Raw genomic sequence first — 72,089 nt, forward strand, 5'->3', positions numbered from 1 at the left:
GGTCATCATTGTAAACTGGTCTGAGAGCCACGCGTGTAAAGATCACAGACAGGGACGAATTGATTCTTGAACGTCTAAATAGAAACATTACTTTATTGTGTTTTATTTCAGGTGCGGTGTGTGTTCGGCGGTGCGTGTCCAGCTAGAACTATACGACCATGTGATTCAATGGAGTTTATAGGACTGGGCGGGACAGTATATGCTGCATTAATAAACCCGCGCATTGGATACCCATGGACTAAGCGCTCAGTTAACGGCTCTGCGGGACGGTCCCCTGGATTCGCTCGAGTACATGTGTCCAGGTGCGGCGTCCGTCACACGGAGCAGGAAGCAGACAAGCAGCGCTGCTGGAACGAAGGAGATAAAGCGAACACGCGAATCCGCTTGTTATGATCCACTGACAAAAAACAGGCATTTATATCACAGCTCTGAGTAAAAACATTTCATTATGTACAGTTAGTCAAGAGAAAATACCAGCAATCCTCATATGCAGTTTTCATAATTGGTCTGAATTGCTTGTTCATCGATAAAGAGAGATATTATACAGCTTCTTTGTTTTGCACACAACAGAGTGGAGTATTGCGAGGTAAAAGGTGAGCGAGGAAACGGAAAGGGGCACATTCAGAAAGCTTTGCGCTGATATGGCTTTTGGAGTCAAACGCAGGGGCCCGCTTTGTTGGGGGTGTGACGTAAAGAAAACTGCTCACGTGCTTCTTTGGCATAAGCGATCGGCCTGTTTGTGAAGGAACAGCATCGGGACCTGCGGCGGGGGCTTTTGTTCGCGTTAACACAAAGGAACCAACTGCTCGAGTTTGTGCGCTGCACTTTTGAGCGGCGCTTCGAGAGGTGTGGGGGGCAACAATTTGATTGGAACTCTCCAGAAAAGCAGTGTGCGAGACGTTCACATGGACTTGGTGTGTGGTAAAAACACATCCATTCATTATCGACAACTGTGTGTCCAATGGAGGTTCGTGGTGGTCCAGAGTCTGTCCTGGAAATATAGGGCGTAGGCAGGGTACAACCTGGACGGGACACACACACACACACACACACACACACACACACACACACACACACAAAGGGCAAATTGTTGAAAAGGACGCATTGAACTGCAGGATTATAATGGGAACGCACAGTATAATTCAAATTAAAATAAAATCAGAGCGACGGGAAGGTTTCCTGACTAAGTTTGAGCTCGAACCAGTGGGATGTGGTGCCTGCAGGTGGATAGGAACCAGGGAAACGTGACAAGGAAGAAGAATCAGAGAATATCGATGCATATCAGGTACCTTTGCAAAACTCGGTATTTGATTAAATTTGACCAAATCAGAACTAAAATGAAAAATGCATTTCAAGTACTGTCTATTTTCAGACGGAAACATATTTCTTGAGTCACGTTTTGCCATAAAATTGTTTGCTTGCACTGGAAAACAAGTTTCACAATACATGGAGGAATTCCGAATAATTTTGGTTTGCGTCTCTTAAATGGAAACAGTGTAGCTGATGTGTCATATAGGCTGTCTCCCATATAGATGTATATGATATCAGTTGTGTGCAACTAACCTGTAAGAGCAGGAATTTAAGGAGCAAAGACGCGACTGAGGACAGAAAATGTGTCTCCAGCAGTGAGATTCTGGGGACTTAAAGGGTTGTGCGAATTAGTGATTCGAAAATTGATCTGACCCACGGTGCTTAGCGGTGTCGCAACATAGTGGCGGTTCGATTTCCGCACACAGGAGCGTTTGTTAACAGAGCACAAAGAGGAATCGATTATGTGGAAAAACATAAATCTGTACTGCGTGTTATTAGTTCTGATCACTGGTGAAAGTGTCTTGATGAGTCGGAGCTGGAACTCCGCACCTGAGCTCAGTTTGTGGATCTATTTATGGAATGAGTTTCCGTCGCTAGGAGAGTGTCCCGGCAGCGAGCGGAGATCATCTGCAGGCGGCACCCAGCGGGTTTTCAGGGAAATCTACTCAAAAATAACTCGGGGCTCTTTTTCCCCCGGTAAGGAGGGCGCCTGTCCTTCGCTACGAACCCCAGGCCTTCAGGATGTCGCCATCCCTCCGCAGATAGGAGAGATGAAACGCCTTTGGACATGCTGCACCCGGAATTGTATTTGTACTTTTTTACTTTTTTGTGGGGAATTTAGATGCGTTGACAGCGAACCTCAGGTGCAAGAAAGATGAAAAAACGATGGATTCTTTCATTTCTCGCTTTAACTGCCCCTTAAATTCCAGCTCGGGTGTCAAAACACTTGGGCTGACCCCTCCGGTCATTAGTGCTATTTCAGTAGACAATTTATTCTCCTCCAGTGCCCATTGGCATGCTGTGGGGCAGAAAAAAAAATAGGGCAACATTATCCACATGACACCATTTAAGTGAACTTGGGCAAAGTACTAGAGTGCCCATTGATTGCCTTATTATTTATTCACGTGTCTCACTTTTCTCCAAAGCAATTTACAATGTTATGTTTGTACACTAAGCTACTTACGCTGATTTACCCATTTATGCAGCTGGGTAATTTTACTGTGTCAATTCAGGGTCAGTACCTTCGTTAAAGGCATGACAGCAGGATGTGGGATTCAAACCTGGCAGCAGCTCTAATCACTACGCCGCCTACTGCTTCTCTTCATTTAGTATAAAAAGGGCTGAATGTGTTTTGACTTGAATTAGGCGAAGGGCATAAAAACTCAAATCCTGGTCATTTAGAAGGGTAGTGATATCGGGAAGTGTGATGTTCCTAGTGGAAAATGCTGCAGTTCTGGAGTGTGAGGCCTGCGGACACCAAGCTGATGGTTCCAGGCTGCGACGGCGACGCTCGCCCCGCATGCGTTATGCTCACGTTGACTGTGAGCACATGGGCCGTGATCACGTGGACTATCACCAAATGCGTCGTAACCACTTGGGTTGTGAACGCGTGGACCGGAGACGCGGCATCATTTCGTCATTTCAGCACATTGCTCTCGAACCCAATGGCACCTCGCACCGTTAGGTGGCCGTTCGCGTCGTCTCTGCTGGCTTTTTTATCTTCTACAAACTGGTTAAGCTAACGCTAATGCTAACGCTAATGCTACGCTAACCGAAGAGCAAAACTGACTGCAAAGACCCCCGGCGTGTCATGCTCTGCAGCAACCCCAAATGAGAGAGCTTGTTCCTCAGGGCGAAGAGCATCGCTGTGTGGTGGGTCTACAGTGTGCAACGACACAAGGACGCGTGTGAGAAGGGCACTCTTCGTCTCCTCTTACCCGTTTTCGTGCTAAGGAAGTAATGTGTCCGCAGGAAGTAGCGCTTTAAGAATGCAGTTCCACACATGCAGTCGACTTTAACTTATTCCGAGGCACCTTTAACCGTATCGGACCTGGAATGAATTGCACTGCGTTGACAGGACCGGTGGGATGTGCGTGCGACTCGTAGCAACGGCCGTAGACGACGCATGTAGCGGTGCGTACGAAGTGTCAGAGAAGGCCACCGGCGGCAAAGAAATAGTAACGACCTGTGTGTGTGGGATTGTTTTTCCAAAAAATAAAATAATAAAAAGCAAAATCACAGGTAAAAAAGAAGATTTTGTACTTTTCCTGCTTTGGGAGACGCACCGTCACCTGTACGGAGAGACATCACTTGGGGAGGGTCTCATGACCTGCTGGGTGTGTCACAGTGCCATGTGACCCCGTGACCCCAAAGTGTGTATCACAGCGCCATGTGGACCCGCGACCCTTGTGTGTGTGTGTCACGGTGCCATGTGACCCGTGATGTCCAATTAAGTTGATAAAACCAGACTGCTCCTTTATGTCCAACTCGGTCGAGGTGCTCGGCTCTGTTCCGTCGCCAGTTCGGACCGCGGCGTCTCTGCGGGCAGCGGGGAGTGGAAGGAGGCGAACGAGAGACAGGCCCGAACCTGGCGACTCCTCCTGTGCGACGGCGACGGCCACATGCCGCCGTGGCGCTGCACCACCTTTGATCAGCTCGGCTCGGTTAACGTTTCCTTCCGACGGCAGGAGTCGTTCTTTTCATTAATTAGGGTTTGAAAACGAGCGGCTGCCAGCGGTGCCGCCCTCCGCGCGGATTTGAGGCGGGGGGGGGAGGCTGCTGGAGGGCGAGAGGACAACCACATTTTCCTGTGCCTCTGTTTTCCTCCCTTGATTAGACAAAGGAGAGCCGTGCGTTTCCCGTGTTCCCCAAAGCCAGCTCGTTATATTCAACAGCTTTGGCAGAGTAATGTGCCTTCCGCTCGCGATCAGTATCCATACGTCTCTGCGAAAGGTCGGGGGCGCCGGCGTGCAGCCCGGGGGACGATTGTTCGGTGCTCGGGGCTCGTGGTGGTGTGCGTGGGGGGGTGATGGCTCTGACCGTCCTCATCCTCCAGCCGTCATAAGCAGGACTCTTGCGACTCGGTGTCGTTATGCAGCGACAGCTTCTCCTGCTCCGTGTGGGTCCCGTTGTGCAGGATGGAGTACCTGAGGACAGACATACACACACAAGGTACGTGGCATCACTCTCTTGTACCCTCACACACACCGTCGTGCCCCAGCCATAGCCAGAGGGAACGTGCAGAAATACATTTAGAGAAACGCCCCAGGACCGCAAGCCGACCAGCAGGTGGCGCAGCAGTTAAGGGATCGTTTCAGGATCAGTGTAAATCCCCACAGAGCTGATTTACCTGGGGGGAGGGGTGGGCTGTTTATTTAGAATTTCTTCAGTAAATAACGTAAACAAGTGGTATAAACGAATAAACGGCACAGTCCACTATGCAAACAGAGGAAGATTAAGAGACACCGAAGGACGGACTCATGCCCTCGTCTGGTGCCACATGAAAGGCCAGTGGCCTGCTGGGTAATGCAGAGCTCCTGCTATTAGCCTTCGACATGCTGGCTTCCAGGAAGCAGCACTGGGCCGTTTTATTGGAGTCTGAAAGCGGCCCTACTAGAGTCGTGGGAATTCTCCGGAATAATGCTCCGCTGCAGCTGGAACGATGTTCCTCTGCTCCTTCATTCAGAGCATCCTGTGGTGCCCTGCTTCATCAAGTAGCACTGTGCATGTCAGACACCAAGCCTTCACTTTTTAATTAGTTCTTCAGCTGCATTAACTGTTATAATTAGATGTTTGATTACTTGCCAGGCAAGTTTCTGATATAAATTAATTTATTAAGCTGCACGCAGTACGTTTTCCATCAGTGATCACCACCGTACCCCCTACTTACACCAATGGCTGCTGCTATCCCCCATTTAACCCCCATGATCATTGCTCTCCGCCTGATATTCCCCCATTGAACCCTGTGATCACTGCTACCTTGTTATTTACCCCCTGCGATCACTGTTACCCTCTTATTTACCCCTTGTCGTCACTGGTACCCACCGTCCCCTCAAACTCCGATGCCCCGTTCATGCAGCAGCGGAGAGCGGTTGAGGTGCAGCGTCTGTCCTGGGACTGAAACCAACCTGAGAAACACGCGGCATTCAACTGGTCTGTTTCTCATCCATCGCTCGAACATCTGTGTTTCTGCCCCCCCAGCTGGGCGGCGGCCAGATGCCTCCACAATATACAGTATAATAGGAGCGGAGGGCCGGGGCCGTCCAAACACCTCTGACTTTTTTTTGCAATTGTGCAGGAGGCAGATGGTTTCGAAGTCTGTCTTTTCTCTGCAGACACATGATGGTTTTGTGCTTTTGGCCTAAGGGCCGCTCCTCTCACTGGAATATCTGAGAGGGACCTGAGAGCAAAGCGGGACGTTTTAAAAAGAGACGGAGCTTTGCTTCGTTTCCCATCAAGGGCCGAAAGCTAATCTCTTCCAGCATTTGAAGTCCGCAGGTTGCCTCGCCTTAATGGAATTATATGCATAAAAAAGGCATGATTACAGACGGGAGAAGCGCTGTGATACAGCAGGAGAAACTGTGTTTCCGTACAAGACCACCGTTGTCCATTTCTAATTTGCATAATAGATGGCTCCGCCCACTGCAGTTTTCATATGTTGTCATGTGAATGCATCACCCATCTCAATTCACACACACACACACACGTTGACTGAAACTGCTTGTCCCAAGCGGGGTCGCAGCGAACCAGAGCCTAATCCGGCAACACACGGCACAAGGCTGGAGAGGGGACTAACCCAGGACGGGACATCGGGTCGCCGCAGGGCACCCCAAGCAGGACTTGAACCCCAGACCCACCATGGAGCAGGACCCGGTCAACCCCGCTGGACCACTGTGCCCCCTTCTCTTCAATTCAATTCAATTTAATTTAATTTAATTTAATTTAATTGGATTTAATTTATTTTATTTTTCCAGAGTGCTCTTCTCACACCATGCAGCTGGATGTGTACCACAGTAATTCAAAGAGTTTAAAAGGAATTAGCATCGCGCAGCTCCGAGGCAACTCATCCCTGCAGGTTCCCAAAACCCCAAAAATGGGAGCAGTGAATTCAGAGGTGGCTGAGCAGAGTTGTGCATTAAAAAATAATAACATAATAACAACAATAACCTAATTTGTTTCCATTGTAAGACAGTGCTATGTGTTACGTACATTTACTTGAAACATATTTAAAAACAATTTCCTTAAACACAAATAATTCATGTGGGACATGAATCAACAATGGTGCCACATTCATTCCCTGATCTGACATTTCAAACTTTAATTATTATTACCCATTAATTATCTGAAGCCGCTGGAGTTAGATGATGAACTTTACAACGATTTACTCATTTATACAGCAGCATATTCTTAAGGCCTCAGTTCAGAGTAAATACCTTGATCAACAGGAGTGGGATTCAAACCCACAAACCCCAAATTGTAAGGTGATGGCTCTAAACAGTGTGCTCCCTGGTGGCCTGAGTATAGTGGTCATGGATGCCATCTTGCAATCTCAAGGCTCTGGGTTCAAATCCCTGCTCCTGCCATACCCTTCAGTACGGTGTCAGCGAAATAATGGCTAATAATAGTAAAATTATATAAAAGTCCAGTACTTTAAATGACATAACCAAAACTTTGTTGTTATTTTTTTACAATATAATGACAAAGTTGTGGCCTTTGGCTCTCTCTCTCTCTCTCTCTCTCTCTCTCTCTCTCTCTCTCTCTCTCTCTATATATATATATATATATATATATATATATATATATATATATATATATATATATATATATATATATATATATATATATATATATATATAGAGGGGGTGCGGTGGCGCAGTGGGTTGGACCGCAGTCCTGCTCTCCGGTGGGTCTGGGGTTCAAGTCCCGCTTGGGGTACCTTGTGACGGACTGGCGTCCCGTCCTGGGTGTGTCCCCTCCCCCTCCGGCCTTACGCCCTGTGTTGCCGGGTAGGCTCCGGTTCTCCGTGACCCCGTGAGGGACAAGCGGTTCTGAAAGTGTGTGTATATATATATATAAAATATATCTATATCCCAGAACTAGTACAGTGTGTGCAGCGATTAGGTTCTTATCTGGCATGTCATTGCTACTGTTAATTATGAACTTCTATTGATTATTATGACATTCATAGCAATAGATGAGGAAATAAAGACAGCTGGATCTGTATTAAGCAGCAGAAAATCAAATAAATGTCGCTGAAATACAGAAGAATGTCTTCCAGGCGTGAGTCGAGAAGACGTGGGCATCATCTGCTCGAGGTGCTGCGTTTGCAATTGCGCTCCTTGGCGGAGCCGCTCTCGCACCCTGCCCTGTTTCCTGTGACCAGGGCAGGAGCCATCGCTGCCAGCCATGCACTAAAACCATTAGGTCCGTTTATATAAACAGGCAAACCACGGGCAATTCCCGGCAGGAAATTAGCCCTGAAATTTGCCGTGAGAAAAACACGGGCGGCTCAGAGGCCGTGGCGATGGAGACGTGCGGCACGTCGCAGATTGATGCCACATGGCAGGGGTTCAGCCGGACGCATGGCAGACGCACACGGCGACGGCGATACACACGGTAACGGTGACGTCGTCCGCGAAGCGGAGCTCTCGGAGCGAAGCCAGCGCTCCGTCTTGCCGTGCCGTGTGCAGCCGTGCCTGTGTGTGTCAACAGGCTGCAAACAACGGCACCGATGACTGACATGTGAGACACAACACGGCCGTGCAATTACTCCATCACCACCGTGTAATTAGCAGCAGGCGGTGCAGCTGGTGGCACAGCGGCCACGCTCGAACCCGCAACGATGCAGGATCCAGTTCCAGGAAGGAAACTACCGTTGTACCCTTGAGCCAGAGCTCCGATTTCCAGCGCTGACCTGATTTCATATTCTGCTGAGGGAATATCCAGCTGTACAAAATGTCATACAATTTCCAGCTGCTAAGTGCAGTTCTGCTGGGCCGGTTCCACTTTTGTTGGTCACTTCTGCTTAGTTAACCCACAAGTATTGAACGGAAGTGCGACTATCGAAGGGAAAGTTCAGAATGACAGCCCCTGAAGCGTTGCTGAAGGGAGCAGAAACCACAAGGGCACGACCACTTTACGAGGGTTCGTCATCCCATGCGACTCCCCCAGGACCCCTGGCCAAAGGGAATCCTGCTAAGAGCGCTCCATCCTGTGGTCTTGAGCGTCTCCATGGTGGACCGACGTCGGAGTCTGTAATTTGTGCCATCTGTACAACCGCTGCGTTCATTGCTCATGCGAAGCATGTTCACTCCATTAAAGTCCGAGACCTTGCCAGGATGATCATCGTTGGAACCTTAGCCAGCTGGGTCACATTACGAGTGCATGGGACCCACCTGGGGGTAGCAGACAATATGTCCAAGGGGACAGTCCGTTCTACACTGGTGTTCCCTTCGTCTGGCATCTCGTCTCCTGTCTTTTCAGTTTCTCAGTTTTCAGCCTTTTGCTCGACCCCTGGGTTTCAGGGCCTTGAGAACCAAGTCAATTTACCCTGAGGGCTTCACAAGCTCTCCAGCAGCTGCGGATGACTGGCTGTCCTCCCTGTCCAAACTCACAGAGCTGGGGAGAGCAGCCCAGTGAAGCAAGAGGCAGCTGAGACCCAAGCAGAAGAACACTGTGTAGCCCCTCAGTCCCTGGTCCCCCCAGCAAAGGCAGTGATCCAAACTCCAATGCCAAGGCTTTTCAGCAAGGCTGGTAATATATCTACAGCTCAGTCATTTCCTATCCCCAGTACTCAACAGAGAGACACAGTAGGAGTGGAGGAGCTCAACTCCCTGACACATCCATCTCTGCTTACACCATTCATTAAAGAGGAACCAGAACTGACAGGGAGAAATTTGAGAAGATCTGCTGAAGACCTGTTCAAGACCTGAGAAGACATGCTCAAGATCTGCTCAAGGTCTGCTCAAGACCTGAGAAGTCCCACTGAAGACAGGAGAAGAACCGCTGAAGACTTATGGAAGACCTGCTCAAGACCTAAGACGACCTGCTCAAGACCTGAGAAGACCTGCTCAAGACCTGCTGAAGGCCTAAGAAGACCTGCTCAAGACCTGCTCAAGGCCATTGAATCACCCTATACAGGCAGCCAGCTTCCACAGACTTTCTTTTTCATGAAAACTTGATGTGTGTCTTGCTGGAGTGGAGGCAGTATACGAGTCTCACGAGCAGCTTGGTCTCTTCAGCGCGCAGCCGGTGCACCGTGTCGACCTGCAAAGCTCTCCATAAAAACACGATTCATAAACTCTTCACGGATCATTTGCTCGCGAACGCTCCCATTCAGCGGCGCAGCCTCTCAGCTCATGAGTGGATTTTGTTCGCATTTCGTCTGTGCGACACTTAACAGTTTCACAAGTGGACGTGGGAACCATTTAACCGTCACGCCTCTTGTGCCGTCGCTTTTGCTAACATCACGGCAAACATCCGCCAGCGAACACGTCAAGCGAGCAAGGAACCCTTGCGATAAACGCGGCTCTGCTTCAGCGGAAACCACAATGCCAGATGATCAGAGCTGACCATCTCGTCTCATGTTCTTTATTGGCCCTTTAATGGCGCTCGAACGGCAACCGCCATCCGCAGAACACAATAAAGAGCTGGAAGTCACATGCTATTAAGTGCCATCGCCTCAACGTCGACTCTTAGCGACCACATAAACAGAGCGAAGTCACGACAGAGTTCGAAACTGCACGAGGCCTCGTAGCTGGGAAACGTGGGGTTTCTGAGCACCGCATTCAGGGTCAGAGGGGTCAGTGAAAAGTGTCCATCTCCAAACTCGTACCCAGCATTCGAACAGTGTAACCCCCCAGCAGAACCCAGAGAGAAGAAGGTAGAGAAAAAGGCAGAGCCGCTTGGACCGTAGATCCTCCGGAGAGCTCCTGCAGTCGCTTTACCGCTGCTGCACGGTGGCAAGCGGTCATTCGGAGGTCCCGTGAGGCCGCAGCATGGAATGGTAAGGGCAGCAGGTTCAGCTCCCCCTGCAACAGGTCCTTAACCACTCTAATGCTCCACCGGAGTCCATCAGCTTTGTAAATGTTTGGTAAAACTATCCACTGTTTACTTTGCTCTGCATAAACGCCGATAACTTCTGAATACTAGACAGTGTCCTTATCTTGACTTTCAGAGACAAATTATGACATGGTTTGTCATTTACAAGTATATATGTATACACACACATGAGTGTGTGGAGGGGTGCGCGCAAACAAGAAGCAGTTTACCAAAAGCATCTACCAGAAGCTGTTCTCAACAATGGAGGCGTCGAGGAAACGTTGTATCAGTCATTGTGAGGAGTTTACCGTATTACTGTTACACGGCATCAAATCAGCTTTTTAAGTGTAAAAAGGTGTAAAAGAGTAGGGTACGTCCACACCACTGGGGGCGCCACCCAAACCTGCTGACTTACACCGCTGCCCCTGCGGACCCAGTCTGGAACAATGTTCTGGAAAGAGCACTGGTGCAGATACATACGCCCTGCCTGTGTCCCCCGTGCAAGTCACAGCAATAGACGGTTAAGGCATCACACCCTTAAGATTATCGTGGCTGCAGAGTGCAATAAATAGGCTTCCTGAATCATTAAGGAGAGAATTTCTCAGCCAAGATACGACACCAAAGCCGTATGTTTTGTAGCGTTATCTAAAGCTCATTAGAGTATTTATATTCTGAGGCACCGGAGGCCGTTTTTCATTAGCATAATGTAACCTAAGAGAACATGATGACTACTGCACATGGGATTTTAATGGGCCCTTGTTATATGGTGATAAATGGTTAGGTACTGGGGGTGCGGTGGCGCAGTGGGTTGGACCACTGTCCTGCTTTCCAGTGGGTCTGGGGTTCAAATCCTGCTTGGGGTGCCTTGTGGTGGACTGGCGTCCCGTCCTGGGTGTGTCCCCTCCCCCTCCAGCCTTACGCCCTGTGTTGCCGGGTTAGGCTCTGGCTCCCCGTGACCCCGTATGGGACAAGCAGTTCTGAAAATGTGTGTGTGTGTGTGGTTAGGTACTATACTCTTGCAATGCAATCTGGAGTAGAGAGAAAGTATGGATCTTTACGTGCATAAATACCTGTTTTTATAGATGCGTTTGATGACACTGCGGTGACAAACTGAATTACAGAAACTGGGTCTGGGCTGCAGAAAGTCTCCGAAATGCCAGCTCATCAAAAACGTGTAAAGCCTCGTTGATACATTACTCTGAAAGTGATAAAGAAGTCATTCAGATATATGAACCGGTATGTAATGTAAATGTTTATATGTATCCCCCCAAAAACATTAATAGGAATGTAATCAGGAATCGTCGATATTGGGATAAAGTTTTATGCAGCTGCTCGTGTGATGAACGTTGGTTCATATGGCGGAAAGAAATAAAGTAACTGCACTTAAGAATCACACGTCTGCATCTAAGTGTCTCTTTCTGCTAATGTGATTAACACATTGTATTTTCTATGAGATGTACGTCGCTCTGGAGAAAAGCATCTGATAAATGAATGCATGTAAACACACACACACACACACACACACAGTGTCTCACACACACACTGTCTGAAACCACTCACCCCATGCGGGGTTGTGGCAAACCGGAGCCTAACCCGGCAACGCAGGGCGCAAGGCTGGAGTGGGAGGGGACACACCCCGGACGTAGTTCATCGCAAGGCACCCCAAGCAGAGCCCCAGACCCGCCGGAGAGCGGGACCCAGCCAAGTTCGCCGCTCCGCCACACCCTCTCCAAATGCAAACGTAAATGTAAATGAACCGGACGGACAGGAAACTGGGAGCCACAGCACCGGGTTCTAAAAAAGCTGCAGAATTGTGATTCCGCTCACGGGTGTGGCCAGCAGAGCATGGAGAAAGGCAGAGGCAGCAGATCCTCGGGCACCGAACGGGGCCGAAACGCCAGGAAGCGGTCAGTGTCTACCCTGGTCTCCAGAGGCCCCGGTGCCTGTTTCGACCCCCAGCGATACCCAGAGCTACCGGCATCTGACGTGGAGGTGACACCAATGCCCGGTGAGAAGCAGAGGTCAGTCTGGCTTCAATTTACATAAACCCTGTAGCGAAACGCCTCTGCAAGCACTGACAGCCCTGCTGTGACGTGGCCAAAGGGAAAGGCAGGACAGAAATCTCTGGAGACGCCTGCTCTCGACTGAGAAAACAGTGCGACGGCAACGCAGACGAGTGCTGAGCGCATTGTTTGTAAACAGGTGAGGTAGCCCGAGCGGAGCAGCGGGGGATTGTGGGAGATGAAAGGCCAGCAGGTACAGATGAATTTATAATGAAGCCTCCTGAGATGCGCCCTGCCAAAATGCGTGTGTTTTCAACGCGAGGAAGTCTGGACGTGCGCTCTGAAAGTAGGCTGTTTATGGCTCGAGCGGTCATGCATTATGCAGGGGTTTACCGAATGTTAAATGCGAGTCAACAACTATTTTCGAACATCAATGAATTCTGACAAAAAGAAAAAAAAAAACACGTACCTGTAAATGATTCATGTGGACACCATTTGTTTGCGTGCACCTTCGGGTTGCTGTAGACCTTCTATATCCGCGATGCCAAGCGAACATCACAAAACGTACCGACTGCTCCGTGGAAGACGACCAAAGGATCGAAAAAAAAAATCAACGACTCAAAGGCCAAGAAAGGAATTGGGGATCTTCCAAAAGAGCCGAGAGCAATGTTTTTTCAGCGCTTTTCCTCCGAGAAAATAGCTGACTTCCCACAATGCATTTGGGAAAAGGACTTATTTACACATTACATGTTGTATTTACGAGAAGGTAGACAGTAAAACAAACAAGTCGGAACTGCAAGTTCGACGCTGATCAAAGGCAGACAGCACTGTTGAGACGTGAAGTTCTCGGCAGGAACTTAAGGAACCGTGTGTGTGTACGCTACCAGCTGTGTTCCTGCCTCCTTCAGGGTGGCCGTGCGGATGGGACGGGGCTGTGTTTACCGCATATGTTCATCAGAGAACTCATAAACCTCATCCAGACTCTGTAAGAACAATCTATGTAGAAGAACAGGCCATGGAGTCTTGAGAAGTATGGCTGAGAAGGACGCATCCCAAGCCATGGAAGTATCAAGTCTTCATAACGGCCCATCACCCATTTCACAAGCGCTTCAATCAGCCCTACTCTTCGGAAGGAACCTTCTTGGATGAATGACCACCTAGTTGGCCACCCACTATCTAGAACTCAACGTTTCTGAGACCCTTCATCCACTGGACTGGAGCAAATCAGTTCTGTTTGGTCTTTCTGTCTCTAAAGTCAAGCCTCCACAGCTGACCCAGAATGCCGCGGTGGGAGTTGCGTTTGACCGGTCAAAGTGTTCCAATGTGTCTCCCCTGCTTGTCCCCCTCCATCGGCTTTCCTATATCTCCCTGTTTCAAGACCAACACTGAGATGACGGCCTACAAGACGGTGAAAGGATCTGCACCTTCACACCCACAAGACATGGTCAGTGTCAACACCCTAGCAAGAGTGTTCTGCTCCTCCTCGGCACCTGTGGTCGCTTCGTGGTCAGGCTCAAAAACAGTCAAAAATCGAAACTCAGTGGGTTCTCACTTTCTATAATGTGGCAGAACAAGCTCCCTCTGTCCCTCAGAGCTGCTGAATCCCTCCTGGCATTGAAGAAAGATCTCAAACCCATCTCTTTGAGAGCCACTTCTCTCCTGATCTCCCGACAGCTACAGTACATAAATGACTCCAGCACCATCTTCTATGGCTATGTATTTGCTGTTTGCACTTGCTGAGGATGCTAAACCATCTTCCACGCTAGATTAACCAACGGGCTTCATATAATGAAAAGCCTGAACTTGGGGAACCGCAGCTGTGTGTGACTGAACAACGGAATACACTAAATGACAGCGGGAGAAACCGCTCCTCTTTTATCGGTCATCGCTCTTTTATCGGTCCTCCTCCCATGGCTGGGCAAACAGCAGTGCACACGACGCACTGAACGATGTGCAAGTAACTGATTTGCTTCACATTCAATCCTTTAAATACACTGAAAAAATACACCACCGAACACACGCACACACACATCTTATCTCGGTTTGTCAGCTAAAGTAAACCTCTGCTCCAGTTTGTACACACCCCAAGCTGACGACACCGCCGGTAGTGAGCTTGTGACCAAATTCCGCTTCCTCTCCATAGTCCCCGTTTTCATTATACCGGCTGTTTTCTTTGCAAATTTCTGACACGCTTTTGGCAAATTCTCAGAAAGTGTTCAAATACCAAAGGTTAAAATAACTGTACTTTTTCTCTCACTCAGCAAATGCTTTATAATTGACTACAGGTGTGTTTCCTACGTCTTGCCAAATAGCAATTTGGAATTCAGTTTTGAATTAACCCCTAATTTTCTGGAATAAGCGGACAGGGTCACGGGTGAGCGGAGCTGAGATCTACGCTCGGAGCTGTGTGTTTCCCACGTCTTATTCGCTGACCACATGCCATGTAACGGAAGACCCACGATGACCATGTTTCCATGTCCAATCCTGTAGGTTGATGGTGGTGATGGGCAGAAGCGCTCAATATACCCCACACTGCATAATTACAGCCATTCCTCTGAACTACAACAGGCGGCGTGTAGGAATTCTGTCATTGTACCATTTAAACATGGTACATCACTTGAAGCGCTCCAGCAAAGTGTGTTTAAATAGGTAATATTGTAGTAATTTTTCTTTCGAATAGAACCGCTGGCTAAGGAACGAAATAATAATTCTACAAGATTAATATTTTAAATGTGTGATTTGGTCATTTAGATTTGAAGTTCTCATTGGATCATTTAAAGACATTTTAAATTGTAATTACATTGTAATTATCATTTCAGCTCCTCTGTGCCTTTCCTCGCTTTGTTAATTGTGTTCAAACAGCATGTCATTGCGTAATTACCGAGAGCGATGACTGTACGTGATGAAAGAGCAGAGCTGACAGCGACTCGTACCCAGAGCGAGCGATACGGGGGAACTGCCACCCGCCGCGTCACTCTTTCAGCGCCTCTCAGGACATGCTGACAGCCCACTTAGCGTCCCGTCTGACCCTCGTTCACCCACATACAGCTGGAGCCAAGGGGCGCTTTGCAAGGTCCAGTGATAAGCGAAAATGAAAAATGTAAAAAATATGTATAAAATTATTCAATCTATAAAGTCCTGCCACCTTATCAGGGTGCAGGATTTATCCTCATTTAATTTTTCATGAGTTGTTCTGTGCTGCACACTGAAACATTCGCTACTTTTGCCATATACAGCATGTTCCATTTATTAATTTTAAGTAACCTAAGGAGCTCGTCGGTGTAACTTTACATTTATTTGATGCCTCACTGATTCTCCAAAGGGACTTAGAATGTTAGGCCACTTACACTTATTTCCCATTTATACAGCGCAGTAACTTCACTGGAACGACTTAGGGTACGTACCACACCCATAGGGTACTATAGCTGGAGGTGGGAATCAAACCTGCGACCTTTGGGTCCGACAGCAACACTATGCTACCAGCTGAACCTGAACTGCATCGGTTTATAACACTGCTCATTTAGAGAAACACTTAAGAATACAGTGTGTTTCATGGTTACATTGTACATTCATATAGTGCTATAGTACATTTACTTATTTATTAGACACTTTTCTCCAAAGCAACTTCCAACAAACTCTGTGTAGTGTTATGAGCCCACACACCTTATTCACCGTGGTGACTAACACTGCTAGATAAGACTGGGTCACTCATCCATATATCAGTGGAACACACACACACACTCTCTCTCTCTCAATGTCACTCACACACTATGGGGGAACCTGAACAGCATGTCTTCGGAGTGTGGAAGGAAACCAGAGCACCTGCAGGAAACCCGCACAGACATGGGGAGAACATGCAAACTACACAGACTAAGTGGAAACCGAACCCACGTCCTTTCGCACCACCCAAGTACCGTGAGACAGCAGCATTACTCGCTGTGCCACCATGCCATAACATTTACATACTGAGTATGGAACAATATTCCTCCAGTATTTCCAAGCGAAACGTTCATTTCGGCAGCCCTCTGGAGAGCCGACTGCTTTAAACGGCACAAATCCGCTAAACGCATGGAGCGCGGTGCAATGCAGCAGCCGGTGTTAACAATCCAACGTACTTGAAAGTCACACAATAGACCGAGACGCTCTCTTCTCCTCCTCATTCACGGTCAATAAAGGAAGCAACGCAACACGGGCCAACGGGGCCAATCGTTCGCCTTTCGAGCCCAGGGACTGCGCCGAAAGCAGAGAATGCCAGAATGCCAGCGCTCTCGACGGCGACCCGCGGGACCCCGGTACGTGCCGCGCTCCCGTTACACAACAAATGCTCTTACGTAACCTAATGCTGCTAATAATAGGCCTGTCGTTGTGTGACTCGGACGGACTGGGGCTTTGTGCCAGAGTCCCTTCAAAGAATCCCACCGGCTGAGCCCTTTTCATGGCTTTATCACATCCGAATGCAGCGCCGCGCTCCTCTGTGGCGGGTTCTGACGCATGCGTCTGCTTGAGACCGGCGTCCTCTGCTGCACTTCTGCATTGTCCTCCTTCCTTGGACATCGGTGCGTTGTTTATCCGCTCAGCAGAATGGCTCCTCTAACAGTTACGCTTTTTCAAAAAGTTTTCTGAAGCCATGAATACAGCAGGTATCATAGGGGTTAGAAATATTACTGGTGGATCCAAAGGTTGCAGGTTCGATTCCCACCTCTGGCTGTAGTACCCTCAAGCAAGGTATGAATGGGTAAATAATTGTAAGCTTGTAATAACTGTTACCTTAATATTGTAAGTTGCTTTGGAGAGAAGTGTCAGATAAATGAACAAATGTAAAAATACAGATGGATTCTGTCTGATGTGAGTACCTCACTGATCGCTGTATTAGCCAATCTGCTCCAACAAGACTATGGCTTTGCCACATTTACATTACTTTTACTTATTTAGCAGATGCTTTTCTCCAATCAACTCTTTGTAGTGTTATCAGCCCACACCCCTTATTCACCATGGTCGCTTACACTGCTAGATACACTACTTACTTACAATGGGTCACTCATCCATACGTCAGTGGAACACTCTCTCTCTCTCTCTCTCTCTCTCTCTCTCTCTCTGTCACTCACACACTATGGGCGAACTTGAACAGCATGTCTTTGGACTGTGGGAGGAAACCAGAGCACCCGGAGGAAACATGCAAACTCCACACAGACTGAGTGGGGATCGAATCCATGTCCTCTCGCACCACCCACGTACTGTGAAACAGCAGCGCTACTCGCTGTACCTCAACAGAAGAACAGGCTTGGAGAGCGAGGGACTGCTGCAGCAGAGCTGTGTCGCTGGTTCTTCAGTACATATGGCAGTACCATTCAAAGAGCTATGACAACCATTATGCTTATAGCTCTGTAAATGGCGCTGCCATCTGCACCACAAGTCTTCTTGGGCGAGGCCCCTGACGGGGGATGTGGATTTGACCCCAAGTGCCTCTCAGGAGTCAGGCTGCCGGCAGAGCTCCCTCCTGCACCTCGGCCATTCCGAGGTCCCGATCATAGCTCCTCGCCTTGGTACAAATCACATCGCTGCTGATACTGTCACAGTGCTATGAATTTGTGTCATCACTTAATGGATGTTCCAAGAATGTATGTCATCAGTAATGTCATTGATGAATATTAAAAGGGCTTCAACCCCAGCATATGGAAACATTTCCTCCTACACTGCTCTCGATTGTGTGACCCAAGTGGGACAAACAGGTTTTAAGATGTTAAAAATTCTGGAAAATTCAGAAAGGAGGGGTGAAACAAACTGCAGATGAAATGGAAGTGTAGTGTAAATATGAAAGGGTTAATTTATAATCATTATATAGTACGACTAAAACAATGGAATTCAGAACTAGTGATAGTTATTGTTTAAAATACTGAGTGACTGAAGATTGTTTCCCACATTTGCTTCTCTTCCCAACAAGATTCATATGGAGCTTTCATTTTTTATTTATTTATTTATTTTTTTGATTTTTTTTTTTTACAAGGGCTCTCTTTTGCCTGTTCTCTTTAATGTTTCCAGTTTTTATTTGGTTCAGTGAACCATTTTCTTTCCTTTTCCACCTGCCATGCTCCTCAAACAACAAAACTGTATCAACAGGAAAATCCAGATACAGAAATTAAAAAAACCCATAGTATATACCGTTAAAAAGGAACAAAAATCACGAGTGCGGATTTGTGAATGAAGGTACATCAATGGCAGGATGTGACGCACTGACAGACAAAACGGCGTGGCATTGGGCAAAACTGTACGCGTGGGTTCGAAGCACACAGGTGTACAATACTGAGCACACGGACCGGCTATGTCCGATAACGCAGAATGTGAAATAATTGGAGGCTGGATAATTTGACTACTGTCCCCTGGTCAATTTTACAGTTCATCCATAGCGGCTTCAACTTTTCAAGAGGAGATGAGAAGTCCAAAACTGTGCGTTCCACTCCAGCTGGGACACAGGATGAGTTTTCTACACATCCTGAAACTCCAATTATATGATTACGTGGCCCGCTGAGTGTTCGGTTCCAGAGGAAGAGAACGCAGAGCGCGTGTCGCCTTGTGGGCCAACGAGCAATACTTGAAAAAACACGGACGGAGAAAGTGAGAAGCTCACGTCCAAGCGCAGCCAGCTGCGTGGGGCTTTAAAACACTGATTAGCGAGCAGGGAGATGCTGCCATCGGATGCCCTGGAGCTCTGCCTGCAGAATAATAGCAGCTGCAGGGTCCATTCCTGCCCCGTGGCGACCGGTGGAGCAACAACACTCTTAGAAACCATTACAATTTCAATTCATCCTGTCTTGTCTGATAAAAAAAAAATAATAACACCAAAATAAAGCAATCTTCTGTGTTCCTCCAAGAAACGAGACCTGTCTTTTCACTGTAAAATAACTGCCAGATTGTTTCGGTGATACACCAGAAGAGGATTAGGAGAGAGTTATGACAAGGGCACAGTCAAGGAGAGCATGTGGCTTCCACCCTTAATCGTAAACGTAGAGGAACTGCGATATGGGGCTGTTAAGTCCTATGGCCGTTATGTGTGGCTGGGTAACTTAGCGAACTATAACTAAGTAGCCCACGTTCCCATGGCTTGGTAACGAAACTAATTAGAGCGAAGTAGCCCAACTTCCTGTGGCTTGGTAGTCCGGCTAACCTTAACTAAATAGCCCAACTTCCTGTGGCTTGGTGGCCCAGCTAACCTTAACTAAATAGCCCAACTTCCTGTGGCTTGGTAGTCCGGCTAACCTTAACTAAGTAGCCCAACTTTCTGCGGCTTGGTAGCCTAGGTTATGGTAGTGAAGTAGCCCAACTTCCTGTGGTTTGTTAGCCTAGCTTATTGTAGCAAAGTAGCCCAACTTCCTGTGGCTTGGTGGCCCAGCTAACCTTAACTAAACAGCCCAACTTTCTGTGGCTTGTTAGCCTAGCTTATTGTAGCAAAGTAGCCCAACTTCTTGTGGCTTGGTAGCCCAGCTAACCTTAACTAAATAGCCAAAATTCCCAGAGCTTGGCAACCAAACTAATTGTAGCAAAGTAGCCCAAGTTCCTGTCGCTTGCTAGCCAGGCTAACTAGAGCAAAGCAGCCTTAACACCTTGTGGCTCGGAACTGAGAACATCGCAGTGAAACATTGACACTGCGAGCATGAATTTCCTTGACCTTCAGTGCAGAATGGACCGATCACAGCTGATGAGCTACAAAAATAGAGCCCAGCAGTAATAACAACTGTAATAAACTATTATAGTTAACTATATATTAATTACACTTAAGAACTTGCCCGGCGCAAACACCTGAATTCACGAGGAATTCACAAAGAGTCCAAACTGCAAAAAACTAACATAATTTTCCAAAAGTGCAGGAAGCTCAGGTCCTTCTGCTCGCTGCTCATTACGGAACAAGTATGGAACATAACAGACCGCGTAGCAACATTTTGAAACAAAGCGTAATCAAGCAGGAGCGCGTCCCTCATTTTGCCGTCAGTCTTCTCGATGCGGCCGTATCGGCGCGGCGTAATTTGTTTTCGGCTTCGCCTCCTCGCAACCCTTCTTAATCAGGGTGTGGGAAATCACGGTGAATATCGGCGCTAATGTGGGCTGTTGGCGGGCCACCGTCAGAGGCACGGGAGGTGATGCGATGATGTCCTCAAGTGATACGAGTCCAGGAAACGAGTCGCGGGGATGCAACAGGGTTCAGGGTGGAAGACCGAGCCGAGAGCAGAGGGAGGCGCACAACCTGCTTAATCTGACATTTAATGAATAAGTAAATATAGCAGCGATGAGGAGAGATAAGAGTTCCATCAAGGAGGAGGCAGCGAGGCTGAATGGCTCATTCCCGGGGCTTTGTGGGGGATAACAGCTCCTGGGATGATGGAGGATGCAGATATGTGTGAAAGCGGTGACACTTTGGCATGGGATCTGAGCCATTCCGAAGCTGTCGAGCCTGACAGGAATGTAGAAAGGGTGCTCTCACACACACACACACACACACACACACACACACACACACACACACACACACACACAGTCACATGGGGAAGAAGGATCTCTCAGGGGTTCCACATCTGTTTTCAAGTCAGTGCAAAAAAGTTGCCGAATCTAACTCCGGTGAAAGTGAAAAGATATGATGTTTGATACAAAGAAATTATTTTTTTTCTGATTCTTTTCTCCAAAGCAAATAACAATTATTCACCCATTTACACAGCTGGGTAAGTCAGCTAGGTCAACTTTAGGGTTAGTACATTGCTCAAGGGAGCTACAGATGGGATTTGAACCTACAATCCTTGGGGCCAAAGGCTGCAGTTATAACCACTTTTGTTTTGTGGGTTAACTTATGGTTTGCTATAACTGCGGAGCATTTCTCTTGAAGGTCTGCAAAATGTTGTATACGTACACACACACACACACACACACACACACACACACACACACACACACACACACACACACGTGGGCCATGCCCACACAACCAGTCATGCCTGCACAAATACACACACATCAAAGTTCAAAATGAAAGATGAATATGCTAATATTTTAAAACACAAAACAAACAAATTAATGGACATGAACACACACACACACACACACACACACACACACACACACACACAAACGCACGCACGCACACACACGGCACTACGGGCCTTTGATATTCAGGTATTGGGGTCGCAGTCTTACGCTGATGGTGTGCTTCGTATCAAAGAGCATGCATGTGCAGCAGCACGATGATTCCAAGGAGCACAGCACGGGGGGGATGAGCAGGCGGGAGAACGGGGACAAAGACAAGGTGGGGGTAGGGAGAGGGTTCAAAACTCACTTGTAAGCCTCCCACCAGCACTAGACTGGAACAGGCCCCGTGTTGCAGAACCAGAGCAGGAATTTGGAGAAAGAGGAGCAGCCACTGGACCGGGGACAGGTGGACAGACAAGTGAGAGAGGGAGAGACAGAAGGGGGTAGAAAGGGAGAAAAGAGCAGAAGCAGGTTAATCCACGCAGCCACACCTGTGACCCAAACGACAGGTGGACGGGCGATCGACTGATTCGTTGATTGTTCATCGGTCACTGGGGTTTCTGTTGTGTCGAGTCGAGTGTGTTTCGGCACAGGTACAGGTGTGGACACGAGGACCAGCTTTCTCCCGTCCCCCCCCCCCGCATTGACCATGAGTGTGGAGAGAACCTGAGGAAGCTGAGGGCCCTGAGCCCTAATTCTTGCTGCCCAGATCAGCTTGCTTGAAAAAATTTGTATTCAGAATCAAAGATGAATATGGTACAATTTTCAAATACAAGCAAACAAAGGAGAGGTACCGACAGACACACACACACACACAATTACCAACAACAGTCATGGTTGTTCTTTGTCTTCCTCAGTTTTCATGAGGTTGAACCCTCTTCATCCTATTGTGGAGGGCAATGTAGCGGTCACTGGACAACGGGCGTCAGCTGTCAATCTGCAGCTCCCTGACCACCTAAAGGGGGCGCCACTAATCCCCCCCGCTTCAAACGTGCCAGTCACTTAGTGAACTGTGCTGTGTGGGGCTGCTGGGGTTCAGGGCTGTGAAATTTGACAAAAACCGCAGCGCTGATGGAATGACCTTCCGAAAAGGACCAAATGTTTTTTAACCAGGGGAAAAAACCCGTTTTATCGAACCCTGAGAGACAGCGGGGAAATACAGCTTGTTCGCTTGCCTGGCTGATCTCTGCCTGCGACGTTACTCCGCACAAATCGCACATGACGGCACGACAAAAAGCATAAATGTGGTACTTAGATGCAAAGCTTCCCAAAGGATTAATAAACTGGAAGAAAAACTGTTTTCTCCACCGGTGGGGGGGACCGGGGCTGCTGGCGCACCCAGGACCAAGGAATGAATGGTATGACTCACTTGGCTTCGCCAGTAAACACATTATTTACACTCTCCAAACGGGGCCCAAGCGCGCTCCACAATAGGCCACGTGATCCGCGCTCCGCGTTCTCTGCATGAGCTCACAGCTTGGAGGTGTTCGCGGTGCGCGAGGAGGTGGGTTTTCCCAGCGTCCCGCAGGTCGGCGCCCCGACCGCCTGCGCGCCTCAACTCCGAGAGGCCCCCTATCGTAGCAAAGCTGCCCAGAATCACCCATCCGAAAGCTGCGGGGTGAACTCGCTGACCCCCGGTGCTCGGAGCCAATCCGTCTTAATGAAAGGATTTGCGTGAGAATGGACCCACGACGCAGCGGGGGACAGGCTCCGCCCACACGCCTCGCCACGGGAGCGCGGTCCGCTTCGCTCTCTCGCTCCCGGCTCGCTGTCCTGGGGGCCGTGGGCACAGCGCACATCTCCAGGTTCTAATTAATTAGCACTAATGATTAAAACGACAAAGTAAATACATTAATGAGAATATGAAAGAAGATGCTGTCAAAAACATTTATTGCGGCACACAGTTATAAGACTCCTTTGGAAGTCGAAACCCCCTCATTTCCAGCCGTTCGCGCTCGGACGTTACGCACAAACAGGGTAACGCGATCAATCACTAACGGTCGTCCTTAAGACCCCCCGCGCACATTTCGGTGTCTCAGCCCTCAGCAAACTAAATGACTGGATTAGTGGACTGAGTAGTGTTCATCACTGAATGCTGATCCAGCCCTTCTGTTAAAACCACACTTAGGAAATATATGTTCAGCACCGGTAAGACTCTTCTACCGCAAACAGATGAGATGTATGTATTTACCAGTATACCATTATTATTATTAGAATTATTATTATTATTATTAGTTCTGGACTAGACCACAGCTCACTTAAGCCAAATGAGTTTAGTCTGAACAAACAGCACATCACCCAGGGGGGTTCCCAGGGCTGCGTCCACCCTGCCACCCTGCCTGACCCCAGGGGAACCATGGGAAGGGGTGGCAGTGCCTGCGAAACCGCGCCATTGATGCCGTACACAGCTGAGCAATGAGTGCCAATATAATGAATATACAATGATGGTTATTATGAAGGGAAAGAATAAACATAAGGCTGCTTTGGTTTATTATAGCCCAGCACGGTTTATTATCTCTGTCAGTGGAAACCTCCTGCGATTAGCTGTCGGGAGGTTTGTTGTTACATGAAAACTAAACACCGTGACACAGGAGCTGAGTGTACGAGCTGCGTTGTATATCAACCGAGCGACTTGTTTCTCTTTCTCGGACCATGAGATAACCTGAGGTTCTGATCTAGCACATCTCATGGCCCATATGAGGAGCACACCTTCTGGGCATTTGGAGACCTTCCTGAGCAAGTGTGTGCTACTTTGAAACACACCTGGTAGTGCCCAGTGGCTGGATCCCATTGGAACCCACACATTGACTGAAACCGCTTGTCCCATGCAGGGTCACAGCAAGCCACACAGCCAGCACAGGGCACAAGGCTGGAGGGGGAGGGGATGCACCCAGGACAGGACACCAGTCTGTCACATGGCACCCCAAGCAGGACTTGAACCCCAGACCCACCAGAGAGCAGGACCTGGTCAAACCTGCTGTGCCACCATGGCCCCCCCCCCCCCATTGGAACCCCAGTTCCAGAATGCAGAGTGGGTCGAGGCCCTGTCTTTGCTCTGATTGCTATCAGCATTATCATCATCAGATATTATATATCTGATATGTTTGTCCAAGGTGCCTTATAATGTGAGGTTTTCACATTAATCTGATTACACTGATTTACCCATTTATACTGCACAGTAATTTTAACTGTATTAGTTCAGGATGAGTACCTTGATGGAGGGTACTACAGCATGGGGTGGGATTTGAACCCAGGTCCTATGGTTGCAAGGTGATGGTTCTATCATTGGGCCACCACAGCCCCCACAGCCCCCACACAGGCCCACCGGAGGATATAACGCACAAAACACATGAACAGACACACACTGCTTGCTGTGGAACCTGCGAAACATCCCAGTGTTTATTTTCCTGTTTTGCCGCAGCACTTGCGAGCTCCTCAGGAGCCCTGATTTACCCAAACCCGCTTCCTCTTCCTGTGCTCGCCGTGCCACACATACGTGCCGTTTATTTACTGACAGCTTAAGTAGCTTCGCCAATGGGACGGGTGCGAGAGAGACCGCCCACACATGCTTGTGCAGCACTGCTCTGGGACCGAGGGGGGGGGAGGGGTCTGCAGAGACTGCTGGTACTCCGATAGCGCTCAGGAGGGCAGACATGGGTATCATTAGTGACCTCAAAAAGGAGGTTCCCCCCCAAAAAAAATCCCACCAAAATGAATACCTGCCCCTCTTTATTTGAGACCCTCACTTTGTGAAGGTGTTCTTTTCTTCACTTTTGCTTGTTCTGTGTAGGATGACAGTACCAAAGCTATATTTGCAGCACCCAACTGAAGCTGTAAGCACTGTGGAAGTGAATTGGATTAATGGGACCCCACACTCCTCTTGCAGTGAAAGCATGTACATGTACCACAGGGGTTCCTCAAGATGAACCTCTGTTCCGTTTGTAACACATTTCTTTAGCAGACACTTTTCTCCAAAGCAACTTCCAAGAAACTCTATGTAGTGTTATGAGCCCCACACACCTTATTCACCAAGGTGACTTACACTGCTAGATACACTACTTACACCGGGTCACTCATCCATACATCAGTGGAACACACACACTATGGGGGAACCTGAACAGCATGTCTTTGGACTGTGAGAGGAAACCAGAGCACCCAGACAAAACTCCTGCAGACATGGAGAGAGCATGCAAACTCCACGCAGACCGAGCAGGGACTGAACCCACAGCCTGTGCACTCACACCCAACCCAGGCGCTGTGAGACAGTACCGCTACTCGCCAAGCCACTGTGTCATCCCACTTCCCTGAACACTTCCGTGAACCTTTTAAACAGAGCCCAGCAAATTGACTTGGATGCATAAATAAGAGCAGCCGGAGCGCTGAAATGGATCGGTGTTCAGAGCAGTCGATTAAACTGGGTATTGATCATGTTGGGAGGTCACAGCAGGGGGCAGATCTTGATCGGCGGAGCAGAGGAGCGTCGCCACGATGAGCCCGCGATCTATCACTGTTCGACCACTGCATGCCTCTCCTCCTCTTAAAGACGCCCTGATCAGCGGTTAGCGGTTCTCATCTGGACGCTTTTCTAGTGTCTCCATGAAATATGTATTTACACGGTGTCACTGAGGATCTTCAGATAAAAAACTTCACAATCAACTGTGATTATGGACTCTTTTTTCATTCCGAAGGACGGATGCCGAAATGAAAGGCGAGACTGATTCGTGAACAAAAACACAGCAGTGAGAGGGTACTGGTCTTCTACCAGGGTACTCAGAAGATATTGACTGTTTATGTTGGCTGATCCACACGAGATTTGTCCGACCTACACGGGAGAGCAGAAAGACGCCGTTCCTGCCTCCTGTCTTGCTGTCCAAGTCATGCCTGACTGTTCATTTTACTCCATAACCAGTTCCTCCTTTATTCAAGCCTGTCTGACATGGAGGGGATGATCGGGGGGTGCCAATGAGGCACTTCTGAACTTTCAAAGTTCTTGCTACGAAGCCGTTTGGGGGCCTAAGTGGATGTGACAGGCATTCCGTGTTTGCCGCACGCGTTCCCTCCGTGCACCAGGAGCGCTCCCAGCTCCTTCCCGCAACAGCCGACTGCGGGCGAATCAAAACAAACATGTTCTTGTTAATACAATCACCGTTCGCAATTAGTGCCCTAAATTGGCCCGTTTTGTCGCTGCCTTCCCCCGTCCACCACCACCGAAGGCCCCCTTCCGCCCCACCCCCAGCCCGACTCCGGATCGGACCGGCTGTCCCCGGCGCCTGGTGGCCACGCAGGGGGAGGTTTTCTCCGCCTCTCAGTGCGGGCTGTCGAACGACGTTACATCCTCCGTCAGAGACGGCGGCGCCAGCTCGTGGGAGGAGGCTGCACCGGCTGTCAGCAAACATACAAGTCGCTAAGCAACGGCGCAGGGCTGTCGAGGAGGGTGGGACGACTCGAGCGCCGTTTGTTTATTAACGCCGCCGTCAAGTGACGGACAGAAGAGGGCGCCGCACCGAGAACGCAGTATCGCCTGGAGCGTGTCCGCAGGTCACCGCCGACAGCCCCTCCTCGCCGGTCTGGCCTCCTCGTGAAGCTCTCCTCGTAAAAACCGCTCGGCGAGATCGAGGAACCTCAGGAACGCTCAAACTCACCAGCTAAATGGAGGAGAAAATAAACACACGGTCAGCTGCTTTTATTAATCCAAACACACGCTGTGATGAGTTACCGTAATGTGTTTATGAAGTGCCGGGACGGCTCGGGCGCTCTTCGCCTTGAAGAGGGTTTTGGAACCGGTGACGGACGAGAGGGTGTAATAACGTGCCCGGAGGAAATTGGCCTTGAGCGACAAGGCCTCCCCGCTTGGGCACAACCCGCACCTCCCATATAAATTTTCACAGGTGTCATTTACAACGTGCCACAGGGGCCAAGTCAAACAGGCCTCCCCGGAGTCCCAGACGCTACGCTAAGCCCCTCGTCTGGCCGAGATCCTCCACGAGGAGGCACGTTCATCGCGGGTCACGTGACTGAAGAGCGGGGGCTGCTGGGAGAGAAGGGCCGTGTCCCTCGGCGGGTTGAGAATGAAGTCACCCAAGCTGGTGGAGTAAATAAAAGCTCCTACGGCCTTCAGATGATTTATTGGAGACCTATTAAAACGCGCTTTGACATTTCAGCCTATCCCTCAGAAACACTCCCCAGCCATTCTCCTTGAGCCGTTAAGCTGCGTTTCCGCAAAGACCACAGCTGGCAGTTACCAAAACATTGGGAAGGTCAAGATGAAGGTCAGCTTTGAGTGTTCAAGTGTTGTTTTTTTTTCTCCAGTTGGACCACAAAGAAGAGCTGCCAAAAAAACAAAATCTCTCAATGTGGAGAGATCACACCTGCTTACCATGAGGAAGCCCTTGAGTCACCCATCGAAAAACCCCAAGTGCATCAAAGCAAATTACAGGTATGTGAGGCTTGCAGGGGGTCCTCCTGGCTCAGAATGATCATCTGGGAGCTGTACCTCAACGACACGTGAGTAGATCCATAACTGGAGTCACATTCATTTAAACACCTATTAACAGCAGCCCATGAATTTCGTTTTCAGAACCCTCTGTTGAATAGGCGCTGTGACCTTCTTCACCGCAAGCCCAAAAAAAAGCATAAGAAACTAAAAAATGCTGCCAATAAGGACACATCAGGTTGCATTATGCAGCAATTATTCAATAATAATAACAGTCTCATCTGCTCTGTATACAGTAACAGCATGGAGAGCCAGATCATTGTGAAACTCTGCACTCTAAGCCGGACTCATCATCTCGTGTCATTTTACAGTGAAACTAAACACGGGAGTGACCCGATTGCCGGGTGCGTCGCTCCAACGCGGACACCAGCGACCGTTTTGCGCTGATTTACACACTGCTGGCAGTGCTCCACCTGGCCTCGCAAGTTTATTCTGCTGGGTCGACCGCAGGGCCACGCCGCCAGCTCCGAGTCTCAGTTTACCGCACCGTCCGTCACGAATAAACCCACACGAGCGGAAATGAGCATTTGGAAGTACGGCTAGAAACACTCGACAGCGGAATGATGCGAATAGGAGCCCTGAGCGGCTGCTCTGTTTGACAGCTGGGTCGAGAGGACCCAGTAGCCTGGAGCTTAGCCCTGTCGTCCTGCCCCAGCCTCCTCTTGGGGCTTTAGCCACAGGTAATACACCCTAGGGCGGTGCCCGTGCCTGGACCCTATAAAGAGGCTGTGGCCGATTGGACCAGTGATTGCCTGGAAAGCTGAGCTCAGCAGAAGCAGGTTGATCCAGCCGCTTTCTGTGAGGGTAGAGCCTGTGGATGCCAAAGAACGTGGTTAAAAAAACAACAAACCCGACGTATTTCCACGCTCGGCATCACGGGAGCCAGATTTATGGGTCACGTCATTAATAGCGCTCTACGAGAACGCCGAGGCCGTGCCAAGGGGCGCAGAGCGCTCGGTCGCCGGGAGCCGCCACCTCCATTCGTCATCCTTTTCAGCACCACCTAAGGTTCCCGACTGAAAAATGTTATTAACGCTCAACATTCGCCCGAACCCTGGCACCCGGTTGTAGCGATGAGCTCGCAGGAGGAGCCATTACTGCGTGATACATCGAAGACCCGTGTCCTTGGAGCAGAAGGACAGATTGTGGAGATCGTGTGACGGCGGGAACAGCGGTTTTCGCTCCCTTCTTGCGGCAGTTCATTCTAGCGCAACTCTCTCTCGGTGGCACTACAAAGGAAACGGGCTGACACAATCACTCCTCGTCTGCTGCCTCCTATCTGCCACCATCTGTATTCAGCCCTTGGAAGCTCACCAAACCCCTCAAGTGAGAGCTGTAAACACCTTGAGCGGGTCCCTATGGACATGAGACCTCATTCTAAACGGTCATGGTCCAACACTTTCAGGTATCTGCAATCTACAGCAAGAGAGATCTGAAGGACCACGTCTCCAATCCAGATTTGTCCAAAATGTGGACAGTGAGAGACATGTCCACGAGGAGTGACCTTCCAGGGACAGCAGGTCGCATAGTGGCTAGAGCTGCCACTTTTGCAATGAGAGGACCCCAGTTCAAATCCCACCTCCTTCTGAGGTATCCTTGACAATGGTGCTTAGCCTGAATGGGAAGAGTAAAAATTACCCTACTGGACAAATAGGCAAATCACTGGCTCTGTAGCTGAAGTAGCTGTGTAAATAGCTTAACTTTGTACGTCGCTTTGGAAGAAGCATCACGTGAATGTAAAATGATGAGGCAAGGCTTGGCTGAAGGCTTTTCCTCCTGCGGGCGGCCCAGGAATCCCCAATGCTTACCGCACTGACAGCCACTCAGACTCTTCTGGAGGGTTTCCAAGCACAGCCGACACAAAGGCTTTCAGGGGACATTCAGAGGAACCTTGGTGTCGTTTATAACTTCCAGCCACTATTGTTTACACGATGGCTTCCTGTGGCGAAGAGGCGTCCGCACACTTGCCGACTAACATGCTTCCGACGCTGCGGTCTGGAACAACGGCCCTCCTTCCTGGTGTTCAGGGCCTCGCTGGATGGATGACCAACTGTAACGATCCAACGTACGGTGACCAACGATAACCAACGTTAATCATATTGAATAGACAGCCTACCTGCTCCTTCCAACCTACCTCCCATAGATGTGCTGTTTATCTTCAGCACAATCCTGGCATATTTGCTGACTGCAAACCACAGCTGTCTTGATACTGTTGGAATAAAGATTGACGCTGGCCACAAGGCCCCACACTTCGCCCCGAATCGTCGCTCCAACATCAAAACAGCAATCCTTCATCAACCAGATTGACCCACGGAACCCAATTCCTTTCAATTACTACTTCCATCCAAGGAGGCGATGGGGGGGGGTCACTGGATTGGTTCAGGTCCCCGGGGCATATTGCATCTCATCGGTGTAAATTGTGTGAGGAATTCACCAAGGTGGACAGGGCTATGCTGAGTCAGCTTTGTGGCGAGGAGGACTGCCCCCACGTTCCCGCGGCGACTTGGCCCCGCGTCACCGTGGTACGCGTGGCCAAAGACAGACACACCCCAGTGTCGGTGTACAACACAATGAATGAGTAACGTATCACAGAACACCGTGTGCCGCTTCCAAGAGCTGCTCTCCACACTCCCAGCTTGGATCTATTCATGTCGGCGCATATTAAAGCTGTTTTATTTTCCTGCTTTGGCAAAATGATGTTGCATTTGGCCAACAATGGAAAATTTATGCGTGGGAGGTTGTTTTGGATATGTCAGTGTTTTTCCATTTATGCTTCTAATATTGCAATTTATTTCACCTCCAATATGAATTTCCCTTTCCCTAATTAGCTTTTTTTGCCATAATTTAATTCATTAGCTGAACCTGAGCAGCTACAGAGATGGCTTATAGAAGATGTTTCAGAAAAAAAATAGGAATTAAGAAAAACACAAAGGCCAGGTTATTTTTTAATATACAGTACATGATAAACAGAAATCTTACAGGCAGGATCTAGGGCACCGCAGAGCCACCTCATTGTCTCATGGGTAATTACCATCACCTTTTGCTGTCCTTGGAGTATATATAGGGCACGATGAGTGGTCTTCACAGCACCCTTATGGTGTTATAGTCAACAGTGTTTGGACTTGGGCTGGATGGGTCAGTCTAGGTGAGCTCTGTGCAGCGATGATATTAGGCTGCTCTCATTCCACGGGCCAATTTATTAATTATTAATTCTGTACTATTAATGAATTCTTAAAAACTTATGAAGCAGTGCGTGCATGAGCCAACACACCTACACACGTACAAAAACACCTGCAAGCAAACTCACAACCTCCCTGACCTGTGTGTCCGCAGCTGTAAGACCTTCTGTCTGACTGGACCAGAGGACAAATTCATGCAAAAAATACAAGATGAACTTATTGTAAGTTCAAGCAGGAGCAAAAGGCGTTTAATGAACTCCAGGACAGGGCACGTTCCTGCCAACAAACTGGCGTTTTTAAGCATTATAGCTCAGTTTTAGTTCCAAACAAACTCCGGACCGGGCAGCACAAGTTTCATATCGACTCTTTTCACCCTCCTGGGAGGAATATCTCAGCCGAAGCAAACCGAGTGTCCTGAGGACGAGGCCAGGTGGCACCGTGGACGTGACCCTGTTCTCTTCCCACAGCAGTAGAAAACCCACAGAGAGCAGGCACTACTCACAAAATTAATCATCAAAATCAATGGCCATTGATATGCATATTTTGCTCAGATGCAAAAGGTGGTTCATCCTGTAAGCTCCTTCACTGAAAGCTCTATGCATAAATAACCTGCTGCTGAAACCGTGAGAGCCTGAAAAGGACCCCCACAGCCCCCACAGTTCCATCCCTATCAGCTGTCCGGGTGTCCAGGGAGCTCCACGGTAAGTCGCTTCCCGGCCCGTAATAATGGGTAATAACGCTTTGATTGAGAATTCAGCAAGTGTCACTTGCACAGACTGAGTCTGAGAATGACAGAGCAGGAGACCACAGGGGAGTAAGAGAGCAGGGAAAGGCAAAGGGAACGACACACACACACACACACACACACACACACACACACACACACACAGCATGTGACCTCAGACATGGGTCAAGAACGTGGAATGTTTGTGCTGAAGGTCTCTAGTTCCAGTAGCTGCTGTTATGCTGATAAAGCCCACAATCCCATATTGCAGAAATAAAAGTACCTTTTAAATTATTCATTATCCATTATTCATCTGACACCTTTGTCCAAGGTCACTTACAATGTTGAAAAACAATTTTACAGTTATTTACCTATTCATAAAGCAGGGTCATTTTTACCATATTAATTTGGGTTAGTACCTTGCTCAAGGGTAGTACAGCTGGAGCTGATAATCAAACCCAGGATCTTCCATTGGCAAGGCACTAAATACTACACCCCTTGCTGCCTTATTTCCCAATGTGAGAAAAGGCAAATGCTGTTAAAACCATGTAAATACTCAAAGTAATGCGCTGCCTGTGTGGCGCAGTGGGAACACACAACTCCTGAGGGTTTGGATCCTGGGTTTGAACCCAGCCCAGCCTGTGTGAGTTTGCAATGGTTTCCTCCCACAGCTCAGTGATGTGTATCGGAGAAGGCAGCAATAAACTGCTTCTATATCTTATGAGAAATAAATTTATGATGGCTGCACGCACCGGGCCGCCGCCGTGTCACTGGATGTGTTTACAGCGGCGTGAGCAGGGATGCTCGCAACCAGCCTCTTGAACTCTGGCATTAAGACAGAAATCCCACAGACAGCGTTGCCCCGAAACGCCGAGGGTGCGAGGTGACGGCGGAGACGGCGGAGACGGCGGGGACATCCGTTTTTAACCGGGCCTTGTCTCCCCTGTCTGAATAATGCACCGCACCATTCCCAGTGGAAGTGCGCCTAAATGTCATAGACAATCCATGCAGAAACAAACAGAGCTATTCAGGAGCCTTAATGTGGCGCCACCATCAATAATGCAAAAATAAATTCAAGCAACTCCTCATCTATAATCTATGGGTGAACTTTTTAATTCTCCGCGTAAGGAGCCAAAGTAACTGAGTACAAGACTTAATCTTGAATGTGACATGAACAATCAGTGCAGCCAAACTTGCATAATAATAACTATCCGGAACAGTGACCGACTTCACGCGAATGTTTATGATCAAGAAAACTAACACAGCATCATAACCAAGGCTGCTCTGAAATGTGTATCAGAGGAACATCTTAGCATCTCTGTATGACGCAGTGGTGTCTCATGTCTGCGGGTTCGGGGGGCTCTCGGTGCCAAAAAGGACAACCCATTTAGAGGGTTTCATCCGCTGTACGACATCTGCAGGATGAGCTCTTTTAGCTGTGTCCTCTGCAGTAACTGTTTCAGTTTTTTAGCGTTGTTAGCTGGGTTAGCTACATTAGCTTGGTTAGCGACATTAGCGTCATTAGCGGTATTAGCTTCGTCACCTTTTTCGGCGGTGCTAACGGTTATAAAATAAAATAACTTTTTGTTGGCCTGGTACATCTGGTCATAAAGGCTTATTGACATGGTGATCACACATTTAGCCCAAAAGAACAGAGGACATTACGGACGCAACGTAACGCCTCTTACGCAGTTTGGTGGTGGGATATCTAGAGCAGAAAATGCGGTTGGTCCATAATCCAGTGAATGGAATCTAAGTACTTCACTTCCATTAGCTCTGACACACTTGCGATTGCGTGTATCTACAAAAATGTAACACTTGGACTTCTCGACGTCCCCGTGTTCCTGGACAGAACAACACCGATGTATGTTTCGAACGCGAAGCTAGAAGCAGCCGAGTTTCAAATGCAACACGCAGCACGCCAGCTTCCAAGGCCTGGAGGGCACTATTAATGGCTCCATGAGCTCGCTGTGGAGAAGAGCGTGTGTGGTGTTGTTATACACCGTGGATGAGGTGTGTGTATGCCTTCACGCATCACAGCAACGGGAAATCACACTGTCACCACCGACTACGGTTGAGCGGCCAACTGTCCATGAGTCTGATGAACGTGTTTGGAGAATTACTGGGGACGCCTATAATCGGGCAGAAATGGGACTGTCCCATGAAACAGAGGACGCCTGGTCACCCTGCTCAATATCGCTGGGCTTAATTAAACAGCAAGTCTGTAATTACTGTACTGGTACCACACTGGTGCAATTTTGCTTCACAAGAACATGCGAAGTGTGTGTGAAAGGAAGGGTCTGAGCGAACTCTACTCACCATCTCACATATCAGGCATGAGAAGAGTGATATTTTTTCATTTAGGCTGTCATTTTCTTCCAAGGCCACTTATAGCAGGGTCGTTTTTACTGCCACAATTCAGGGTAAGTGCTTCGATCGAGGGTACTACAACAGGAGTGGAACTTGAACCTCAACATCTCTGTCCAGAGGCAGCAACGCTAACCCCTACACTACCTGTTGGGACTTGACAACAGGAAGTCAGGCGAAGATGGGAGTCACCTACTTGAGCACGTGCGTGGAGCCATTGATCTGGGTGGTGGTGCAGGGGGCCCCGGAACCCAGGATGGAGGGCCGGCGATAGCGCTTGTGCCCACAGCAGAGGATGATGAGGAAGGCACGGCGGAAGGACTTGTTGAGGAAGGCGTAGAGGATGGGGTTGAGCATGGAGTTGATGTAGCCCAGCCAGAGGCAGGCGGCCCACAGCTGGGCGGGCACCGTGTAGTGGATGAACGGGTCCACCACGTTGGTCACGAAGAAGGGCGCCCAGCACAGGCAGAAACAGCCCATGATGATGCACAGAGTCTTGGCCGCCTTGGTCTCCGTGCGCATGCGGTGGTTGCGTTGGTGGTCCGCGCTGTCCGAGGTGGCGCCGGCAATCCCCGCGCCCCCGGCGCGCTGCAGCACGCTGATCTGCCGCGCGTGTTCCCGCGCCGTCACGTAGATGCGCTGGTAGGCCAACACCATCAGCCCCAGTGGGATGTAGAAAGCCACAAGGGAGCAGGTCAGCGCGTACGGCTTGTTCACCATGAACACGCACACCGTCGAGTTGCTGCTCCCACTGGACCGACGCGCCTCTATCTGTGAGGGGGGAGGGCAGGGAGTGAACACACACGCACGCACGCACGTTAAAAAGCAAACATATCCTTTCGTACCGTGTTCAGACTGTGTAAAGAACCAGGGCTGGTTGGCTGTAGCCATCATCACAACTTCATATATAAAACATTGTTCTTATGTAAATCCACACGAGGGCATGTGGCAGATATCTCTCTCCATTTTTCTGCCAAGCTGAGTTAGCCAGCTTTGTTTGTCCACCTTCCAACAAGAATAAGTGCGTATTTTCTATTAATGTAATAATTCCAACATATTGTTCCAGATGGTCTTTTATTAAATTATACACAAATTGCGTTTTTCCAGACCAACTTTTGGCTTTAAATACGCACACTGTGCATGTCCTGAAGCCGCTTGCGTTCTCCATCCTAAACGGGAGAAGCTTCCGGGCTTCAGCCCAACGCCAGCAGCTTTATGTCCATGCGATGGGGTTCGAAGCTACAGGCACACGCACACGCACACACACCTGCACGTGACCACATGACCATATGCATGGCCTCGCCTCTGCAGGCGGTGAAAGAATGTCGATAGCGCAAAGAGCTCACGCAACACGTCATCCCCTGCACACCATGAAAGTTCACCCATCGATACACGGAAAGGCAACTGCTATTTGTACAGTAGGTTCGCCTGCTTAATGTGCACCGAAATATGAAGTAAAGCATCAGTCTTTGTGCGTATGAGACACATTAGTCACAGTTATTAGATATAAGAGCACTCCTTCAAGCTTAAAATAACCGTGATCAGTCCTACATGTCAAGTAGCTATGATACAGCAAGGTATTATGGGACACAGTCCAAAGAAAAAAAAAGAAAAAAAAAATCAAAACTGTCAGTTTTGGCACAAAATCATAAACCTTTGCTGACCAACGTCTTAAGAATTTGGGTGGATTTCAGAGTGGATTTCAGAGTGTTCTGGAACATTTCACCCGAACCATCGCAGGATTTATACTGATACTTTTATGCGTTTTTTTTTTTTTCTTTTAATGAGGGAAAAGTTTGCAGGCCAACAAAGTGAGCAATATCGATTTTCTGTTCCTGAGAGGAGGAAGCAGACGTACCGGTGAGATGGTTTATGAAAATGAACATAAATCAATTGCGCTCGATCGCGGGCTGCCAGCTCCTCGAGATGCCGCTGATTGAGAGCGCCGCGAACGGGGCGCCTTTGGGCTTTACGTGACGAATGAAAGGAGAGTGAACTCTGCCGCTCCTTCATCAGTTTTACACAAACCCCATTTGCGGCACGGCGACACCGGAGACACTGAGCTCGGGCCGCTCACCGGCGAGATAATTATGCGGAAGCGCCATTACAAGAAGGTGCCCGAGGTCTCTCTACTGAGCCCACGGTCCACTCGCCGGGAGGCGATCCTGTCCATGTGGGCTCAGGAGGCCCTAAGCGGACCGGCACACAACCAGCAGCAGGATCACAGGGTCACCCCCACCAACGCCTGTCCAGTGGACGCCGCCGCACTCTGGCACTAGCGTCTCCATTAATTACTTGGTGCGCTGGCTGGGGGCAGATTGCAGGGCAAGGGGCCGAGCATAAACAACACCGATCGATTGAACGAAAAGTCATTATTCTTTCGGCGGTGCCGCCGAGACATACACTGCAGTGGCAAGTCCCCGAGTGTGTGACTGTGTGCCAGTGGTGCTCCTTCTCAAATTTTTATGAAACGGTGGTCTGGTGGGGGGCGTGGTGGCGCAGTGAGTTGGACCAGGTCCTGCTCTCCGGTGGGTCTGGGGTTCGAGTCCCGCGTGGGGTGCCTTGCGGTGGACTGGCGTCCCGTCCTGGGTGTGTCCCCTCCCCCTCTGGCCTTACACCCTGTGTTGCCGGGTAGGCTCCGATTCCCCACGACACTGTCTGGGACAAGCGGTTCTGAAATGTGTGGTCTGATGCTGGGTCATGGTGGTCCAGAGTCTATCCTGGAGATGGGACTCTGCGAGACAAGACAATCACACACACTCATTCACTCACACACACACTCTGGGCAATTTAGAGTGACCCATCCACCTGAAACACATGTCTTTGGACTGCGGGAGGAAACCAGAGCATGTGGAGGAAACCCACACAAGCTCTGTGAACCACTTTGTATTCATAGAAGATGGTGAAACTTAAAAAGGGTGATGATTTGACCCCCCCTGAAGACATCTGCATGGACAATACCGGGTGGGGGACGATGTTGGTGCGGGGTTGCGTTTGACTTCAGCGAGGTCGTAGTTTCACTCACTGAGGGCCCTTCACAATAGAGTCACTGACAGCCCAAGGACAAGGGGCCAAGGGACCGAGAGGGTGCAGCTACACACACATCTGAGCGTCGCCTAATGCCTCTGATTATTGTCACTAATTCCAAACATGGCTCTCGGGGACGACCACAGGCAGCAAGGTTAAGGCCATATCTCTAACAGACCTGAAAGGAGTGCAAGAACAAGATAGAGTGACTGATATAGTGACTGAGTCTGATATTCAGTGAGGTTTCATTTTTATATCATATTTAATCATTTATACATCCTTGAGTGCAAAGGCTCATATAGTTTACTTCCATGCCAAAAGGGGAACTTGTCTATCATTGGTGGTGCTGATCTGCCAGATGCAGGACGTGTTGATGCTTGTAGCTCAGACCGAGTATTTTTAAAGAGTGTCTCTAAAAAGTGAGCCGACAGTGATTTTCCAATTTTATTTTGCTCTGTGGTTAGCAACACCAGGCTGGTTTGAGGACGGGACGCTTGCTTCTTGACGACTACTCACCAGATTAGTTATTCCAATGCTGTTCCAGCCTTGCATGATGGGCAGGAACGATATGAAGCTGGGGATTACCCAGCATCCTCCAAGCATGAGAGCCACTCTCATGGGAGTCATTTTATTCCTGTACACCAGGGGCTGGCAGCAAATGGCATAGTACCTAGGAGAAAACAAGAGAGTATCAACAGGCAGGGCTCACTGGAGGATAACATCCATAGTCACATATTTGGCACAGCTACTATGGTATATAAAGTGGCTACTGCACACTAAACATGGCTGTACAGAGATATTATTACATACTGAACATGACTATCACACGACATTTATTTATCAGATGCTTTTCTCTGAAACAACTTCCAACGAACTGTATGTAGTGTTATGAGCCAGCACACCTTATTCACTGTGGTGATTTACACTGGGTCACTCATCCACACATCAGTGGAACACACACTCTCTCTCTGTTACTCACACACTACAGGTGAACCTGCATGGCATGTCTTTAGAGTGTGGGAGGAAACCAGAGCACCCGGAAGAACCCACTCAGACAACATGGAAACTCCACACAGAGTGAGCGGGGATCAAACCCACATCCTTTTGCACCATCCTGGTGCCGTGAGACAGCAGCGCTGCTCGCTGTGCCACCGTGCCACCTACACTGAACATGACTGTATCACATACAGATAAAATACACAGCAGCATAACAACTTGTCAGGAACTGGGAGATGAAAAATATTATTAATATTAATAGCACTCTGTGGAGCTGTACATAAATACCGGCGGGACACGCTGGTCTGGGCACTTTGTGTTGGGGGGGGGGTCATGTCTCCCCCTGTTAAACCGAAGGTGATACAGTCAGCACAGTTCTATTCTAAAAGGCCACAATAGATTCAAGATGCTCACATAATTTTGAAGAAAGTGGGAGGATTAAACTTCAGAAATTGGCAATGGTTCCTGATATTTTCTAAAGAAATGTGATGCTTGGAGCCTCGAGCGCCATCCAGCTCAACGGTTCCCCTTTATTCTTCTATTCCTTCAACTTCTTGTCCCCTTCTTTCCCTCGTTCCCTCTTCATTCCCATTTCATTCCATTCCCTTACCTTTCTGAATCCTTCCCTTACTTCCCCCCCTTCATTTTCGCTCCCATCTCTCTCTGGCTCTTGTTGCACCAGTGTTCATATTCCCATGCCACTTAAATTCTTTTTTGGATGCAGCGGAAACACCCGGAAACCAATTAGCCTGTTAATGTATTCGTTGACAAGAGTTCTAGCTTTATTTCCAACCATTATGATCTTGGAAACGTCAGTGTCAAACATCTCTTCCCCAGTATCCGTTAAAGAAGGTGTTTTCGGTCTGTTCTCACCCCAGCTTGGACGTGAAGGGGTTTCGGTGTCATCGGCGCAACGGGCCCCCACCCCACCTCCTAGCAGCTCGCTGCGCTGAGGAACTTTCCGGAATCTGCGCTTACTGCCTGTTAGTGCCTTGTGCCACGGGCCATCAAAATGCCCAAAGCCCTTCTCGCTCCCAGCAGCCCATTCCAGCATCATTTCGGAGAGTCCTCCGCTGAACCTGGTCTCCAAAGATTGCTGGGGACCTCAGGTTTCCATGGCAACGTGGCCATGGCAACAGACAAGAGATGCTCAACCTAGGGCTGAAATACTGACGGCATGTTCGAGTATTTGTAATTGATGCACTCGAGTGTGCGCTGTGGTGCTGGGGGAATTACTTGCGCTGTAAATTTTAATTGTGCACTGAAAAATTTGTTTTTAAGCACCCTTAAAATTTCCGCAAATACAGGATCCTAAAATTAGTACGATAAAGCCCACATTTATGGGCCTGTATGTACAGCAGGCTTGTAAAATATTCATTAAATGTATTGCTGGTAAGTGGACAATCCGGGCAAACTTTCACTCGTTCACTCAGTCCATTGATTTCCAGTGAAGCTGCATTAAAGTGAAATTACATCGAGCAAATCGTTATTTAAAGCGTATTTTTTACTCAACACGTTTATCCGAGGTGACGACACACCTTGATGTTAGACACGTATTCTTTTCCACAGTTAAATATTTGCTGGAGCCAATAGTCTTCTGGGACTCAATCCAATAATGTTCTGATTGATTTGGCTTTTCGGTGCCACCTACTGCGTTGTTTCTTGGCATTTAATTCCCGCCTAAATTACCGCTGTGTCGCTGCGTGACGTTACAATCACTTTCTAGAACGTGCCTCACCCGATACGTGCGCAACTCGTGGAAGACGGCTGACTGCGGGCTTTTTCCCACAATGCACCGGAACGTAGAACTGGAGCCGAACACCTCCTTGACCAAACTGGGCACGAGCGCTGAACGAAGGGCACGCGGTTAACACACGGTGCTGTTTACAGGGCTGAACTTGAGCTATGGAGACAAAGCCCCCCGAGGGGTGATGCTTTTACAGCTGTCAGCAAGGTTCTTAACCGACAGAAACTCGATTCGGGGAAAACGGCCAACAGTTACAAACAGGCAAAGTGTAAAACCGTGAGTTATGCAAGCGGATCGTGCAACAGCTTCCGAAAAGCAATAAAATGCAGATCATTCAAATGAAGAGAAGGGCAGAGCAGGTGGCGGCTGTGGCTGTGGCTGGAGCCGATGCCCCGCGCGAAGGCTGGCCCTGCCAGGGGTCATGGACGGAGGGAGCCGGAGCTGGAGAAGGACAGGGCCCCCTGCGGCCGCTCCCTCCAGACAGCGGAGATTTCATTCCGCTAACTGACCCAGATCTGTCATTCCTCTGAGGTCCGTCAGCCGGAGTACCGCGCTTTTTTTCTTCTGCTGCTGTGTAAGCAGAGCAAGCGCTGGTCGCGGTATTTTCGGCATGTTCTCGTTACCTCCCCTGGATCCAGGCCAGAGACGAGGCGAGAACCGTTTCCATGGCGGCCTTCGACTCGGCCCTCGACTCGGCCGTCGGAGCCCAGGGTGGCCGTTACGCTCCAACCTGCCTTGTTTACGTTGCAAACTTGGAGGCTCTGCGGTGGAAGCGCTCGGCTACGAACAGGGCCTCCTCCAGGCACAGAGTGGACACTGTAAAAGGAGCCCAATGGATACGCATGTTTCCTGGTTGCCCCAGCCTTCTGGCGATCCTAATTTTGTCCTTGACTAAAATCGTGGGAGCACGGTCTGGCCCCTGGGGGTTTGCGAGTAGGAAGTCGGCCCATCGGGACCTGGGGTGGAGAGCGTCGGGTTCAGCTCCACCTGGACATGGCCTCTGTCCACCTGGCTCTGGCTCCCACCACTGCAGATCACCAGCAGGTGGTCCCCATCAGCACTGGGTGCCAAGTTGATGCTGAACTGACTGTGGGAACATTTACCATGAGCTGGACTGGCAGCTGAAACCCCACAAAGGAAGCCCTCGTTGGGGGATTAATTTTCTGCATGATCTGCTCCTCAACCAGGCAATTTAAAGTTTTATGGGAGGCTGGACTTGCCCGTTCTGACCAAGAATGCCATAGGACAGTAATGGAAGCTGCTCTGCAGGGTGCATCCCGACTTTGAGTCACAGATACGCTATTCATATCTGGGCTTGGAGAACAGAACCTTTAACGCTCCAAGGTTCTGTGTTCTGGCTTAGTTGAATGAGCTCCCCTTGTCCCTCAGCACTGCTGAATCCCTCTCAACATTAAAAAACATTCAAAACACATCTCTTTCAGATCCACTTCTCTCCTGATCTCCTGTACGCTCCATAAACTTTCACGACATTAGGTGCCGAAAGATTAAAAATACCAATTCTATATGCAGCTACTCATGTACTACGTAGCATCGAAAACAGTGATACTGGACAAAGTAACTGCACTTCGACATTATGTGTCTGTATCTGTTGGTGAAATGCATTTTAGGCATGGTCAATATTCTCGTATAACATACTAAAAAAACATACATAAAATGATTAAATGATTATGATTTATACACCTGATTCTACTTATCGACTTGGTTTAACCAATGCAAATCATGTGTTTTTACTACACACGATCCTCTCTAAAAAAAAAATGTGTGGAACTGGTCATTACACACCCATTATATCACATGAGAAACACTGATTCTCATTAAATAACCATTTTGTGATAAAACTACGTTTACATTACATTCATTCAATTAGCTTTTCTCCGAAGTGGCTTATAATGTTAGCATACTGACAGTTATTTACCCATTTATACAGCTGGGTAATTTCGGTGGTGCAAAAGGCGTGGCACAGTGAGCAGCGCTGCTATTTCACAGCGCCTGGGTGGTGCAAAAGGACGTGGGTTCGATCCCCACGCAGTTTGTATGTTCTCCCTGTGTCTGTGTGGGTTTCCTCTGAGTGCTCTGGTTTCCTCCCACACTCCAAAGACATGCTGTTCAGGTTCCCCCACAGTGTGTGTGTTCCACTGATGTACGGATGAGTGACCCAATGTAAGGAGTGTATCTAGCAGTGAAAGTCACTGCGGTGAATAAGGTGTGTGGGCTCATAACACTACACAGAGTTCATTGGAAGTCACTTTGGAGAAAAGTGTCTGCTAAATGAATGTGAATTTAGGGTAAGTACCTTGCTCAAGGGTATGACAGACAGTGGCTCTAATCACTAAGGGATACGAGGGGTTTCACATACTTTCAGGCATCACTGCAAGCGTAATACAGCAAAGCTTCTCTTCATGTGCATCATTATTGGCCGATTGCACCGAACAAATTAATTCATATGAAAATGGTCCCGCGGGGAACGCAGATGTGAACAGACTTCTTTGTAGCTGCAACATATTATATTCTAACACAGTCTGCCTGTCTCCAAGTATCTGCAAATGCCTGCAAATTCTGTCGGCAGTTAATTACTTCGCAGTGTTCAGATTACATTTATGGAGTATTTCTAAAAACAATGATCCATGGCAAATTTATGGGCAGCTGGTGGGCGCCATTAGCATATCGGAGGGCCACCCGCCTACCATAAGCCGGGCAGACAGATTCGGACGCGCCCGCATCCCCTTCGGCCACGAGCGCACCAGCTCGGCCTCCGTGCTCTCCAGGCTCTTCGCCCCCCCCCGTGCCTCTCAAAGCGACGCACGCGTCACCCGCCGCGATGGCCTTCGTTGGAAGGAGACCGGGTGCGTGCCGAGGTAAAGTGCTCCCGGCTCCTCTGTCTGAGCTGGAGTCTCGGAGAGCACCAGCATCCCTGCCCCTTCCCCCACCCTCAACAAGGACATGTGGCCCCCTCAGGTGACAGACGCTGTTTCCTTAGAGGACATGTGGACACATGCCGATGCATGTTTGGAGAAAGAAGGTGGAATTCGGTCCGTTCGCATGGTTCCTGCGATGCATCGGTGCTTGTGTGTCCCCACTGTAGGTCACACAGTGACTTATTACTGCCAATATTTTCGTCAGAATACGTTTAAAAATATTTGTACACTTCCCACGGGGGCAATAGTGCGGCCTGCTCAAGGATTGGAACCAACAACCTTCTGATCAGCAGTTTAGACAATCATTACGCCTTCTGCTGTCCTTATGAGAACTGCCAGTTTATGTACAAATTCAAGAGCTGCTGATATTATTGTTGGGGGAGGGGGGTCTGCGATAGTTGTCTTAATGATAGCGTGACAATAATGATAGCGGTGCGATAGTTTCCTACACAGGGTGACCTTTACATGTCATACGCAGGGTTTGGGTTTGTGCTGGGCCGCACACAAGACCACTCGAACCTCGGGGTGTAATCATTCCTCAGGTAGCTCTCCAGGTGTGGTAATCATGCCAAGACTGGCTCTCATCGCCAACCACCGACAGCAAAGTGCCTGTGATGAATGCAGGTTAACAGCATCACGAGAGCCAATCAGAGCATCACTCTGGACTTGATGGACAGGCACTCCAGCCAATGACGGCGATGCGAACATGGAGGGAATGGCACTGACTATAGTGTCCTTCACAACTGATTTTTCAAAAATTGCAATTAACATTAATTTTGATAGTAAAATTTTTTATGTGCCCCAAGCCGCAAAACTGACATCCATCCACACACACACAGAGAGTCTGAAATTGCTTGTCCCAAGCGGGGTCATGGCAAACCGGAGCCTAAGCAGCAACACAAGGCGTAAGGCAGGACGGGACACACCCGGGACGGGATGTCAGTCCATCGCAAAGCACCCCAAGTGGGATTCGAACCCCAGACCCACCACAAAGCAGGACCCGGCCAGCCCTGCTGGGCCACCGCACTCCCCTTCAGTGAAGACAATGCAGAGGAATCGATACTGAGCGAACAAATCGACATGTTTGGACACGTAACATGGCTTGGATTGTCCAGGTGGGACCAGGGCTACCGATTTTATAACAGATGAAAGTAGCAAGCAGGCCGAGAACTTAATGCAGCCCGCGTCAAACTGAGAAGAAGGTCGCATAGTAACTGTGGACTTGTGGTGCTGAGCTGCCGAGAGGCGCAAAATCTCGAATTCTCGAAACGTGAAAGCATGTATCTCAGGGCGTGAATATTTTTCTCTGGCTCTGCCTGCTCCACAGTCTTACTTTCCATAAATGACCAGCTTTAAACCGCACCGCTGCGCCCTTCTCTCTGAGGACCAAAACACAATAACGCAGAAAATGAATCATCCAGGAGGCCGAAGATGATCTAGACCACGCAACGAAAGCCAATTTGGAGATGCAGACAGTGTAACCGCAGTGCGGTCCCGAAGCACACCTCACTCTTCTCGCATTGACTCATTGAAGGCAAAAATAACAAGACCTAATCTTGCGAGGTTCATTCAAATTGTCCCACAGGTGTCGTCCTCCTTCGGCTCTTAAGTCAGCCACATACTCGTCAGAACAGCAGATAGGGTGGAAAGAGAGGGACAGTTTCTGCTCCGTTTTTCGGGTCTCGGATGGGGCTGTATGACCATCCTCGGTGACCTCGGCGACCTTTGCCTTTGCGTTGTATTGTATACTTGCATGCATTTACATTTTCTACTATATTCAACATACCTTTACATTGTTGTGACTCAATTTTGTTCTGATGCTTCAAAAAATGCTTGAGCAAATGACACCCCGGGGCCCGAGAGAAAAGGTAGGAAAAGAGAAAATGTGGCATTTTAAGGATGAAAATGCCATCGTTTCACACACATTATTATTAAATGACGTATCCAGTGCTGTTGAATATGCTCCATGGTGGCCTCGGGGTTAGGGTTAGGTGTAGACTCAGGTATAGAGTTAGGTGCACGATTAGGGTTAGGTGTAGGGTTAGGAATACGGTTCTAGTTAACTCTAAGGTCCCGGTGGTGGAGTACTTGTTCAGAGTTCCTCTGCCATCCCTTTCTTGACAGTCAGAACTGGCCACCGGCCGTCCTGCTTACGGGAATCTCTCTTCGGACCCCCCCGGGCCCCTCCCCTGGGGATTGACGCACGAGACCCGAACCACGCTCACGAGTTACACAACACGGAGCAGCTGACGGAGGCGAAGGTGGCCCGCAGCCAAGCCGGCGTCCAAGGAAAACGAATCGAGAAAAGCGAAGGGACGCCCAGCTGGAGTTAGGGTTACTGACTGCGGAGCGGAACGACACACACGGGGGCCTCTGGCGGAGCCGCCTGAAGAAACGCAGACGCCTCCGTGGAAGGTATTAGCGGCCGGCTGTAAAACACCATCTGCTGCAGCCCTGTGCAGACGGAGCGGGAGCGAGCCGGACGTCGGCGGGAGGCCGGACTCGCAGCCAAGTTTATGCGTGCCGAACACTGCCTGCGTCTCTCTCTCTCGCACACACCTGCCCTCCTGACCCCCCATGCCCACCCTACAGCACTGGGCTCCTGAGCTCACTCCAACTTCCAGCTACGAGTCGGCCGCTGATCGGATCCCTGGCTGCGCCGCTCGGCCAATCAGAACGTGGTTAAAGGAATAGGTGATGCACGCCTCACCTGGGGGGAGTTTCCATTGGTCACACATCGTGAAGTGAACAAGAAATTTTGTACCACCCAAGAGCATCACACTGCCCCCCTGGGTGGATGCGCTTCAGGAATTTTGCCCCGGCAGTCAGAGACGTCCCTTTCTGTTCAAATCATGTGTGACCACCTTTGGAGAATAAATATGCACATGCATTTGCATATTAGCTCATTATTCTCCGTGCCGCTTTAGTAAGAGACACTTGCCAACACGTCAAATCTCCAGAGTGGTCCTTGAAGGTTAAATATATTGGGTCACCGAGACATTCAAATGAAGCTGGAGGGAAACCACGACGCATCCATTCATTTCGCTGAAGCTTTTTTCAAAGTGACTTAAAGCGGTGAGCTGTTTACAGTGATTTACCCATTTACACAAACAGGTAATTTTTTACCAAAGTGACTTCCTGGTTAAGCAAGTTGCTCAGTAGCATGGCAGCACAAGGTGGGATTCAAACATATGACCTTCAGAGCCAAAAGTGGCAGCTGTAACCACCACGCTACCTGGCACCTTGGAAAATTTTCCATCCACGTATATTTCCGCAATAGGAATATTATATTATACTGCGTACAAACAAATATTATATTATTTAACCATTTTAAAAAAATATACATAGAATTTTATCACCCACGCAAACTCGACGTATTCAGCCCGAAACACACAAACACACATGGAAATCAGAGAGAATGCAGTTCTGCGGGAGGTTACAGACGAGGCGGGGCGTGAACCCCAGAGGCGCGGGGCGGCGAGTCGGGGGAGGCGCTCACCTATCTAGGGATATGCAGCAGAGGTGCAGGATGGAGGCAGTGGTCAGCAGCACGTCCAGCGAGGTGCGCACCAGGCACAACGTCTCCCCGTAGATCCCATTCTGGTGGATGAGCTCGATGGCGCCGAAGGGCATCACGAGCACGGAGACGAGCAGGTCGGCGAACGCCAGCGACACTATGAAGTAGTTGGTCTTGATTTTTCTGTAGGGGACCGAGGGAGAAACAGCTCAGGCCCTTCCCCCGCGCCATTTCGGGAGCCTCTCGGTCGCTCGTGCTCATCAGCCGGGAAGGGAAATTAACAAGTGCCCAGGCGTTAAATTGGAAAATGATTTAATTTAGGGACGATCGCTGATTCATGCTCTACTAATGTGCTAATGCACTCAGAATAATTAATGTAGTCGGCGTTAGGTGGCGGGAAAAACAACGCGCGACGAGCTCTACGCTACCAGAGCTTTTACGAGGGAGGAGCACCCGCTCGAGACGGAGGAACGCGCACGCCGGGTTGGACCACACCTGTCTGCCGGGGGCCACCGGATGGACCGCGGTCCCCCGGACCGAGGAAGGAGCTGCCATTAAGGACTAATAGAGCGCGGAGAGGTAACAGCCCCCGAAGATAGACGGCTATATATAGGGCTCAAAAAAAAGGCCGGCAAAGTGAAAAGTGCCCCTGAGGATCATGGGAGCCTTTTAGTCGGAGTGGGAGCGGCTCGCACCGAGGCCTGGGGGGCGGTCGACTCTGTAGCGCTAACCTGCTTCTTTCTTTCTGCAGCCTGAAAGAAATATTGACGGGTACGGAACGAATAACTGAGGTGCTGTCCCGTGGCGGGTTGGGGGGGTACCAGGAACACCGTCAACAGCGAAACACTGAAAGAGGAGACAAACACTTCATTTGTCCGGACGAGTCCAGCGGACGGAGTCAAGCAAACAGCTCTGGGGACATATCTTCGGGGGGGCTGGAGCGGAACGCCACTGGGAAGCGGGAGCCCAGAAGGACGTAGGATCTATTCATTGATAAGCTGGCGGTGTGGGCAGCTCGCGGGGCAGGTGGGAGGAGAGTTACTCAGCTCTCCGCAGGGGGCGCTGGTCTCCTTGCCGACACCCTCCCGACGCCCCTCTCGGTGCGACAGTGTGAGCGCGGTGACGACACCATCAAACGCTCAGTGTGTTTCACATCGCTGCCATGGGGACTCATAGACCCAGTGTTTCTCTGGGCCCCGATACATAATACGGTCGGAACGAAGAGGCGATGAGTGCCGAGTCGAGCGGAGCCGCGCCGCGATGACACACCAATCACAGCTCACGCTTTCTCTTGCTTCTCGAACTGAAATGAGTTTCTCTCCCTGGAGGAGCAACAGCCAGGAAAATTACGTAATTAGTTGTACTAAGAGTGCAACATGTGGGGAGGTGCTGGGGGTCGGGGGGAGGTGAGCGAGCGATGAGCTCTTAGACACAGGAGTTAACGAACCCTTTCCACCGGTAACCTGGTAAGAAAAGCACTAACCGCCACTCTTTCACTTTGCACTACTAACCACACAGAGAAAGTGAACTGATGCTGCGGCACTGAGGTCGCGAGAGGCACTAACCAAGTCTCAGTAATCGATAACCTAGTAGAGACAAGCACTAACTAGCACTTTCTACCGGTAACCTCGTGTGAACTGAGGCGTTCCACTACTGACCTGGTGGAGAGTAGCACTGACTTACATTTCATGCTGGTCACCTCGTTGCACCCGTGGGATCGGCCCACGCAAGGGTTCGAGTGCCCCGAACGGCCCCAGCGATTAATGAGCCGCTGAACCGTAACGCAGAAACGATTACCCACAAGGCTATGAGGGCGGCGCCACTCACCTGAGCTGGCGGTCCTTGCACACGGCCACCATGACCAGAAGGTTTCCCAGGACGCTCATGAGCATGACCAGGGAGAGGAAGGTGATGAGCGCCAGGCGCTCAGGCAGGGTGTAGTTGGAGAGAGCCTGGTCCACTGGGAGGCTGGGGGGGGGGGCAAGGGCAACCGTTAAAGACTTCTGGGAGATAACAGGGTTAGGTGACAAGCAGGTGTCAGGTTCGAACCCCAGCGGAGGACGTTCTGCAGTACCATTGAGAGATCTCTTCTCCTTGACTAAATAACCACACTGCAGGGTAAAATATGAGCAAAGTGAAATACTTGTGTCACATGACACGTGGGCAGCACAGTGGCACAGCGAGTAGCGTTGCTCTCTCACAGCGCTTGGTGCTACAAGAGGACGTGGGTTCGATCCCCGCTTAGTCTGTGTGGAGTTTGCATGTTTTCCCTGCGTCTGTGTGGATTTCCAGCAGGTGCTCTGGTTTCCTCCCACACTGCAAAGACATGCTGTTCAGATTCCCCCATAGTGTGTGAGTGACAGAGAGCGAGTGTGTTCCACTGATGTATGGATGAGTGACCCAGTGTAAGTAGTGTATCTAGCACTGTAAGTTACCTTGGTGAATAAGGTGTGTGGGCTGCTAACACTACATAGAGTTCAGTGGAAGTCGCTCTGGAAAAAAGTGTCTGATAAATAAATAAATAAAAATGTACATAAGAAAAGCACCAAGAAATAATAGTTCATAAACAGAGTCAATAATGCAGCAAATTACTGTAAGTAGGAAAGAGCATAAATGTGTAAACTAACAGCTGCTGGGCAAATTAAGGAGGAGGTGCGAACGGCTTCTCGCTTTCAACACTTCAGCGCCGGGCCTCGCTGGCAGCAGCTGAATTGACAACAAGGAATAAGTGGAAAATGAACGTAAGAGAGAGCGTTGAATCTGGGGGGCGTCCAGGCGCAGACCCCCAGCGCACTAATGGTCCCGGAGCCACGCCGACGGAGCCAGGAGCCGCACGTGAATAGCGAATCAGCATTTGCTCTCAGCGGGAGCGATGGCGCGTCCCGGCGCACGCTGTTCGAACCCTCATTAGTCCGATGGCAAAATCACCACATTCGGCCTTGCTCCGACGCACAGGTCACAGAGTGAATCTTTCGTCTCAATTTTTTACAGCAAAAGCACATAGGGATAATTACACGTCTCATAAAAAAAAAAAAAAAACTGAGCCATAATTTAGTTTCTGCAAAGCTTCATATAACAAATGGATTTAAGTTTGATTCAATGAAACGAAATGGGAATTAAAAAGAGGGACGCTGCGTCACTTGAGCTCCGACACACAAACGCAATTACGGCATTTAATCGGATGTGTGCTCAGTGGATGGCTTCTCTTTTATTCTAATATCATTAGTAATAATCAGCGTTTTTTTACACTGCGGTAAATTACTTTGCATTTGACGCAGCAAATGCATTGGAAGCACAACTCCATAGTGCGGTAACTGTAAACCTCGCGGTATGGAAATCAACGCCTGTTCAGCACTTAAACGCATTCAATACCTCCAACGTGCCATTTCATATTTATGGCTTTATTATATACAATTACATTTCAAAAGACCTTGAGCTGTTTATTGATGTGACTTTCCTGAAGCACCGAGACGTTTGGCAGCTCTGTGAAGAGAAACCCGATTCCATCATTTATCTACAGCAGCCTGGTCCACCTGTAAATAATTAGCAAGATCATGAGCGTGAACTCGCCGTAGGCCACTGCAGCGTACAGGTCTAGACGGCCTCGCTCAATTCTGTCATTGCTCATTTTCTTGCACGTTTGATGAGAAAATTTTAGAAACATGATGTATGTCATACCTGTGCGCTGGAGCGCTTTCAGAATGAAAGCAGATAGATATTTTAGTCGTTAGGACAGTAACTTCGCACTGCGTATGTGACCTTTAGATCCTCTCCTATATGCTGAAGCTCATGAGACTGAAGTTCAAATTAAGGTTTTCAAGGGAAACAGCAGTTTATCAAAAACACCAAATGCTCTTTATGTAGAACTTTATGGGACCCCACTTCCTTATTCCAGCTTCTCCTCAACGTGCTTGAGCACACTGGGGCAGTATACCCCCCGATGGGGCTGATGTCGAGTTATGGGGAGGTGACCGATTCTATACTCTGCCCATCAACACAAGAGTGTTCAGACTGAACTGTCAGACTCAATGAACTCAACAGTGAATCGGACAATGGACACAATGAACTCAGCAATGAGCCCATGATGAAGCTCAACAATGAGTTCTGCAACAAAGTTGACAATGAGCTCAACGAAAAGCTCAACAAAAAGCTCAACAATGACTCAGAGTCAAGGCTAACAACTGGCCCAACAATAAGTTCCAACATTGGGCTCATCAACAAGCGCAATAAGAACTTCAATAACGGGTTTCAATGAGCTCAACATAAGATTGAGAAAAGAATAAATAATAATGAGTTCCAATAATGAGACCAACAAGAATCTCAACAATGAGCGGAGCAACAACTTCAGCAATTGGTTCGCCAACAAACTCAATGCCAAGGCAAACAGAGGACACGGAGGAGGCTGGAATCTCAGTGCAGGATTGTTCGTTCAAAACCGGGCTAGAGAGTAGATCCAAGGTTGGGGTTGAGGGAGGAAGCAAGCGGTCGTGACCAGGGAGACGTGAAGCTGGGCTAGGGAGCGAATGGGAGCAGGACATGGGACGAGGTCGGTTCAAAAGCGCAGGGGGTACAATTGTCTCAAGTGAGATTCCACAACTGGCCAGTGATGGAGTGGTGCTCTTTATAGCTGGTTGCTTCAATTAGAGCCAGGTGCTTCTGGCTGAGGTGAGGGTGTGGTACAAGTTGTCCACACTGTGAAGTCAGTAATGCAAGGTTTGTATGACCCACACACCTTTGAACCCCTTTCAGTCTTTGCCCTCCTGGGTGGGGCTATTAAAGTCACTTTTGCTCATTCTCTCCAGCACATTAGGCAATTGCAAGTCAGACAATGGAGGAAGAGCACATACCAAATACCATCTGATACACCAAACACTGAAACCGCCTTCTTTCTAAAACCAATGAAGACCACTGACCAAATACCTGCCCGTATAGGAAACCCGGCCGATCCCAACCAATTTTGTTCCTGAAAAATGACTCAGAAAGCCTCTTAGACCAAATATATAGGAAGGAGTTGCAATTGTATTTGATATTAATTATTATTATTATTATCGTTGTTGTTGATTTTCTGCTTAAACATAGTTTTATCACTACAATATTCAGGCTGCTGGGCGTTTTTACTAGAGCAATTCATGGTAAGTACCGTTCTCCAGGGCACTACAGAGGATGAGTGCTGTAAACATGAGAAGTGACCTTGAGGCTCACCGACAAGAAGAAATGTGTACATCATGAAACATTGCGTCAAAAGCATGAACTCATGAAAAAGTGAACATGCTAATTAAACAAACCAAATTACTCGTTAATTACATTAGTCATACTTTTTATGATTATGTTTTTGAGATTTTTTTCCACGGGAATGGGGGTAATTAGAAGGTAGAGTAGGTAGCCATTAAAAGCAGCTTTGGTAACTTTATAAGCCTAAAACTCAATGTGTGCCTCAGGGGTCATGGTTAATGATGGAAACGGCTGAAATTATAGCTGTGTGCCGAATTCCCTCACTGCTCGACCGTAGCAGCTCTGGCGCAAAAACCCAGACGGGGAATTTTCAACTGTCCTTTCATACATTTTAACAGAATTAAAATTCAGCCCCAATTTTCCGAGTTCAGCCTAATACTAAATCTACTGCATCGCTTTGACAAAATTGCTGAAACTCCTGTTATTGTTTTTTTCTCCTTTAAGCTGACCTGGCAGATATGATCTTTATTTATTTATTCATTCATTCATTCATTCTTGCAGATATGAAGTCCTGTGTTTCCGAGATCGCCAAACTGCACTGCTGACTCTTCCGAAGGTGTCATGGGCCTAATTCAACGAAACACTGATGGAGGGAGGTGCCCACGTGACAACTTCAATGATATACCCATGTTGGTACCCTGTGGTTGTGTTGGTTCGGGAGTGAAGTTAAGCTTCTTCAACTCGAGTCATGTAGACGTATGCTGGCAATTTTGGATGTTGTTCTTTGTGGTTTTATGGTGAGGTCAGTTGGACTGGGTCCATTGTAATTTACAGATGGGGTGTCCTGGGTATCTTGAATGCCTCACCGGCTTCTTTAATGGCGCATCTGTGCTGCCCGTTAGCTGTCCGCAGCGACTGCCAATGTCTTTTAGTGTCTCGCCTTACCAGGTTTCCCATTCGTCTCAAATTGTCCCTCGGAAGAAGAAGAAAAATGTGTCCGTTGAGGGCCGGACGGCTCGGCAGAGCATTACAAAGGGTTCATTGAGCAATTAAGGCTTGGCAGTTAATGACTCTTTTACACCCTTCCTTTATGTTCAAAGTGCAGTGTGTAATAAAGTAGTTCATCTGATTGCCCTTTGAATGCGATATCAGTCCCTGAGCAGGACAACAGCCCTGGCACGGCGAGACGTGTCGGGTATTACAGGTATTACGGCTGGTCTCCGCTACCGAGATCTGCCTTGGATTTTATGTAAATACGAGACGATTCGGTGAAGCTCAGCACAGACCATAACCGCTGCATCTCAGTTATGAAACTCCCACGGCGGTATATATATAAATATAAAGGATATTGGATTTCGCTGGCCTCCTGAACGTGACGTTGGCGCACGTGAAGAAAGAAATGGAAGATCTCACAAAACTGTCCCCGGAGTGATTCCTGCAGCAAGGAGCGGGGCCGAGCGCCCAGTCGCAGCACGGCTGTAACAATCCAGTAACGCCTTAGTCCGAGCTGCGGCTTTCAAAGGCCGGCCCAAATTGGGCTCTGCGGGAATAGGTGCCGTGATTAGCGGTGCTTTGGTTTCGCTCCAAATTGATCTTGACACCTTGTTTAAATTACCCGCATGGAACCACTCCTCTTCTTATGCAGACATATCTGCATCAAAGATGTTCCACCTGTTATGAATTCCGAGTACCTGCTGCAAGTGCTGAATACCAAACGGAACACCCACTCCACCGCTGCCGCTGGGGCCCAGATGCATCTAAACCATGAGCAGTCACCGGGGTGCAGCAATTATGACCTTGTTTTTGTTCTGCTGCTGAGCCACGCATCGCGGACACCAAGCCTGGGGCTTCAAACTGCTGTCCCAAACAAGTGAAACCTCAAGATCTCCAGAGACGTGGCTCCAGCCTCAGACTGGGGTGAGCAGCGGTCGTACTCGCTCATCCGCATGATGCTGCATTGCTCCTCTGAGTTATGCAAACACTTGAGAAGATAGCAAAGAAGTTAAATGGTGGAAAAACAGGTCACCGAGCTCCTCGGGGGTTCATCAAGAGACCCTGCGGGCAGAAGAACTCAGAAGTCCTATTCTGCTGAACCACTTAAGGACTCAACTAAATTCATTATTCCCTTAAATGAACTAATTTAGCCTTCTTTCTGTGCCTCAGTAACATGATTGTTAGTGGTTAAAAAAGAGCAGCAAAACCTGAAGGACCAAGACTGATGAGCTTCGATCTAGAGAGCATCTAGGGCCAGAGTCACAAGACTGTGCAGATAGCAAGAGCAAACTGATGCCTGCTGAAAAATTCCGCTCGAAGACAGTGTCGAACACTGCTGAATCACATTTGGATTAGCATCTTATTTAATTTAACGGTCATCATGATGCTTTCGAATGGAATCAGTTGAGAGCCGTGATAATCTACCTGCTGGTGGGGAACTTCTGACCGTGAAGTCATGGTTTCATCTGGACCACATGTTGCACGAAGCCTCTGAAATGTAGACCACTCCTTTGCTTTGGATTTCTAGTGGAGATAAATGTTTATCTATATATGGGGTAGAGTCAAGCTCAACAGGGTCTCCTTTCCCTGCTGATTCCGCCAAGCCCGTTCCCTTGGCTGTGGTTTCGCTAGATAGTAGGTAGGGACAGTGGGAATCTCGTTCATCCATTCATGCGCATCACTGATGAGGCTTTTGGCTACATCTTGCCCACTGGGTATGTTCCAAGGTGAACAGAGGACCTGCTCGATCCAATTTGCACGTTTCCCGGTGGGAACGAGCCGACCAGCGGTTAGGGGCGGTAACGGGCGGGACACAGCAAGCCACGGCTGGCAATCTATAAACACAGAGTACATATCCTTAAAGCTGCAGACAAGAGTCAGCACAAGCCCCAGCCGAGAAACCTTTCGTAGGGTGAAGAATCCAGTGGTTGGATGAATGTGACTGATTTTTAGGAACTTGGACCACCTGCACACACCACAGAGAAACAGGAAACCAGGAAATCTCCTTCCTCTGTATGAATGGGCTGAACCGACCGCTAAGGACAAAGGAGCTTTATGACCAGGGCTGGAGAAGGAGCCCAAAAGCCAAAGATCAGGTTTCAACGAGTCGCAGAAACACAGACACTGACATGTTGCAATCCACTCATGGGTGTTTCCAGGCCTCTTACACACACAGAAGGAGGAAGCTGTGATACTCAAAGGCGAGACATCACCTGCACTCAGTCTCGCCAGACTTCTACCCAGGAACCTCATGGCAATCAACGCTTTCCCCATGCAATTTGTGTCCGTCCGCCCTCATCCGCTCCCAGGCTTAGGGCTCATTCTGAAGAAACCTGACTGATGAGCACCTGATAGGGGGACGTTGGCAGTGTCCTGTGACTGTCGACATGTGACTGGCAGGTCCTACAGAAGGGACAAGGTCCATGTCAGATGCTCACTTGCACGTGATGTTGGGAAAAACCTGTTCTACTCAAGGCCGTTAATAAAGTGTTTTATTCAACAGTTGATTGAATTCATACAGAAAGTCCTTTTGTTGGGTTGTGATTTGCATCACAACACCGCTTTGTTTAGTGCTCCGCCAGTGCAAAACAACACCACTCCACTATTCCACCAGACAAAATTACCCCCGATACATCACCAGGCCACATGTGTCACATGACTCATCAGTCTGGATACAGCGTTAAGGCTGGTTTGTAATTCATCATATGACTGTAGCTGGCTGAAAACAAGATGTAATTACTACTGTTTGTTGCATTGATGTTCCATTTATAATATGAAATCACTCCAATGAGGCATTTGCCAAAGTGTCAAATTTAAACACCAGCTATCAAAACTTGCTGCTAAAGACAATGACTGCTTATTTAGTCAGATGACAATGGATGTTACAGCAACAAAGCAGCCTTTGTAAACCACTCACGGGTCTCCTCTTCATCCAGTTTGAGTGCATCATGAGCCAACATGACTTCAAGCTCCTGAAACAGTCTGAGATAGCTCCGGAGTCTGAGATACAATTCATGTTAACAATAACAATGTTTGGCAATGAGAATTGCTTTCCATTCAGAGCAATAAAAGAGGTTGCCTAGCGACAATCTGAGTTTCAAATTGTAAGTTGCTGGAATGTTGGGCTTATCAAAATGTCAACCTGTTGCATTTGGCTGGAAACTCGACAGCAGGTTTCAACCAGGCTGATCGAAACGACCTTTCACCTTCCAGGAAGATGGATACCAGGCTTGATGGATGTTCTCCTAAGGGCTGCCCATGTGCCGCCGTTCAATGGCAATTTCGATAAAGAGAACCCGCGGGTCATGTAAGGGCACTCATGGGTGCAGCGACCGCTTTTTGAAAATGACCAAGCATGCTTTATCTTTCCTTGCCTTGAGAATACAGAGGTGAGACAGAGTGCACGGCCGGTGGGCCAGACCCCAGAGGGTGATCCAAGGGGACAATCCCAGAGGAGATGTACCCTCCCAGAGGTCAGTGACTCCACCCACCCAGTCAAACCAATAAAGAACCATACAGCTCTGTTGGCCCTTGAACATGTAGACTGTAGACGTGTAAAATGTTGATGTACAGATTGTAGACATGAAGACTGTAGATGTGCACACTCTAGATTGCAAACTAGATGTTTAGACTGTAGAGGTGTAGAATGCAGATGGATAGATTTTTGATGTGTACATTCGATGTCTAGGCTGTAGACATGGACACTGTTTATGTGTAGACGATGTGTAGACTACAGGTGACTACAGTGCAGATGTTTGAACTATTGATGTATAGACCATACAGAGTCTTTGACAGACCTGCCAGAAGCCGTTTCTTACAGTGCAGAAGATAAAATGATGAGTCACCAAAAAAGGAAATATTTTTCACTGTGTCCTCAGGTAACTATATGTCAATATGGCAAACTGGCGACGTCTGTCTTGGGTGCCGTTGGATCGAGGTAGCGAAGAACGCCTTACATAAGCACATGGATTGCTCTGCCAGCCAGACCTGTCACTTCAACACAGCATCACAGCAGAATGACCTACTCTTTGAGTTTGCCGATGGCCTTCGCATCTTCTCCTGGGCAGTCGAGGTTTCTTTAGTCTGTGAGCTCATGTTGCCAAGCGAATCGGGAATGTACAGAGACAACCGTGTTGCATGGATGTCAACCCAACGAGGACAGCAAGCACGGACAGGGGTGGAAAGGGACACGTCACCCTCGCAGCCCAGCGCTTTGCGTTCCTAGGAGGACTTTCTAAATAAAACAAATCCCCCACAGCATCTTGGTGCGTCCAGCTATGCGCAACAAGGAGAAAAGAAAAATAATGAGCAAGCCAATGACGAACCATCTCATCTGGGATGTCCTTTTTGGCTTCTTCTCTCGCTCCCAGCCTCCAGCCCCAGCAGGAGGACACCGATGGCGGCAGTGGCCATGCCAACAAAAGGGGTGGCAAACCGCTAACTTCCAAAGAGTGGGCGGTGCACTCACTTCTCTATAAGCATGTACATCAAAAGACTAATGTCGAAGAGAACATGCAGGGGACGGTGGAAGCTCCTCCCTCTTTTCATTAATCCTCATTTCTAGACGAGCTTCACTCCGCGATCCATTGCATCCTTTCCAGTCGCACCCAGCCGTGAATTACACAGCTTCTGTGGGGTTCTGACTGAAATCGGGTGCTGTCTTGTCATTACTTTGCTCTAATTATTTCAAAAGAACATGGCTTTACCTACCTGTTACCACGGTCCTCACTGCCATTGCAGGAAACATCATCAGTTAATCTCTGATGTAGGTAACGCGGCTGAGCCCAGTGGTGTCCGACCCCATGTACCAGGCTGGGTACGCACACACTCGTATGGTCCACACATACACACATCTCCTAGCTCATATTTGGGGTATTTCAGGTCAACTAAGCAAAAATATTTCAGCATATCGCTTTCCTGCCTCTGTATCTGGGGGCAAACACCAGTAATGAGGCGTGTGATTTCTGGCCCATTTCTGACAAGCAAGCGTCCGCCCTGAATGGGACGCCAGGTTCTGTTCCGGTCGGGTTCTGCTAGCACATCCTCTGACAATCTCACCTACTGCCAGGGAGCTGCTCTGCGAACACAGTTGAACCGGTTTTCGGTCTGGCCTACAGAGACAAACCTAGAGAGCAAAGACAGCTCTGTTGCGCACGCTGTGGGTTTCTCGCGGGTGTGCGCTCTCGTTCCCACGCCCCCGAGCACGTAGCAAGGCCAGCTGGGACTGCAGAGCCCCATTGTCTCAACGCGTGGGTCACTTTTCAGCTGGGAACTCCATCTCCATGGGGGACGACTCATTACTGTAGGCTTGGCATAGATGCCAGGTTCCATTACTGCGAGCAACGCCTGTCACCCACTCCTTGTCATTCTTCTGAAGTGTGCGGCACCAGCTTCATCCTGAACCTTACGGACTCGAACCCGGTGCTCGGATGTATGAAACATCTCAAGATGTTCATTTAAGGGGTCCCCAGCGAGGAGCCCAGCGAGAAAGCTGCACAGAGCACCTTAACAGCGGCGCAAGGAACTCCTCAGTGTCTTATGACACATTTGACATTAAAGCTTCACCGTTACCATGGAGATGATATTACACTCACTTAACTGGTTATGTTGGCTAACATTAACTGATTTAGGAAGGCACCTTATTTGCCCAGGCAACAATAATCAGATTAAACTGATTTATAAGGTTTATAAGCCCATACCCATCACCTTTTGAAAAATTTGTTATCTTGTATACAATCAGAGCTCATTAATTCACCACCCAAATCACTTGAATGCATCATGAAATAAAGTGAATTAAAGCAAATTAGACTGAGGAGAAGGGAATTTTTTAAATACTGCTTTTGCACGTAGACCAATAGGGGAAATGAGAAGTAATTTGAAGAAAAGCATGTTTTCAAATCTGTTCCATGGCTACCGGGACAAGAAATATAATTAGAAATAAGTTAATAAAACAGATAAACTGACAGGCCCATGGGCACCTGGAGCTACAGTCCGACGCTGTGTCCACCGAGCCGAACGGCGAAGATGCCTCCATGTCCATCGTGTGGGTTGTGCAACGGCAAAGCAGATGACCCATGCGGCGCAAAAACCAAAATGTCACATAGGGACCCAACCTCATTTGCATAAATGGAGGGAAGGCGTGGTACACATATTTACTATGACCAGGTGTAGGTGCGCTGGTTAGTGATTCCAGATGTAAACCAGATGATTAATGCCAGCTGTAGACAGGGCCTGAAATGTACGCAGCACTAATGAAGACGAGAGCAAAGATCCCAACTGGATGGTTATTCCAACGAAGGAATAAAGTGAGACAAACCAGAGCTGTTCTAAAGCCCGAGATGCGAAAGGTCCACTCACCTCTCATTGATTCCAGCCTCATCCATCACAGGTCGCAGGCCTTGGGCTCCCGCACTCATGTACCCACAGACACTCTGACTCCCTGTGGGCAAAGGCAGAGAGAGATCACTGACGGAGGGTACACCGATATAACCCTACATAGCGATCGAACTGCATGTGTTGGCGACACACTGAGCTGGAGTAACACAGCAGGGAGCTCTTTTTGGTCCGGAGTTAGAGAGTCCGATGGTAAACATTAGCAGTTATTAGTCCATATAATTTTACATAAGCTGCAGTGACAGCGCAGCAAGTAGAACTGACACCTGTGGACTCGACAGTCTCAGGTTCAAACCCCAACTTCCACCAAAGTACCTTTAACTAAGGTACTTACCCCAAACTGGTACAGTAAATGTTACCTGGTGGAATAAAGAAATAAATCACTGCGAAGTCACTTTGAAGAAATGTATCAGTTAAAAAAAACAAACACAATCATCCAGAGTATATACATATACAAGAGGCTGAGTGAAGGAAGGGAACAGGACATCATGACAGAATGCTCGCACCCAGGCTGCGGACTGTCTGCTCCTCAACCATCTGGACAGCACTACCTATCATGTGGTCCGTTTATTCAACGCTTTTTTCCAAAGCGACTTACAATATTAAGCACCTTACAATTCTTTACTCATTTATACAGCTTGGTAGTTTTTTAATGGAGCAATTTTATGGTAAGTGCCTTGCTCAAGGGTATGACAGCCAGAGGGGGGAATCGAACCTGCAGCAGCTCTAATCACTATGCTACGAACAGTCCAACACCTCCTAGCTGGTCTGACCATTTTTTTCCTCATAAATAGCACTATTTTGAATTAATAATCAATATATTCTACAATTTAACTTACATTTACATTAACTTAGACTACATATCTATCAACATCTACATACACACCCTTTTGTGAGGACCTCTGGCTATTGTGACCACATCATGACCAGATGAATGCGAGTCACGACTACCAACAACATTACAGGGCCACTCTTGTAATATTTTTGTGTGTTATCAGATGAGAAATTGAACAGCGTGCAAAATATGTCTGCTGTGTGTGCAGCACAAGGGCCTGTCGTGTGCACCAGAACCTGTGTGTCGCATCTCTTGCTGTTGTCAGCTGAAAGTAAACACAGTAAAGATAGTAAGCACACTGGTACATGTTATAGAGAGGGCGCCATGAGCATCAGTGATACTGTGCTCTATGTGGAGCGAGAACACAGAGGCATCACGCGAACCCCTTCATGGGCCGTGAGCCTCGGAAAGGTCAACCCCCCACACTTTGAGTCCCGCTGACCCCCCGAGCCCAGCAGGAGGTCCACGTCGTCTCTTCCGGATGGGGAGATGTTCATGTAGGACAAGCGGGACCCCATCCAGAGAGAGGAAATGAAATGTTTCCTGGTATTTCGAGATTTCTGTCGGCGTCTCGGCAGACAGCACAGGCACTGGTTACCCCACCGGTACGGTACCGCACTGCAGTCTATACCCAATGACATCATCACGTGTAAATGGGCTGAGCCTGTGTTTCACATTTCTTTTCAGTTTTACATTAAATATTCACTCTGTGTGTGTGTGTGAGAGAGACTTCACACACATTCCCCCGACGCTGCCCATTATTGTACAACTCAGTGCGACAGAAAGTTGTTTTACTTTCCACATCTTCTCTGCCGGCTGCAGGCAGTAATTCAACAGCTGTGAAATCGAACCGCTGACCAGGGTTTGGATGCGAAATCACAGACGTTGCAGCAATGCCGGGCACAGAGTAGAGTCCTGAGCAGAAGACTTTTACACACCAGCAGAGTGTACAAGAGATGGATACAGAGAGGGACATTAATGTCAAGCGACATATGTGGCCTGCGAATCGTTACAGCGCACTACATAGGAGCATTAAAGCCACTCATATTATACATTTATCATTCAAAGTTACTCATTTAGCTGATGCTTTTCACCAAGGCAACTTACAATTATTTACTCACTTATACAGCTGAGTAATTTTACTGGAGTAAATTAGAGTAGGGACCTCACTCAAGGGTACTAGAAGTGTGGGTGGGATTTGAACCTGTGAAACATGGGTCTAAAGGCAGCAGCAGCTCTAATCACTACACAACCAGCTGCCCCTCATCAGAGACTCCGATGAAAACCACCCATCCCTGGAGGACATGATGAGTCCGCTGGCATGATTCTCCACTGTTCACTCTGAGCTGAGACAGAACTGGCAAAGTGTTACAGCACTAAAAGGGTAAAACCGTAAAGCAAAGGGAAAAAAAAAAGATTGTGTGTGATGCAGTAATTTTGTTAATTCGTTTTGGGTGACAGGAGTGATTTTTCTTTTTTTTTTTTTAAGTGACACGTTATTGTAGGAGATGCTGAGCTGTTTGAGTCACGGATACCGTTACCAGACGAAATAATAATTAATAATTGATTAGTTTTCCGTGGTAGGAGTGACTATTGGTGTTGCAGTGATGTGCTAAACACACACTGGGTACTGTTACGGGATCAAGTGGTAAATCAGCTGGACAGGCTAATAAGGGCGCTGCGTGATGAATGGATGTGAACCCACGCACTTCGGCAGCAATCAGCCGTGCAAAAGCAAAACCCCTGAATCAGAAAGTATTTCTGTAACGGTGATTCACTGCAATAGATTATTCCTGAGGAAGAGATACACAGAAGAACCTGCCCTGCCCACGTTCATCAATCTGAAAATTACAATTATTTCTTACAATTTACTCTCATTTTTATTCATTCATCTATTTAACACTTTCCTCCGAAGCAACTTATAATGTGAGCTTTGTACTCTACTGTGTACACTGATTTACCCATTTACTCAGCCGCGTAATTTTTACTGTATCAATTCAGGATAAGTACTTTGCTCAAGGCTACGACAGCAGGAGGTGGGATTCAAACCAGCCTCTTATGATTGTACAGAGTCGGCTCTAACCGCTGCGCCACCTACTGTCCCAAGGGAGATACAACCTGAGGGTGCCTTTGCTGGAGCACCCCCTCCCCCTTCGACTCGCTCCAGGGGTAGGGGACGCATCTTCGAGGAGCGTAATGTTCCGGCGCAGTGTGACGAACCGTTTTTCTTCACTCCGACAGCGGGACGTGACTCACAACCTTCTGGTTCCCTACCGGCGTGGGACGCCTCCGGAATTTGTTCTGTCACAGCCGGGGCCCTCTCTCTCTTTCAGGGCTTGGACACTTCCACTTCCTGCGCGACTGCCTGCATCCTGCCATGCCGCAAAGCTTCTCCACTGGAAGGTGCAAATTCCTCGATCCCATGTACAGCTGGAGATTTGACGGTTCAGAGAGCACAACAACAGGCACGTGTCGCATGACGGTTCCCACACAGCAGCTCTGTAGAGACCTGCAGCCGCAGCCTGTACCTCTATTACTCCACAGTAGACAACCTCTTACCTTCTAGGTCACAGGAAGGGTGTGAACCAATGTGCATGGCGGTACAACGATGCCAAACCGAGAGCAAATCAGAAGAAATATGTAATATTTAGGCAGCACGGTGGCGCAGCGGGTAGCACTGCTGTCTCACAGCACCTGGGTGGTGCGAGAGGACGTGACTTCGATCCCCTCTCGGTCTGTGTGGAGCTTGCATGTTCTCCAGGTGCTCTGGTTTCCTCCCACACTCCAAAGACCTGCTGTTCAGGTTCACCCATAGTGTGAGTGACAGAGAGAGTGTGTGTGTTCCACTGATGTATGGATGAGTGACCCAGTGTAAGTCACCGCGGTGAATAAAGTGTATGGGGTGATAACACTACATAGAGTTCATTGGAAGTTGCTTTGGACAAAAGTCTCTGCTAAATAAATAAATGTAATATTACGGTGTTGTCGGGCTGCACCGGCCACTTCCAGTACACAACCGATCAGAGGAACCAGAAAGGCGACAACACCAGATGAACAAAACTCACACTTTTCATGGCTTCGGCAAGAAATACACTCCTTCAGCTGAGTTTTTTTTCACGAGTTTAGCGGCTTTAGAGATGAAAACGCACCGTCCTTTGCTCTCATCTGCATTCCCTGCAAATGAAGCAAAGTGCAGTAATTACAGAGGTGTAGCAGCGGTGAAGCGATCCGAGCGGAATTCAAACGGATAAAATATGTAATGAGAACGTGTACAACGGCTGCGACTGAGAGAGAGAAAAATGCAAATAGTGTAAATTGCGGGCGGCCAGCAGGCGATGGATGCGCACGCAGCAGCGGTGATGCTAATGAGGCGGCGTTAGCGACGAGCTAACAGCGAGAGTTGCGCAGCGAAATAATGATCTACTCATTAGGCAGATTCGCCGGGTACGTGTCCTTTGGTGTTCTCCGGGTCTTTGCGCTTTGGAGCACGTTTTTAGCAGGGCTGTGGAGTCCGTACGCAAAACCTTCGACTCGGAATCCACAGCAGTGTAGCGTAGGCCCAGATGGGAAGCGCGTAAGTCCGCAGGCCTAGCCTAGGCCCAAAAGTTGCACGTCATTTTGGAGGTCGACTCATCCGGCGAATATGGCCTAAACCTATATTACACCTTTAATTTTTGGGGGTCGACTTGGTATATACGGTACATTTATTCGGAGTTGGTACATTTCTACTGACTCTGACTCCAGGAACCCAATAATTCATCACGGCTCCGACTCCGCAGCACCGGTTTTTAGGCGCGGGCAATAATGGCGAAGAAAATTCCGGATTTTCCGAGCTTCTCGCCAACCTGCCCGTAATTTGTCCAGACGCAATTTTTTTGCACTCTAAGTAAAGTCAGATCGAGTTCTCCAGGTGATTACTGAACGGCAGGAGGCCGCTTTGCAGGCAGAAACCAACTGAGATGTTGCTCCTGCCTGAGCGAGGTGAACTGGCGTGAAGCTGCACCTCACGAAGAGTCTCTACGGCGCGCCGGGAGCGGCAGACGAACGAGAACCCGGCCCCACCCGGACGCTGGACGTTGGAGCAATGCGTCCGGGAAGAAGATGAAGAACCGCACTGTAAGGGTATGTCCAAATCATTCCAATTGCTTCCTGGAATTTCAATGGCTCGATGGTCAAAGTTCACTTTGACAAGGTATGTATTTCGAGTATGACTCAGTGCTGACTGCTTTTTCGCTTGTTTGCCTCAGAGCCATGTTGGGAACACTTTAAGGCAGTAAAACACGTTGAATATTTTTACACATTGACACATTGCAAGGTGTTACTCGAGATACACGTGAAGCATAAATCCTCGTTTTCTACTGATGCAGCCGTACAGCGATTAATAAATGCATACCTCTCTTTCAAGAAATACAATATGGCGCACAGGTATTAGAGCTGCTCCCGCTGGACGTGTAGGTTGCTGGTTTCAATCCCACCACCACCTGTACCCTCGAGCAAGGTACTTACCCTGAACCGATACAGTAAAATTACCCAGCTGTATAAATAGCTAAAACAGCTGGTAGCATAGCGGTAAAAGCTGCTGTCTTTAGACCCAAAGGTGTCATGTTTGATTTCTACCTCCAGCTGCAGTACCCCCTGAGTAAGGTATGGTATGGTAAGTGTCGAGTCGAAGCCGACCCATAGCGACCACTCGTGTGGCTTTCAAGGCAAGTCAAGGGAGGAAACAGAGGTGGGTTGCCAGGTCCTTCCTCTGCATTGCGGGGGAGGCAAACACAGGGAGAAAGACAGGGCCACCGCACCCCAAGCAGGACTCGAACCCCAGACCCCTGAGTAAGGTACTAACCCTAAATTACTCCAGTAAAATTGCCCAGCTGTATAAATGGGTAAATAATTGTAAGTTTCTTTGGAAAAAAAGTGTCACCTAATTGAATAAATTTAAATCAGTGTAATTAACGTGGGTGAAAAGTGTACAAAATGGCTTATTTATGATGCATTTACACATCGGGGCTTCTTCCTGAAGGGTACCATATATCATCTCGGTGAGAGGGTAAAAATAGATGAAGTGCAAGAGACTGGCATCAAACAGGAAAGAGGGAATTAGCAACGAAAATGAGAGGTAACTTGTCCACCGGGTCTGCGGGACTCAACGCAAACACGGTAGTCTCATAAAACAGTGCAGGACAAACAGGAGAGAGACGGAGGTGACGGTGGATCTTAAAGGGCGGCGCTTGAGGGGGAAAAAGTCACGAGCGCCATGTGTCACTTGGATGTTCCTGGGCGTTCGGACGGCGCTCCGCCCCCTGAGAGAGGTGGGCAGTTAAATGGCTCATCTCCTGCCAGGTGGAAACGGCGCTCCATTCCTCCCTCGACTAATGACAGCACCCAATAAAAATAAGGAACGACGCCGCACAAGGTTTCTCGCACCCATCAGACGGCAACGGCCTCATCTTACCGACCCAAGCCTGTCTAATACACGAGCACAGATCCTGAAGCTCCATAAAAAATACACGGTAGCACATTTTTAAAAATCCTCATTAACACAATGCGTCTTAAAGGAGTTGAGCCTAAGGCTGTAAAAAAAAAAAAAAAAAAACAGAAGTACGTCACGATAAACGCATGTGTAAGATTGCGAGAAACGCAGATTTTATGGAGCCGTGACACATCGCGGGGTGGAGATTTGCTTTCTACGCTAACGTTAAATGAGCAGTTGACCGCAAAGCGGCTGACTGTTGAAAAACTATGTTTTTCGTGCTGTGTGTTTATTGAGTGCGCAACAAAGTGACAAGCGTGAGAATGGCTGCATTGTACATAACTAAGTCATGACTAATACTGCCAGCTCCAAACGCCGCTTTTATTTCTGTTTTCGTGTAACACTTCCGACATCCGCCAGGGCAGCGTGTTCAAATCGAGCCTTTGAAAGAGCTGTCGGCCTACGGCGTTGTCTTACGCAGCTACATGTGTTTTTTTTTTCTGAGACAGCGATGGACCAGGTTATGGCAACGGAGAGACAGAAATGATAAAACAAGGGGAAAAATGGAGAAAATTGTCATCAAGCACATTATTGTGCAAATGTTAACTCTTCTAGCAGAAAAAAAGTCCACTTCCGTCATCAATATACTATATTCACAGATGTCAAGAACCTTGGGAAAATACACCTCCTTACAAAGAATGTAAGAGTAACCTGGCTGTGTACCATATCTTTGAGAGGAAATAAAGAAATAAATATATGCATACATAAATAAATTAATTATATTAAGTAAACAGGAAGATAAGAATAACGAAGCCTGCGACTGCGGTTTAACGACAAGAAAAGAGAAGGGACGTCAAACTAGCTACAGGTTTTTTTTTTTTTTTCCCCTCTTTCTTAAAAAAGCTCCAGGTTTTTACTGAAAACAATCAGTTATGAACACGGTTAATGCTTTACCCACCCTCTGGGCACGTCTCTGTAACGGCCCCCACACCATGTTCGTACGGCCCGTAGAGGAATGGACCGTGAGTCGGCGCTCCACCGAGACAGGTCCATTTCCAACATTTGAATTTGTCCATTTTTCATCAGAAATGTGTAGTCTGCTCCCCCCACCCCCAGGCTGCCCTGTATTATTTACCGCGCGGATGTGCAGTTATGGGCCGAGGAAACACATCACAGTAAATGAATGGTACACGAAAAGGACGGGTTTCTATCCTCGTCCTTTCTGGAAATCAGGCCGCTATTTCGGCTCGCGGACCCCCGCAGCTCGCAGGAGGCCTGATTTCCACGGAGATACCACGTTTTTCTCTCACGCCGTGGGAAATAAAAAGATACTTGCGACACTCACCCCCCACGGAGAGGACTGGCGTCACCGCCACACAAAGGCACCGCCGACATGACATTTCCTCGCCACCGCGGCAAATTACATCACAATTTTCTATTTCTGCTCCAAAAACACGGCGGTCATCGTGGTCGACTCCCCGCTGCGGACTGTGACCGCGGATGTAACTGCCAATCAATGTAACGCAACGATGAGATTAAAAACAACATCGCAATTTAAAGCTAATGGACGGGAGATTTGCGTTAGCTGATCTTTTCCTCGTTTCGAAGGACGTCAACGTAACTTATTCAGAGGCACTTGGGCCGCGACAAAGGATCTTTCACTGAATTTTCCCCAAAGTCAACCGTGAGCTTTAATGAACACCTCCAGTGCATCGGAGGCACTGACTGAAGGTTCAAGGAGACGGAGATGTGGAGGGACGGCGGCGGCGGAGGACATTTTTTCAGTTAATCGGCCCTCGGCTTCGCCTAATTGGGCCATCCATCGCGCTGAAGCAACTGAGAAAACAGCCGAGTGGTAACGTCGCTACGCCCTACGTTCCAGCTATGCCCTTTGGGTCAGAAGGTTGTCGGTTTGCATCTCACCTACTGCTCCTATTTACCTAAATTGCTCCAGTAAAATTAGTCACGATTGATTACTCTGGTCAAACCAAGTCTCATTTACAGTGACAAGTGGGATGAAAAGCATTTATCTATAAATTATTTATTCATATGAATTGTCTGATGCAACTTACAATGTTGGGTTGTTCACTGATTTATCTGTTTACACAGCTGGGTAATTTTGACCGTATCACTGCAGGGTAAGTAGCATGGTGAAAAGTATTCCAGCAGGAGCTGGGATCGAGCACAGGACCCAGCTCAGTGAAGAAAAATTATGCCTGCAGCTAAAGAAATAACACCCTTCCCAGCCGGAACGTCCACGCCTTCGGCGGCCCGAGGGCCGTCTGCCTCTCCGGCACTTTCCAGCGAGCGTCGCGCCGCTTCTGGGGCCATTCGAGAACACTTGGAGAGTTTTCCTCCCCACTTGTTGAATTATCGCAAAGTGAACAGATGGAATGCAAATTGCATAAAAAGGCCGCATTGTTCCATTACAAGCCGTTTCAATTTTCGCCAACAGAAACAATTTTCTGCCCGCAGCTCGGCTCTTGTGTCCGTCATCCGAGCTTCTGCAGCGCGCTGCTAAATGGGCCAAATTAATCTGAGCTCTGACTTTGGTGCAATTATTTCTGCTATTTGTGACTTGAAAAGAAGAGCTTTTAACTTTTAATTTTGTGGGGGCGGGGGTTGGGGGGGGGGGTGTTTGACGAGCTATTTGGCGGATTCGCAGGTGCGCTGCAAAAAATATCATCTCGCCTTACAGTCGGCCTCGGCGGCGGGAATCGCTGGGAACAGAAGGACGCAAAACATTCCAGGGTTTTGTTCAGAGAGACAAGACGGGAGCAGCAAATTCGGGGAATATGGAGCTTCAGACCCGCTCTACGTACTGGACTTCGCGCCGCTTCTCAAAGCCTCGAACCCACACCCTCCTCCTCCCAAAGCAGCACCGATAGGTGCATCATAAACCGAAATAAACAAGACACAGGAGCCATGGGTAATAAAAAAATGTTTCAGTAAGAAAAAGGCAACAACAAAACAGACATAATAATGGAGGGAAACCCAGATGCCTCGCAGTCTGTGCCTCTGGGATGGGCTCTGGACCTCCGCGACCTGCACTGGACAAGCGGTTAGTGAAAACGGACACGTAACTGGGAGTGTAACTCGCGGTACCTCCAGATCACAGAGGATCCGGGAGGCACGAGTGGACTCCTGTGGCTGATGGACATCAGGAAGCACAGGCTGAAACACACCTGATTTATTCTCTGGAATCACTTTGTCCCGTTTTTAAAACTCCCCCCCCCCCAACAGAAATATATTGCTCTTATCTACGGTGGCCAGGCTAAATACTAGAGAAAATGTAAATTGTTGTTTAAAGATGTGGCAAGGGAACCCGGGACGCAGGCCTGGGGGAGACACAGCACACATCACGTACTGGAAAGTGGAGGGAAATTGTCAGTGTGTGTGAAAGAGAGAGAGTTTGGGTCATGGTTTTTTCAAATGAATCTTTTTCTGCATGTTATAATCACAAAAGAGGGAATCCATCAGCAGGCGGCAGCACGTGCCACGCCAGCGCTGTCACCTCGTACTCAAAAGGCCTTGGTTTGAATCCCTGCACCTGCTGTAGCGCCCTCCATCAAGGCACTTACCCTGCATTGATACAGTAAAATTACCCAGCGGCATAAATGAGCATATCACTGCAAACAGCTTAACACTGCAAGCCACTTTGGGGAAAACCGTCAGGTCAATGAGCGTTAGCAAGTTTAGCAGTAGCAAGTTAGCAACTAGCGCTAGCGATTTTGGCATTAGCAAGTCTAACATTAGCCATTTTAATATCAGCAATTTTAGCGTTAGCAAGTTTACGATCATCAGACTTTAGCGTTTAAAGCTGAAGCCTTAGCAAGTTTAGATTTAGCAATTTTGGCATTAGAAGCTTCAGTGTTTACAATTTAAGCGTCAGCAAGTTTAGCGTTAGCCATTTTAGCGGTTGTCAGCTGCGGTGGCCAGCGCTCGCAGCCGGAAGACACACCTGGAGGCAGGCGAGGAGACCCGTCTGGGTCAGCAACCGCAGCGTTGGGGGAAAGCGGCCCGTTCGGAGCCGGGGGGAACATCCCGCGTGGGGTCACCAACATGGCGGCTCGACTAATACGGTGGTCCTCGCCGGGTAACGAACAACAGACGTGCGATACCGCATCCCGCGTTCAGCTCGAAGGCGGCAGCACAGCTCATAAAAAGAGTGGGACCCCCCCCCCTCCCCGAGGTCGACACACTCCATGCCCAACAACACACGCTCGAGGGGGACGAGTGCAACAAGTCCGCAGCGTGGCACCCCCCGCAATGTTACGAGGCCTTTCTGGCATTGCGAGCACCTTTCCCTAGTCGAACCCCCCCACGGAGTCTGGACTCTCAGTCTTTATTACAGTTTCCCAGCTCTTTTTTAACGTACAGTTGAAAAGAGAGCTGAGAAACTACGGTAAATATTGTGATTACCATGCAGTGAGGGAGAAACGGGGCTCCTCCGGCGCGTCCGTCTAGCGTTAGGCTAGTTTTATTTTTCATATTTTTCACACCCCGAAGGGACCCTAAACAGCAACTCTGCGTCTTTGTTATTCGTTCCTTGTCTTCGTGCACATGACACCGAAACTAAGGCGTACCCACAGGGACAGAGCAGTGACGGATGAAGAAGCGGTTAAGGAACTCCCCTGGCCACCAGCAACGCAAGGGTCGAAGAAGAGCAACCTGCTGCTGAAGCCCAGAGCAGTGCGGTTGATGTGAAGAAGGACCCACGGAATTCAAACACGTCGAACGCTTCGCTTTCATTTCCCGCGTGAACATGAAGAGGGCAAAGAGCAGACATGCAGTATGTTCATTTTTCGAGCTCATGAGCGACTCAGCAGCACACTGCGGTGTGTTTTACACTGTTTCACCGGTGAGTTGTGCAGTGCAGCCGTGGTCTACACCATCAAGCCGTTCACTCTCGAAGCACGTCATCATGCTCCTGTATGAAGATGAAGAACAGCCCGGAAGGCCCATCCTGGAGGACTCGAGAAAGGCACATTTCCACCCCCTGACGCCAGTGTTTAGTGGCCCTTTTATCCACTGCTGCCACTAAATCGTACAGTTTCTGCAGCGTAAGTCTAGTTTTATGGCCGCATTTGCACGAGCGATGCACATTAAGCAGCTTTCCTGCTGAGTCTAACAGTGGGGTTCCTCCCAGGACTGGAACCAACAACCTTTCGGTGCCAAGTGCCAGGTTCTGCTGTTGTTCTCAAAGACCGCCTCCCGCACACTCCTCTGGCGGCTGTGCTGAGGCACGTGTCGGCCCGTCCAGTAAATCGGTCCTCCAAGACCACCGTCCAGCAGACCGACACTTACACACCGCCTTCCGTACACCACCTCCTCCGCACTCCATCGATGGACAAGCTCAGGCATTTCGCGTACCGTCCAGCGGACCGGTCCGGCCACAGCGGACACTTCGCCCTTCGCGATCACCATCCTCCCGTCAACCTCAGGGCTGATGGGAGCTGTCAGGCAGTCAGGAACTCCTGCACGGCGGCGGCGACATGACCGAGTCACCGGGGTGCAGTCGGACTGAGATCGACCGCCTGATGGACCGGCTGATGGACAGTTCTCATGAAAAATAACACCGCAACTATCTGAGACATTTCGCTGCGCCTTTCCAAAAGTCTGTGCTGTTTTTATACATTCTTTGGTTTCCAGTGCTCAGAAGTGTCAAGAACAGCAGCCTCTGTCTGTTGCTATGCTTTATTGTTATTATTATTTTCCTCCCCAGAACATTGCTGAGCCCAAACGAGCACATTTATAAAAATGAGCACATCCGTTATGCAGGAACTTTAATAAATATATTTCTACACCCATTGAGGAGCCGAATGGAGAACAAGCTGCATTGCTGCTCTGGTAATCGCTGCGAAAACAAGCGACGTTCTCCGTCGTATTAAAAATAATAACGATCAATTCACCCGCACGTCCGCCTTTCACTACCCAGCTGGGTTAACAAAGGCCGCTTTTCCCGAGGAGTTTCGGAGGAAGTCGCTCACGCGGGGGCGATTGTGCCGGCTGGCGCGCCGCTCGCCCGGGCTTCTTTTCATATCACAATTAGCGATGATGAAGCGGTGCGAGTCGCTAGCTTGTCACGTTACCGCGCCCGTTACTGCCGCACCTAACTGCCGACGTCGGGTCAGCGGATGCGGGACGAGCTGCGGCGGATCTGGACGTCGGCATCGTGCGCCCTATTGACATTAACCATGGATGCTGCTTAAAGTGCAAAACGGATGGATGTTTATTTTCAGGCGCCCAAAGTCGGGGCAGCGCCTAATACCGTGGTAAAGGAGTTCGCTGGACCACACCGGCACAAACCGGCCTGATTCTCCTTCACCCCCCTCTTTAGGCTAAATGCATCCCAGTGTGCTGCCGGGCTTTCATACGCTCTCTCTCCTGTGTGTGCGTGTGTGTTGTATCTGGACCCTTAGGCCTTCGCGAGGCCAAGAAGTTCTCCAGGCCGACCTTACGCAAACGGAGCTGTCGGGCCGGAAGGAACGCAGGGCGCCGTGATGGATGGAGCAGCGCCACTCAGCCCCTTGGCCTGGCCAAACGTCTGCTGGACTGCAAAGACAGACGGGACGGGTGGTCACCGCACCGCACCGCTCCGTCTCCTAGGGGGCGCAGTGGTTCGAGCCCCTGCCTTCGGACTCAAAAGGGTTCAAATCCCACCTCCTGTCGCGATTCCCTTCATCAAGGTACTCACCCTGAATTGGTGCAGTAAAAAATACCCCGCTGCATGAATGGGTAAATCAGTGTCGCTTTGGAGGAAAGCGTCCGATAAATGAATGAATACAGATGCAGGTTGTCTGCATTCATACTGTAACTTGGTTATGAAGATCATCTCAGAAGAGCAAATTGCCATGACAGATACATTACTGCGGTAT

The 72,089-nt window shown here is 48.9% G+C and overlaps 1 protein-coding gene across 1 annotated transcript; it reads right to left on the minus strand.

Moving 5' to 3' along the window:
* Positions 1-3,855: 3,855 nt before the first annotated feature.
* On the minus strand, positions 3,856-58,926 carry htr4 (5-hydroxytryptamine receptor 4). Its single transcript, XM_018733464.2, has 6 exons — positions 58,871-58,926; positions 48,176-48,316; positions 46,331-46,531; positions 37,669-37,822; positions 34,322-34,896; positions 3,856-4,457 (listed from the first exon to the last, which is right to left on the minus strand). The coding sequence occupies exons 1-6, from the start codon at positions 58,894-58,896 to the stop codon at positions 4,370-4,372; spliced, it is 1,185 nt and encodes a 394-aa protein (XP_018588980.2). The 5' UTR covers positions 58,897-58,926; the 3' UTR covers positions 3,856-4,369.
* Positions 58,927-72,089: the final 13,163 nt, after the last annotated feature.

This window comes from Scleropages formosus, chromosome 13, assembly GCF_900964775.1.
Source record: "Scleropages formosus chromosome 13, fSclFor1.1, whole genome shotgun sequence".
Taxonomy (NCBI): Eukaryota; Metazoa; Chordata; class Actinopteri; order Osteoglossiformes; family Osteoglossidae; genus Scleropages; species Scleropages formosus.

Excerpts from the sequence above, each read along its gene's own strand:
- htr4 (XM_018733464.2), bottom strand. The coding sequence starts at position 58,896 with ATGGATGAGGCTGGAATCAATGAGAG. Across the intron at positions 48,317-58,870 it reads GAGGCTGGAATCAATGAGAG|CCTCCCAGTGGACCAGGCTC; the intron begins GTGAGTGGACCT and ends CCCCCCCCCCAG. Across the intron at positions 46,532-48,175 it reads TGCAAGGACCGCCAGCTCAG|AAAAATCAAGACCAACTACT; the intron begins GTGAGTGGCGCC and ends GGTCCCCTACAG.